At 30.6% G+C, this 67,601-nt stretch overlaps 5 protein-coding genes and 2 long non-coding RNA genes across 13 annotated transcripts; 4 read left to right on the forward strand and 3 right to left on the reverse strand.

Annotated features, from left to right (window-relative positions):
- Positions 1–6,771: 6,771 nt before the first annotated feature.
- On the reverse strand, positions 6,772–10,934 carry LIA (AP2 domain transcription factor LIA). Its single transcript, NM_001366759.1, has 9 exons — positions 10,675–10,934; positions 10,028–10,580; positions 9,793–9,875; positions 9,569–9,577; positions 9,333–9,421; positions 8,922–8,995; positions 8,716–8,766; positions 8,392–8,468; positions 6,772–7,542 (listed from the first exon to the last, which is right to left on the reverse strand). The coding sequence occupies exons 1-9, from the start codon at positions 10,859–10,861 to the stop codon at positions 6,995–6,997; spliced, it is 1,671 nt and encodes a 556-aa protein (NP_001353688.1). The 5' UTR covers positions 10,862–10,934; the 3' UTR covers positions 6,772–6,994.
- Positions 10,935–12,838: 1,904 nt separating this feature from the next.
- On the reverse strand, positions 12,839–22,454 carry DML4 (DNA demethylase 4). Of its 4 annotated transcripts, none has more exons than XR_011220199.1 (21): positions 22,238–22,454; positions 21,841–21,987; positions 20,224–20,955; positions 19,036–20,112; positions 18,451–18,954; positions 18,273–18,363; positions 17,719–18,196; positions 16,611–16,690; positions 16,428–16,512; positions 16,240–16,331; positions 16,092–16,160; positions 15,950–15,986; positions 15,785–15,867; positions 15,072–15,570; positions 14,913–14,949; positions 14,781–14,838; positions 14,543–14,661; positions 14,392–14,457; positions 14,192–14,306; positions 14,050–14,088; positions 12,839–13,101 (listed from the first exon to the last, which is right to left on the reverse strand). XR_011220199.1 is itself a non-coding variant. In XM_010320160.4 (21 exons), exons 2-21 carry the CDS (start codon positions 21,983–21,985, stop codon positions 12,998–13,000), a joined length of 4,500 nt encoding a protein of 1,499 aa, XP_010318462.1. In that variant the 5' UTR covers positions 21,986–21,987; positions 22,238–22,454; the 3' UTR covers positions 12,839–12,997. The 4 variants fall into 4 exon arrangements, 3 of the variants coding, with proteins under 3 accessions (XP_010318462.1, XP_010318463.1, XP_010318464.1); XM_010320160.4 differs by having other exon boundaries at positions 15,082–15,570; XM_010320161.4 differs by lacking the exon at positions 22,238–22,454 and adding an exon at positions 22,084–22,197 and having other exon boundaries at positions 15,082–15,570.
- An 870-nt stretch (positions 22,455–23,324) lies between these two features.
- Positions 23,325–26,724, reverse strand: LOC101249901 (uncharacterized). The gene is made up of 2 exons (XR_182582.5): positions 26,542–26,724; positions 23,325–24,134 (listed from the first exon to the last, which is right to left on the reverse strand). It is a non-coding gene; the product is annotated as an uncharacterized lncRNA (long non-coding RNA).
- Positions 26,725–34,750: 8,026 nt separating this feature from the next.
- LOC101250790 (E3 ubiquitin-protein ligase RSL1-like) lies at positions 34,751–35,387 on the forward strand. Its single transcript, XM_026030323.1, has 2 exons — positions 34,751–35,140; positions 35,208–35,387. The coding sequence occupies exons 1-2, from the start codon at positions 34,751–34,753 to the stop codon at positions 35,385–35,387; spliced, it is 570 nt and encodes a 189-aa protein (XP_025886108.1).
- A 7,101-nt stretch (positions 35,388–42,488) lies between these two features.
- On the forward strand, positions 42,489–45,529 carry LOC101249160 (subtilisin-like protease SBT1.5). The gene has a single exon (XM_004235489.5). The coding sequence runs from the start codon at positions 42,859–42,861 to the stop codon at positions 45,205–45,207; it is 2,349 nt and encodes a 782-aa protein (XP_004235537.1). The 5' UTR covers positions 42,489–42,858; the 3' UTR covers positions 45,208–45,529.
- An 11,564-nt stretch (positions 45,530–57,093) lies between these two features.
- JERF3 (GCC box binding protein C.4) lies at positions 57,094–59,563 on the forward strand. 4 transcript variants are annotated; one of them, XM_010320106.4, is made up of 3 exons: positions 57,094–57,476; positions 58,330–59,214; positions 59,346–59,563. In XM_010320106.4, the coding sequence occupies exons 1-3, from the start codon at positions 57,212–57,214 to the stop codon at positions 59,387–59,389; spliced, it is 1,194 nt and encodes a 397-aa protein (XP_010318408.1). In that variant the 5' UTR covers positions 57,094–57,211; the 3' UTR covers positions 59,390–59,563. The 4 variants fall into 4 exon arrangements, with proteins under 4 accessions (XP_010318408.1, XP_025885578.1, XP_010318409.1 ...); XM_026029793.2 differs by having other exon boundaries at positions 57,154–57,476; positions 58,360–59,261; XM_010320107.4 differs by having other exon boundaries at positions 57,154–57,476; positions 58,360–59,214.
- A 1,800-nt stretch (positions 59,564–61,363) lies between these two features.
- On the forward strand, positions 61,364–62,538 carry LOC138347330 (uncharacterized). Its single transcript, XR_011220200.1, has 3 exons — positions 61,364–61,965; positions 62,140–62,232; positions 62,319–62,538. It is a non-coding gene; the product is annotated as an uncharacterized lncRNA (long non-coding RNA).
- Positions 62,539–67,601: the final 5,063 nt, after the last annotated feature.

Below are 67,601 nucleotides of genomic sequence, written 5' to 3' on the forward strand. Positions count from 1 at the left end.
TTTTCCCAAATATTATTTGGAAAATTTATGGCCAAACGGGCCCTTGTTTTTGATGGACTTCTTCATTTAGAATTTTAAAAAATTGCATGAAAAATAATTTTTAGAATTCATTTGATCGAATTAACGAAATAGAAGGATAATGCTTAACAATACCAACACATAATGAAACATGGAGCTTCTTACATTCTTGCTCTTTAAAGTATAACTATATTTAACTCCTAACTAAAAGATTAGGGAAGACTTCGCAACACGTCCTACGTGGATGCCCGGCTGCTTCAACAATTCTTTGGAGTTTGAGTATTTGAAATATCGAGTGAATTTTTTTTCACTTTTTCATTAAAAAAAGAGAAAACATGGCACGCAGGGACCATAGCATTCAAATCTCCCTGTTTTATCTAGAACACAAATCACAATACTAAAAAAATTCCTTTATAGTTTTTGTGTTATAAAAACACTCCATCTGATAATTGGTAGTAAAGAGTAACCATGAGTAATATTTGATTAAATTGTGCCAAAAAATTTGTATATGAAGTATGAACCGTTAGAATTCTCTTGATTTAACATGGTAGTTAATTGATTAATGAAGTTGATATAGGAGCATTAGGCATCCCGTTCAATTTTCATTATAGACGAATATGTGAGTTAGTTGAAAAACGAATAAACTACTTTAGATCGTTAAAAAAACATCAAAATATTTATATGTTCTTTTAAGATCAAGGATGGCCCTATCTTAGAAAACCATGTTCTTGGATTGGTGCATCTCACTCACCAGATCTCTACTGAATTAAATAAACAAAGTATAATTTTAGTAAATCTGAATTGTGCAGTACCATAACGTCTGCCAGGGAATCCAATATTTCCAGCCCTACATACTACTTATAATTATTTCACTACAACATATTTTATATTACTATATTTCTTATCTTAATCAACTTATTATTCTATCTGTATTTTCTTTTTCACCATTCGACTATAATGATCTAAGATCAGTATCTAATTTTAAAAATAAAAAGGTAGCTGTCTAAAAGGTACACCAACATTGCAAAGAATAATTGCACACACTTAACATTCAATTATTTAGGGTCCATTATTTTGCAAGTCTGATTTGTTGTATATAGCTTTTTCTACAAATCAGACAGCCTAAAATCTACTAGGACTGTACACTTCTTTTGCAATAAAATAATCTCATTACAAAAAGAATTAAGCAAAAGATAAGTTAAATTATGAAATATTAATAACTTAACCTCAAATTTCCTCTATTAAGTTTGTCAACTCCATTATAATCAGATCTAGTCAGAAAAAAAAAATAACAGGATGATGGACCTTGTGTGTGCTGTTCGACAGCTATATATGAAGACAGTTTTGGCCTGATTATATAAAGAGAAAAAAAATTGTACCTACAGATGATGAAAAAGTTGCATTCATAATAATCAAAATAGCTTTATTGACTTAATTTTGTAACAAAAATTCTTGCAAATCCCTCCAAAGGGTCCTACTTTATTTATTTTATGAACTGTTTTTACTATTTTTGATAGATTGGTTGGTTAGAACCTCTAATTAAGCAAAAGATAATATTTAACACTCACATTGTAATTTGCAGGAGTATTTTGTCTGAATTTCAATTATATGTTACTTCATATGTTACATTTTTTAAGTTATTCCAAAATAGGTTGACATGACGTGCAATATATAAAAATAGTGAATTCGCATTAAATAACATGTCCAAATAGGACACTTGTGCAATTTCTACCATTTTTAATGTGGTTTGGTCCTTTCTTAAAAACTTGAAAGAGAAAAATAACTCTTTCAAAGTAGTTGTGAACGTATAATTATTAGTCTTAATCAAGATAACCAAACTTATGGAAATAGAAATAACTTACTCGAGACAAATGTTTTCTTTTGAAATATATTTTATGTTAGTAACAACTAACAAAAAGAAAACCAAATTGGAGGAACTGGGCCGAAGACTGAAGAATGGTTTGTAAGATTGAGCCCAAACGCTTAGTGAGGCCTGCCCTTTCTCGGGCTCATATGCCACTTTTAGATGACCTTCGGCCATTTTCGCCGTTTCAAAATAAGTAGAATAATAATAGATTTTTTAAATTAGGATGAGACAAATAAATTGACCATCGTTCAGATAATTATCTAATCATGTCATTAGGTTCATGATAGTTGTTTTAAATGAATTATTTGTAATACAAATATAACATTTATAATTATATCATATTGGAAGTTTTAAGTTATGCCAAATCGCAAGAGCAAATAAGGAATTCAAATTTACTCAAAGTTTAAATGTTTGACCCCTTTAAAGAAACATGAAAAATGTTGGAATTCAAGAGACAGAAGAGACTTTTGTAGAAATTGTACAGTATGCTGTGGGCCATGCGATGGAATTGTGGGCCTACTTATATGGGGCCCATTGGCATGTGGGTATCTTTCAAAACTACAATACACCAAAAATGCATTGGGAATTGTTGCCAAATTATCTCTACCGATTTAAACGTTTTAGGGTTCGTTATAATATCAAAGTTTGTAGTGTCTACTACGAAGTGCAACAGATATTACTCACTTCGTTTAAAAAATGATAATCTAATTTAATTTAGATTAGAATTTAAAAATAAAAACATTTTAATTTTATGATTTTAAATTAAAATTATGTCAAAATATATCATAAATGACTTATAATCATGTGATTTTAAATATGTCACGTGAAAAATTAAAATTAAAATATTGACAAAAAACAAATGGGTCATTCTTTTTTAAACAAACTAAAATAAAAATGAGAACATTTTTTTAATCAAATTCTTGTATATTTTACAAAGGTGTAAATTATAATTTATAAATAAAATATTAAATTGTTGAAAAAAATTTATAGTTTTTAATTAAAAATGATAAAAAGATAAGTTTATTTTAAAATAAAAAAATATTATAGAGTTTTTAAATTTCTGGCCAAATTTGTTGGATATTTAGCTTTATCCTAAAATATTCTATGCTATTTTTTTTAGTAACTTCCACGTATAGCAAACATAAAAAAAATTATATTTATATGTCATGACTACAGTTTGCATAATTGCACTCCATGATAAATTTTATATTTGCTATGACTCTTTTCATTTATATAAGAAACACTTTCACATATAGCAAACATGAAGAACAATTTTGTACTATATTATAGCTAAAGTTTGCATGATTGTGCTTCATAACAAATTTTTTATTTGCTATGAGACTTTTGATTTGTATAATTCGCTAGATACATCCAAGTTATACAAATTATTCAGTTTTGTATCAAATTATTTATACAATGTAATTTGTACAACAAGATCTGTATTTGTATTAATTATAAATGTATATGATAAAAATATATATATTTGTTATTTGTATATACACTTTACTCTCGCTTTATACAAACACAAACACATTTAGTATATTTGTATGACAAAAATGATTAATTATATACTAAATCAAATGTCAAAAAGGAAATATTTATCACGAATTACAAATAAAATAAATTAAAAATATAATATTTAATTTAAATTAATAATTTATACTTTATACAATTTTCTCATAGATATTCATGTTACAAAATTTTAAATACACGTAATTTTATAAAAATATACTAATTAATAAATAATAATAGCAATTAAATATTCTTTGATATAATTTTTCACATAACATAAACCATCTTTTCATGTAAGAGTGAGTCTTTTGTTGTAAAGTTTAAATTGATGTTACTGTTCTTTTAAAAGTTTCAAATCCTGTTTTTTTCTTAAAAGAATTTAAGATTCAATCTAATATAACATGTCCTAATGTAAAAGTGTTATTTTCTTAGCTTTATATTAATCGATCGCTTTTCTTTTTACGAAATAATTTTACAAACTCATCCTTTTAATACTTCAAAAAAATTAAGTGCATGGTTAATAAAGGAAAAAATTATTAATTTTTTTTTTATTTTGTAAAATGGATAATTAATATATGACAATAATAAAATAATCCATATGGGCTATGGCGAAGCCATCTTACTATTAGAGTTTATCCGAATTCCTTTTAACAGAATATTCATTAATACATACATGATTAAAATAACTTTTTGATATATATAATAAATGTCGAATTTTTTCAATTATTTCATGTGTCTATTTTTCAAATTCTTAATCTCCTTTGTTGAAAATTTTGATGTCACTAGTGAGAGAGGAAGTATAATTTTAATTTAATTTTTGGATTCTTGCTACATTGTCTGATGTTTGCTTTATTAAATGTGGATACCCAACCTTTTGTCAAATAGAGATGGAAAAGTTGAAGGGTCACAGAGAAACTGTGCAGAAAAATCCAAAGCTCAACACCCAAAATTGTGAAAAGCTCAAACAGAAGAAAAAAGAAAAAGAAAAAATAGTGTTGGCGTCACGTAAGTCTGAGTAGAAATATAAAGATGGATGCATGGGGATGCTGCAGTACCAGCTAGGAACAAAAATAGAAAAGTTTTCTTCTTTAAAAAAAAAAAATAACTGAATGATTAGATTGAGCTAAATTTAAATTGAGTATAGATGCTAATTATCTCTCGAAGATATCTATGTGGTGAAATAAAGGGGCTACTTTGTATATTTGAAATATATTATAACCAATTTAAATTTAGGGTTATCTAAATCATTTTCATAGGTTAATTTTAGGCCGTATTTGTGTTCCTATTATTGATATCTTATAAGCCGAGAGATTTGTTCAGTTAGATTCTCTTCGCTTGCTTTTTGGTACATTCAAAAAACTCAGTAATCGAATCTATCCATCTATATATTCTCTTCTTCGATTCATTTTTCTTCTTGCTTATTTTATTCTCTCCTTTACACTAACAGGTAGAAGGAAAATTAACTTCTAAGTATATAGAGACTTTTTAAATAGCTCAGATAATTTTTTTGATTTATTGATTTGACGTGAATCATTTGGAGCTTAAAATTTGACTTTGATTAATCGATGATTATACGCCCTTCAATTAAAACAATTTTTAGATGTGAGGAGTTTGATGAAAATAATTTCATATTCGTTTGAAACGAGATTACATGGCTTGGACAAAAAAATTTAAAAAATTAAATTAGATTGAAATTTGATATGTTGGTCGTATAGTGAAGGTCAAGGGTGCATATATAGATGAGGGGAATAAAATCAGTATAGGAAAAAGTAGAACAAACTGTCCATGCAGTTGTCACAGGAAAAAGAAAACTAGAGAGAGACTTGACATGAAGGCACGCATATTAAGGTAAAAAAGTCTTACTTCATTTCTTTTCTGAAATACTACTACTATCATTTTTTTTAAAAATAATGTAAAAATTTCCAATATTAGAACTTGCAAAATATCTTTGTATTACTCTCTTGTAATATAAATTAAATAATAAAAAAAGATATTTTTGATTATGAATTCAAACTTAACATCTTTTAACTATTTTGAATAATTGCAAAATATCTTTGTATTACTCTCTTGTAATATAAATTAAATTATAATAAAAAAATTACTCTCGAGTATATATTCATACTTAAGATCTTTTAACTATTTTGAATAATTTTTTAGATTCAAAAATGAAATGATAAAAAGTATCATAAATTATAATAATTAATAATTTAAAATATTTAAAAGATATAAAAGAAATCATCGTGACTCTCAAAAATCAAAAGGTACCCACATAAATTAAATGGAAGGAGTATTGTGATATAATACCTTCTGTCGTCTCAATTTATTTGTCTTTTTAGTCAATTTGAATAAGAATTATGCGCTCTTTGGATTAGTTTTTAAAAAAAAGTAACTTTTAAGTCAAAAATAAAAAAATCAAATTAAAATCACAAGTCAAAAAATAGAAAGTAAATATTTTTGATTTCTCATTTATTTCATTTAAACATATTATAAGTCATTTTTGACCTTGCAAAACACTTTCTAACTTATTTTTCACTTATTCTAAATTATTTTTAAATCTTTTTCATATACTTTTAAAAGTCAAAAACTAACTTAAAATGAATTTATCAATTTTTAAATTAATCCAAACGATCTTTTTAATTTTCTTTTTGACAATTTTCCGGATGATATCTTTGAGACGACATATTAAAGAGTATTTTTGCACGCCTGTTTGCAACATTCAATATCTACAATACCTTTAATTTAAAATTCCATAATGTTTCTTAAAAAATAAAATTTATAATTTTTATATGACGTCAAATTAGATAAATAAATTCAAAGCAGAGAGTACTGTACATGTTTGCATTCATTTATCTCTTTCTAAATGTGGATACAAAAGAAACATTTTCTTCATTTACCTTTCTAAATGTGGATATGGTTGAAATAATTTCTGGGTGACCCACTAATTAACTGGACATCTAATTTGACTTTTTTATATAAAAGTTTGGATGATTTTGTGTTATTTATTTCTCGAGGATTTGAATTTTGGCAGTATCGACGGGGCCCTTCTGTTTATAACACTGCTCTTTCACATCAAAATTGACTTACCTAACCATCGCATCACTAAATCATATTTTTCTAATTTGATCTAAATTAATTCACAATTTGAAATTGCAATTCTTACGCGACATAGCTGTTAAAGATTATAAAATATGTTCTTTAAAAAGAAAAAAAATATATTATTAGGTTCTTGCTCAAACGATTATGTCGAACTAAATAGAACTTGCTCAAACGATTTATATATATAAAATTAAAATCTTGATTGTAAATTAATAGGAGTATAAAATTCTAGAAATAAATATAAAATGTAGATCAAAGCTATTAAATTGGATGATCTAACATGTCAATCTTTCATTTCATTGCCATCAAATTAACATCCAAAAACATATTTAAGATTCATAATCTAAAGGCATCTTAGAAGCAAGATTTGAGTATTCCTTTGAGCCAAAGGAAGGGAGATTAGGACTAGTGAGCTAGCAAAACTAATCTCTATAAATGTATCATCATTCATCATAAGAGGAGTAGAGGTTTACCCAACAGTCATATTTGGTTATCTGTTTTTCATTGGTTCCATAATGCAAACATGGGAACGGGATGAACAAGGTCCATATTTCCAATTTGGCCTGAACTCGAAGAATTATCATCATTCTCCTTGCTACCATCTTCAAACTTGTGATCTTGAACCTGTACGGGTGAATAATATGCCTGGGGATATTCTAATCCGACCCCAAAATCACAACTCATTTCACCTGATCCAGAGCATTTGGGACTTGGGGCATTAGAAGAACTCCTGCTGCTTGATCCTGCAGCACCCATCAACGGTACCATGTTCATGAACGAATCTATAGGTTGCTGCAATTGCTCCCCATTTGTTATGGCTAAAATGGGCTGAGGTGAAGTTGTGCATGAACTATAGTCCTCATAGGAAGATGGGCAGACCACAGAATCTTTCGATGGGGAGCGCTTGGCAAGGTCTCCAGTTATTAAAGTTGAGCTTGAGCAAATCCGTTTGACATCGTACTTACTGATATCAAAATTCGTCACAGCGCTTGTCCCCCTGAACTTAATTGCAGCAATATCATAGGCTTCTGCTGCTTCCTCCTGCGTACCTAAAATAAGAAAGATGGCCAAATATCAAGGTTATCTACAACCGGTCAGTTTTAAGTTGAGATTTTTGAAGATACACGAGCTGTTCTCAAAAACTGAAGTAAAAATAATTTGAGTTTGTATTGCTACATCCTAATTATACTCAAATTTAAATATTATAACTTCTTGCTTAGCTGCTGGCTCCATTTGTCCCACCGGATATAGTGGTGCGCTTTTGATTAACATTGTGCGGGATGAGTGTATGGGTCACATGAATTACACACTCTCAACTGAGGGCGGAGCCAACTTGAGCCTGGGAGGATCATCTCAATCCCCTTCAATTGAAAAATTACACTATTTATATAGGATTTAGTTTTTATGTATATAAAAATATATATTAAACCTCATTCAACTTCTTCATGTGTTTACTTCTTCATATTTTGAGCTCCTTAGTGAAAATCCTGACTCCATCATTTGGTTTCAATAATCCATAATTATATTACAAACAGAAATACATCACAATCTGAGTTTTCAAAACTTCAAGTTGGGGTAGTTGTAACAAAATTATGATTAGAACTTGTATTACAAGTGTTCTGTAGCTATAAGAGCATGCACATTTTTGGCTCAGCGCAATAAAAAATAACTACTGCTGCTGTACTACTATTATTCTAGTACATAGAGAATTCAGAAGCATCACGAAAATCACATGTTTAAAGACGTAGCATTTCTTTTTCAAAATTTTTGTATCAGCGTGAAGAGAATAAAAACAAAACACCTATTAGGAAAATGAGGAAGATAGCTAGAACGAATAGAATTTTAGATGAATAATTGAATAAAGAAGCGTAAAACAATAAGTGAATCAAATAACTTACTGAAGGTGCCAAGGTACAAGTCTTTGTTGCCTGCAACTCTTCCAATTCTGGCTTGCCACCTCCCATGCTGATGATGCCTGCCCAATTTCCCAAGTTTCAATCAATGGGTTTGCTATAGTACTAGATTTCCATAGGTATGGTTTATTGGTTTTTGCATATGATTGCACATGCATAATAAAGTTTGCCTGTGCCCCTATTATTGAACATGGATAATTGCATTCAAAGAAAGCTGCAAATTTTGCAGCAATAAAATAGTAAATGTGGTAAAGAACTTTAATCGTAAAAAAAGGTTGGTTTCCCTTTTGGTTTAATGCTACTACGAACCTTGTTACTCCTCTGTACATTGATGCCCCTCTTGAAAACCCACTGCTTTTCCTGTTTTAACATAAAAATGGGATACCATGCTAGGTCAATTTTAGCAATAGCATTGCAAGTATGTTCCTTCTTTTTCAGTGTATCAGGCCATCAAACAGAAGAAAGAAAAAGAGGACTAGTGAAGAAAATAGAAGGGACATTACTCCCCTATGTACCTTCTCAAGTGTGCTACAAACTCTTGCCTATTCATATTTTTCATCTCCTCCAATTCCTTTTCATAAGTGTTTAGCTGACATTATACATGAAAGATAACAACATAAATACTTAGAGAAATAGAACAATATTGTTTAATTACGAGTTGTGTTCTGCCCATGAATAAGAGGGGACTTGTTACAACAACAACAATAACAAGCCAGTTTAATCTAATAACAAGTGTGAAGAGGGTGGGGTGTGTGAGCAAGACCTCACCCCAACCTCATACAGATAAATAGACTGTTAAAGCAAAGACCATTGACTCGTGCAACGCACATCAAAGCCGTTAAAAGAAAAAATATAGAGGACATATTATTTGAAGCTGCCCATAACTTTCAGTATAACAAGAATCAAATAATCATAAGTGTACTTACGGGGGAATTAATATGCGTGTTCGGACCCCAGTATTTTAAAGCAGCTAAATCATATGCTCTAGCTGCCTTTTCCTCCGTGTCATAACCACCTGTATTATTGAACAGTTCAAGAATTAAATTAATCACCAAACATTAGTCCAAAATATACATAATATATTCACATTGGTTTCCTTTCCACATGTCAACAATATATTTTAGGCCCGAAAATCAATATGTAGATAGAGAATGTCAATTACCTAGATAGACTGATTGATCCGAATGTTGGAGGAAGCAAAGATTAGAGAAGAAAACAAGACAAAAGTTAATTAGTATATTCTTGAAGAAAAACTTTTGGAGAGTAAAATGTTGAAATTAAATTCAAGTGTAATTTTTTTCGTTGAACACTAGTTAGTTGTAGAGAATCAACTACACTACTGACATTATTCTAAACACAGTGAGAGAATGAAGCAGTACTACACACCTTGTCTGCCTTTCCTAGTTTGCCCTTCCTTTCTGCAACTATTATCCCACAAATGTGCCTCGTATCTTCCAGTCCACCGATGTCTAATTTGGTCAAATTCCATCTCATTAAATAAAGATTATTCAAAATGATTTAGAATTAATATGGTTAACATATCTTTTTACAAGCTTTTAACATAACTATAATATAGAGTAGATTTTTTTTTTTCAAAAAAAATAAATAGTTGAATTAGTACCTGGTGACTCCGCGGTACTGCGAAGTTCTTTGCCCAAAAGTATCAATGGATTTGCGCGGAACTGATTCCTTTGAACCACCACCATTTTTAACTGCTACCGGCCGTTTTTTGGGAGCGGCTGCAAGCGAGAGCGCCTGGCAATTGCTAGGATTTACAATTTCTTCAGCTGACGACATTAATGGTGCAGCAACAGAAGCCTGGCGTAACCACGATTTGAATCCAGAAACAGAAGTAGCTCCGTCAAATGGCAGATGATAGACACTACTAGTAGAGTGTGCAAACTCATGATGAGAGCTCTGCAATTGACTATTTTGAATCATCATCTGTGGAGACTGGATCAATTTCATGTTTGCTCCAATTTCTAACTGGTGTTGTTCGTGATCAGATTGATTTATGCTTGGTGGAATATTAACGTTGATTTCAGAAATTTGTTGTTCTTCATTAGAAGGAGAATTTGAGTAACAGCATCCAAGGAAATCCTCAAGCTTCGGACCCTCTTCTTCTTCTGGATTATTAGCAGTACTCATTTCATGATTCTCATACCTCCAACAATCTATTTTTGAAAAACAAGAATAAAATTACAGTATCAACTTCTCTTTTAACACATGAGTTAGCAGTGGAAAAACGGAGCAAATCAGTAGAAATACCTTCAGTGGGTTCACAGCGTGGGAAAGGATCCATCATACATAGAGAACGATTAGTGCTTAAAGGCATGACCGACACAGGAGTATTTTCAGCAGCTTCGTTTCGTCTTTCGTAATTTTTTACTTCTTCTTCATCATCATCATCGATTCTGAAATCGGGAGTAAGAGAGAACCCCAACCAATTACTCATTGTAACTATGAAGCAATTTGAACTCAATTTCTCTCTCTAGAACTCCGTGAGCGTTTTTTGTGTGGAGTTGGAGCTCATACTTTGAAGATCCCAGTGAAAGGAGACTGGAGTGTACATTTTATATATATATATATATGTGTGTTATATTCCTCCAATACCCATAAAATGTCTTATTTTCGCTAGTGGAATATATAAGATGAGAACAACAATTTCATTTTTTCTTGTATTCACATGCCCATGAGTGTATACATACAAAACTTTGAGACATTCGATATACTAATTTAGGAGTGAATTTTAGAATGCTTGTGATACAGTAAATCTTTTGTAACAGTTACAATTAGGAATTTTTGAAGTATTAAGAATTAATTAGATTATATTTTTACTTTTTAAATTTTTTATAAAAGTCATTCAAATTTGATGAAATTCAAATATATCTTAAAATATTTTGATTCATCGCGTTTTAATTTTCGATACAATTCTTTTTGTGTTGATACGTCACGTCTCGATTTATAGGAATTTTTTGAGATTATAGTAAAATATGTGTGGTATATTTTTTAATTCTTATTGTTGTAGTCAATAATTTTATTAAAAAGGTGTTTTGGACTTGTGCATTTGATTTTTTAGTTTGAGTTTTCGATTTTTGATTTTGAAGAAGTGTAATCCAATTCGAACCAAAATAAATTTGATTTGACTTTTCTCTTTTTGGTTTGGATTTTTTCAATTTGGTTAATCGGTTATGTCAATATTTAGAAACATAGTAAAGTTATATTTGTAATTTTTTAAAAAAAGTTATGTATATACATAAAATATTGAATTTCTTAAATATACTTTTTAATGTAAATCACAAGTAATGTAAAAGGGACAAAAGTGATTAACTCCAACTTAATTCGTTTTTTTCTTCAGTTTTTCGGAATCCGAAACAAACTAAAAAATCAAACAAAGTAAATTATAAATTCAAAATCAAATCAAGAATTCAAAAAACTAATTTAAATTAGAATTAGATTAGATTTAATTTAATTTTTTAATTTAATCCAAATAGTGCACACCTCTAATTTATAGATAATTTTTGAAAAAACGAGTTGTATTTAGAGTTGAAGCGGAGATACTCGTATGAAAGTTGAAATTGTATTTTAACAAAATAAAAATATTCGAATTTCTAGGTGAAAACTTGAAAGTAACTCCTAAAATAACACTTATCCCGTCGTAGATGAATGAAAGATAAGAGTAATATTTAGACGTTATAAAAAATGTAACAGTGAAGGGGTTTTTCTATTTTGTTATAACAAAATTCATGTGTTTGGGATATTGATAGAGTAATCCGTATTATTTTATTTATAAAAGAGTCTGAGAAGTCGGCAGAGAGAGGTGTAGGCTGTAGTTCTTTATAGAGGTGCCTCGATTTTCGTTCCGACCCTCTCCTTTCATTTCGTTTCTCAGTTTTGTGGCAGCGGAGCGCAGCTCTGTGGACATGAGAGAGAGAAACGCCTCACAGATACACTACTACATTTTTCTCTTCAAGTATTATTTGTATTTAAATTTTACGACAACTTGTTTGTGGAGAGACTTATGACTAATAAATAACCTATATAGGAAAAATATTATCATTTTTATTTGTGAAAGATAGTAATAATCAATAATACAGAAAAAAAATATTTAAATTAGTATTTAAGAAAAATCATTACACCAATAATAAAAATTACATTTTAAAGCAAAATTGGTTGAAGAAAAAAAAACCAGGGCGTATGCTTTCACGCTATGTCTTCAATTTGTTTGTGCCCCAAAAAGTTTTTGATACGCCCTCGTCACAAAAAAACATTTCTGGAAACACTGGTTACAACCGTAATGACTAAATCTATGCAAGATTACTTTCAACTTCCAATACTAATTGGAAGTACTCATTTGATCACTCAAAACTTTAGGAACCTATTGGCCTACTTGAACAAACAATGAATATACAACTCTACCAACAGTTGTGACTTTGACAGGGTAAATCTCATTTATGAACTTAGACTATAAACCAAATGAACAATGATTCGAACAAGTACAACAAGAAAATCCTGTCTTGTAATCTAAATAGTTAAAGAATGAAAAAATTATGAGCAACTATGATGAATTTTTCATCGATAACACTAAGTATCATTCATCATCAAATTTCTCTATGTTTCCTTTTCTATGAAATCGAGCATGGAGAGGTCTAGGAGCCCTCTGTTTTCTGTCATATCCTCTTACCACCATGAAACCTGTAAGGAGAATTAAGGTGAAAATACAAAAGACTACTTCAGAAATATTTCTTGTCACATTGTCCATCTATACACATAAAGGCAACTGTGAGTTACGGTTGTGATATTTGACTTGACCTTTTTAGGAAACATAACACCATCAAATCCAACACTACAACACTAAAATGCCTTCTCTTTTGTCTAATTTTATCATAGTTAAGGATTTCCTTTGCTAGATTCCGTATGACACCTTTGATTCGAAGGTTTGTAGAATGTGCAAAGGTAGGGTGTAAGACTAACGTACATCCTAACCTCTGCAAACCTACTAGGTTTGTTGTAGATCATATATAATGTGCAATCTGTTTTAGCCAAAGCTTATTTTCATTTTTTTTACTATCTAGTATAGAGGTGTAAAAAATGAACCTGGTTACAGATAACCCATCCATAATTTTAAAAATTGACCTCAATATAATTTGAATTTTGCTCAATCTCAACTCATTCAAGCATTAACTCATTTAAAGAGAATCCTTAATTGAGCCCAATTGAATCTCCAATTTCAACATGTCTTAAGACCCTTTATTTGCATCGATGTAATGTATCCTTTTAGGATTTAACTATCCATGTGTAACTTCTTTTTTAAAATTTTCATGAGTTGAAATTCAAGTTGTGATTATAAAACTTGAAAAAGAATATATAAAAATTATTGAGATTTAGAGGGTCAAATTGGCGGGTCAAGACCTAACCCATTTTTAAGCCCATTTAGCTTAAGTAAACTTGGACGGGTTAGGAACCAACCCAATTTCTATTTTAGCCCAATCTGCTCATTTGATACTCCTAATCTAGCATATTAAGTTCAAAATATGAAGGTATAGACATTCCTAAGAAAAAAGATATGTGAAGGTATAAAATATCTTAAAATGGAAATATTTTTTCTTTCAATTTTATATACAAAAGAGACTATCCACATACCTTTCCAGAAACATTTCTGAATATCCATGGTTGACAAGCCTGGTTTTGATATTATGAGTAATATTAGTATATATGAAGTCAAATCTGATAAAACATTATATCATATAAAAGTAAAATATAACAAGCAACAATATAATTTTACCTTTTACAATGGACGAAACTGAAGTTCCGCAATATAGAGTTGTCACTCTCAAATTCCATATGGAGGCTCTTGCAACGGGAATTGGATTTAGGCTCGACTCATGATCAGCGAAAACCTGGTATACAAAAAATTTGATTTGTGAGTGGGCTGTAACACAACAAACTTGTTACCCATACTAGACAATAACACGATCTGATTACCTCGTTGATCTGGAAGTAAGTCCCATTCAGTGGAAAACTTCCCCTATTTGCCGTCCGACATGGAATCTGTAAATTCATGGATATATGTATTCATCTAAATAAAGAAACTCTTAGGAAACAATATGAAATGAGACACTTATGATTCACTTACCAAAATCGTCCCATAGATTATTTCATCTTTTGGAAAGTAATTTGTATTGTCCGAACATTTCTCTAATTCATTGGAGCTAGAATCTTTTCCATTTTTTTCCTGTTTATGCACAACTTGCTCTAGAAGTTACAAAATAATTGTTAGTTCAAACTGTGTATGGCCAGAAACATTATTAAAAGAGAATTTTTATAGAAACATTTATACTAAGCATATCCACAAATGACAAATACTTTTTTACCTGTTTGGCTGATGGCAAGAAGGTAAGGGCAATCGTCATCAGGCTCCCGTTTCTCAAACTGTAAAGAAATAACATTAATAAATATAGTTGCAGTGAAGAAAATTTGATAGGATGGGATGTATAAGAGATTACCCCACTCAAAAGAGGATGATCATCTGGAAGCTCATACCTGCAATAGACCAATTTGTGTGGGTTTATTATACATGTGGGACATACTATTTACTTATGCTATAAGCATATAATTCGGTAACTTTAGATATTTGATACACAGAAAGACGGATTAAGTATTACTGTTACTAACACTAAGTGCTCAGTCCTAAGTCGAGTCTCCGTCTTCAATTTACGAGCAGGACACGCAGCAGATTTTGGATTCAAAAGAACCAAGGCTTTGGACACTTCTTCATCACTTTGCAATTTACTGATCTCATCAATAAAGCTCAACACAATTTCTTTGAAGTCTTTATTGGACTTGTCAATGAAGCTCAAAATATTTTCTCCAAAAGCTTTAGTGTTGAGTTTGATGGTAGGAATCTCCTGTTCATGCTCTGCCTCATAAGAGAAGTCTTCAATGTCTTGTTCCAGTAATTCTAGAGGTCTGTGCTCTGGAGATTCTGGCATTTCTACGATAGGCTCATAATGTTGAGTCTGAAAGCTGGAATGCGAGAAGCTTTCGCTAGAATGGGGCAAATTTGGTAACGACACACACATGTTTAGGACGTCATCAACTGTATCAGGTTGCTTAGAGTCAGCCTCTCCTTTCTGTTGTGGTCCTGGGAGGCGAAGCCTAGTACTGTATATTGCAAAATTTATAAATATTGTAATGCACAAGGATGAATTTGTCTTTTTCTTGGAATATTGAGTATTCAATGTCGAAAAAATCAAGTATCTTGTGGAATGTCAGATATTTCATATAATAAACAGATTATTGTGAGGCCTAGATATAAATTTAATTGGAAAAAATATATATATTATTTTATTTTTATAAGCAGTAATCTGATGCAAACCTTGCAAATGCACTAGCAAAATGCCTGCATTCGGTTCTCAATGGGCAGGCATCACAGTTTGGCTTTTTCTTTGTACAGAAGACCTGTGTGATATTGACGAAAATTCTTATGCTTACAATAAAACTAATCAAATTATCGTATCATTGACTATTGAGTGCAACTGACCTTTCCGAATGTGATCATGTGATAATGCAATTCATATCTGCCAAGCATACCAACTTAATGAGCAGAAGAATTTCCAGGACAATTTTTCAGTTACAACAAATCCATTGAACAAGAAAACTCCAGAGAAAATGAAAATGCTTACAGTGTTGACACATCAAGTTCGCATAAACGTGGCCAAAGGTACTTTTGTATGGAACTCTCCAGGGGGAACCTAATTGAAAATAAAATCAACAATTAATATATAATAGATCGAACATACCAACACTAAATAGAATTTATTCGATACATACTTTTCCAAAAGATGCATTTGGAGCCCATCAGGTAATGGTTGCAAAGGGACCCATCCTAGACGTACTACTATCCGAGCAACATTTATGTCAACCTTCAACCAAAAGTATAGTTAAATAAGAAAAATCCAGTATGCCGAGATTCCGAAGGCCCAACAAAAGTGGATAACCACTATATGCTGTATACTTACCGGGAAGGAATGATGTCGAAGTGACAAAAGTCGAATGCAATCCGTGCTCTTCGGCCCAAGCCCATAAATACTCAATAAATATTCTCTGAACAGAAGCAAGATAATAAAAGAATGCTCTATGATATATTAGCTTTTAAAATATCACGATGACCATAACTTTGACTAAATAATTTATATTCTTACTTCACATCCTCCTTCGGGACATCTCTTAACCACTCAAGGTCAACGCTTCCATGATGTTCAAACGATCGATTAAGAAAATTCTGCAAAGTCCGCCAACTAATTGGTTAAGAGACCTTACTCCCAATATAGTACACACTCATAACATATTAAGAAATATATTATATATCCATAAATATTTGAATTTGAACCTAGTATTATTATATTACCTAGTTCAGGTTATTATAGGAACCTATACATTCCAAATATTGGATCCACGACTCAATACAATCAATGGCCTCTACCAAAACATAATAATAAATCACAAATATCTTTAATAAAATTCATGTGTTTTATTTGAAATTTACTCTTTTAATATCTTTGGATGCAAAGCTATGAAGTTATCCTTTCGAGGATTCATTCATTCAATATTTCTTTTCATAGACAAAAGAAAATAATTGATTTAGAAAAGTTGAGTTTAAATAGTATATAACACCGTCATAAATAGAAAACAAAATAAAAACAAGTGTGGGAACAAGAAAAAATAAAACAATGTGGTAGGTTTATGTAATTAATGAGAATTTCGACAACCTAAACTAAAACTAAAAAAATGGAAAAGCTTTCCTTATGATCATTTTTTTTGTATATTATATATAATTACATACCATTTTCAAGTATTTAAAAAAAATATAATTCTCTTTTATAATGACACAGGAATGCACTAACTTTTTTTCAATATTATCAAATTTTATTTCAAAATATGAAGTTACAATTAATTTTATTTGTTCAGAAAGAGTCCTCTTTATTATTACAAAGTTACAACTGATATGAAGAAATTTTATTATTTCTTTATATATTATGACATTAGGAATGTAGTAAATTTTCTTTTCAAATTTTAATTGTTCGTTGTTATTTTTGTATCTATTTTTAAAAATAATTAAAATAGGGAAAACAAAAAGCAGAAACTATTAGGGATATAATATTTTTATCAATTATTGTAGACATATTAATGTAACATATTTCTTTTTGCTTATGTTTCTTTTCTAGGTAAAGAAAAGGAATCAATTAATCAACTCTACAGTACATCATTCGTAAAATCATAAATGAAATGAGGGAAGTCAAACAAGTGTACCTTAATTTTTGCAGCAAGAACATTACCCTGTCCTCGACATTTAATTTGTTCAAAAATCATTTTAACATCAGCATGTCTAACAGCTTCCCAATTAACCGAATCCCTGTTACTTTCAGTGGAACCAGTATATGTTCCAGTAGAATAGGCTTTCCTCAATCTATCCCAATCAAATTCTCTCTTTGGCAATTTATTTTTCTCTCTCGACATCTCGTCGGGCAAATCCCCTGTTTCATTTACTAAATCGCAACTCTTAGCAAAGCTTATCACTTCTGGGTTACCACAATTGGCTGAAGACTGACTTCCACATGTATTTTGATTTCCAATATTTTCTTCTTGCATACTTTCTGACGTATTTGACACAAAAATTTCATCTGAATCTGGCAATACATGTGTAATCGCTAGAGCTTGTTCTTGTTGTGTAGTCATTTCTCGACTATTTTGAAGTGGGAACGCTGAAGCAAGAAGCATGAAGGCATTGCTGCATAGGATACAACAAGATTGTTTACACTCTACCGAATGAGAAAAAAATGAGGATATAACACAATAAAGTTTACCTTGAAAGATAATCTGACACGTTTTGTGTTAGGAAAACGCCAACCACAGAGTCTACCACTGACCCTTTCCATGGGGAAAAAGTCCTTTTCCCTGTAAATAGATTTTTAGCATGGTAAAAGTTTAGCATAAAAATAGAAGTACTGAATTACTTGTAAAAGAGAAATTCTTGAGTTGTACCTAAGACGAGACACATGCGGGCAATGAATGAGTCTGCTCTTCCTTTAAATAATTCTCTTTGTTCCTTCCACCATATATTCTTCTTTTCATCCGGGTCCTCGTCAATTCCACCATTTTCTATGAGTTGTTCCCACACTCGCTCTGATTCACTATCAAGATCAACCTTGGGCAATTCTTTGGCTTTGCGCTTTTGAACAATCATTGAACCATCAAGATTCCTCAAGACAAGCTGGTCATCATTAACCTTGGGCAATTTTTTGGCTTTGCGCTTTTGAACAATCATTGAACCATCAGGATTCCGCAAGAAAAGCTGGTCATCATTAACCCTGGGCAATTCTTTGGCTTTGGGATTTTGAACAATCATTGAACCATCAGGATTCCACAAGACAAGCTGGTCATTATTGTTGCTGGTTGTTGTTTTCTTTTTATAAGTTCTCGTATCACAAATCTTTATTTTTTTAAAAATCCGAATAATTGCTGCAACGGTGATTATCTTTGTTGAACCTGCAAAATTTCATTCAAGGTTATATAGTACAAATATTATGACAAGTACAAAAAGGAAAAATGCATGTCTAAGTGGATTACGCTTTGTTTTAGGCAGCAGATTCTCATGTTGTGTGTATTCCTGAATTTCACTGCAAGTTGATTTATTTGTTCTAGGCAATAAATCTTCATGTTGGGGGCACTCTTCAATATCATTGCAACCTGATTTATCTGTTTGGGGCCACAAACCTTCATGTTGCGAGCATTCCTGAATTTCATTGCAAGCACTTATTTGAGACCACTTATCTACAAAAGATTCAAACCCATTGATTGCACTTAAACCTGACTTAAGGCAGAGAGGATCTAGAATAGCAGTTGATCTTTTGCAATTCTTAGATCTCTTTCTTTTGGACGTGACTAGTGGAGACAAAGTCAAGGCGTTCATGGGCAGAATTGGTCCTAGTTCTGTATTTTCTTCCCTGCGAGCAGACAAAGGTAATGGTTCTAGTTTTGTATATTCTTCCCTGTGAGCAGACTTGGTCCTCTTAGGATGGATTAATCTCCTCCTACGAGACTTAACCATAGGGGACAAGCTGAACACACACTCAAAAGATTCTATATCAGCCATTGCAGCTGCAATTTGATTCTTGTTAGGTAGGACCATTACAACAAAATGTGATCTAAATTTTCCTTTCTGCCCCGATTTCATATTTGAAAAACATGTATTTTTAGCACCATTAACAATTTCAAAATCCCTCCTGGTAACCCTCTTGCAAATTGTAAAAGAGCTCTTTGAAGTCACTTTGCTCTTTGTATTAGTATCCAGTGGATTCCAGCCTTTGTCTGCATAATCAGCAGTGCCAATGTTATTTGATGTCCTGTAACTTTCCAGAAAATCAAGCCGAGAACCACCTTTTTCTTGGGATTTATGGTCATTCTGGGAGGTCGTTTCATTTCCTGCCAAAGGCACCGCGCCAGTGTTTCCTATTGTCCTCCTTTTATAAACTTTCACAGAATGATCCCGACAAGCCGAGATTGTTCCATGGTTGTTCGGGTAGACGTGAGCTTCATTTCCTGCCAAGGGCATCAAATCTATTTGAGTTTTCCTCCTTTCATAAACTTTCAGAAAATGATGCTGACAGGCTCTCTGATCATCCTGGTAGATACTAGGATCATTTCCTGCCACAGATATGGTGCCTATGTGAATTTTTCTGAATAGAAAGATAAATTCGAAAAATTCTTTGAGAATAAAAAGATTTTCAGCAAAAATATAAATAAAAATTTGGTTACCTTGGTTGGGTTGGGACTCTGCCTCTAAATTATCTTCTAAGCCAATGGAGCTATTTGTATCAACTGCCTGCTCATTAAAACCGTCCAATGGATTTGTCAAGAATTTGTTGTAACTTTGAGTTACATGATATCTAATCACTTCTGCTGCTTCTATGGATAAAAAATCGTTCTCATTTTCCAAGTTGAAAGGGAGAGATCGTTTACATGACTTCGAAACATGTCCAAAATCTGTAAGATTATCGTGCTCAAAATCTGGTGGACTTATTGCTGAGAGAGCATGCTCAAGAGTTTCTGGTTGAGGAGTTGAAACCTGTAGGACCAGCGATCCGGGAATAGTTTCTGGAATCTTACTATTAGGTGTTTGCATATAAGCATCTCCTGATAAATCAACTGAAACTTTGTCGTGGTCCTTTTCTATCTTCTTCTTTATCTTGGCACTGACCTTAGAGTTACCTGATTTTGGAATTGAAGGCTTTATCTTAGGCTTTGGAGTCTTTTTGGGCTTACTTTCATCAAAAATTTTGGGTGTGTGTTTTCTCATTCTTGGTTTCTTCAGTGGTCTTTCATTCATGTCTACGCTACCACATTGTTTCTTTCGTGGGTTAGCCTTTGTCATAGGAGTTGAAGGAGCCACTGTCGCAGATTCAGAACCACCATCCAAATGTCGACTTAGAAATTCGCTCCTCCCTCCGATAACATCAGAAACCTCCTCATCCTTCTTTTGGCTGTTATCTGCAAAAATGTTTGTAAGACGGTTAAGTGGACTTGAACTTAATGCAGATCTGGACATTAGAAAATTGATAGTGGTTTAGTTGGTGTCTAATTACGTCAATTATTTTTTTAGTACATCAGATATGGTTAGTTCGTGATTCCAATATTAGAAATACAGGTGGGAAAGTAAATGATCAAGAAGGAACGCACGAGTAACATCATGTAATTAGTGCTCAAGTAAGTAAAATCAAGCAACCAAGTGCAGCATTACAGTTAGTTCTACCATTGCAATGCTACTATTCCAGTGGTTATTGTAGTAAATGGTACCATGAGGTTCGGCAGTATTATCTTTACAGAGTTTCCATTGTTATTTGCAGTATCACTCCTTTTAGATAGTTCACCATTATGCTTTTACTTATTCTGTTATACTGAGCCTCGTAAATGTGTGACTTGATTGAAATGCTATTCCTTATTCTTACTGGTTTCCTCCCTTTCTCACTTCATAGCTTTATTTTGGATTAGGTTCATTTGTAGTAATTGCTACAGTTATTATATACTCATATTCAACTATAATCACTAAGCTCAACTAAATTCTTTCGAATCCGAGAAATTACTCCTAGATGCTGCATGTACTTAACAAACATTATACGGCACTAGTCAACAAATTACTTCATTGTTAACTACATGAAGTTACTAAAAACGCCAATAAAACATGAAAAACCCATCATACTGAATCCATGATAAAATAAAACTATGTTATGCATTGACCATACAAAAGAATATTTACGTAGGTTACAATTTATAGGTCAGTTTCAACTAAGATAACCATCCATTGATAACCTGATAAACACAATAACTACAACAGTTATAACATGTCAAATAGTAAAAATAATTACACTAACTTACATGAACTATTTGTGGACCAAAAATTGTTCAAGCCAGCATTGATAGAGTTAAATTCTGTTGCTGCTGATATGCACTTGAAGGGTGTTATTGGTGTAAAAAAACCTGTTTTCTCCAACTCTTCCTGGTCTGCATTGCCCAGTTCCATCCCTATTTCAGTAACACAGAAACCCATCAGAATTAAACCCCAAAAATACAGCAAAAACAAATTAGTCATTTCAATTAGAGATCAAGCCAAAATTAAACCAATTTTTCGTCTCTACAACAATTCAATTTGCTTTTTTGGCCAAAAAGATTGAAATTTATTGCTACTTGAAGATAAATCAATTCATGAAATTCTCCGAGGAACAGGAATTATGGAAAGAGAAAAGGAAAAATTGCAGAATTAGCAAAAACATACCTGATTTTTCCACAGCAAAGAATGGAGGTTGATGTGAGAATGGCGCAGTAAAATATGTAGGGTTAAAACAATTTAACTTCTATCCAACGACTAAACTTTTAACCGTATAGCCTGAATTTAAGTACTCCTAACCAACGGCAAAGCTTTGTTTATTTTGGTTTTCTATCTGCTATCTGGTATATATATATATATACACATATTTATTTAGGTTTTATGTTATGTTTTACTTCTAACTGAGAGTCTGAATGAATAGGTTACCGTTGATATTATTGACATGTTTTATTAGTTTTACTGGGTATGTTGTTATTATTATTATTATTCAAGTAAAAGTTTAATTATCATTATTAATATGTTTTATTTTATCTGAGAGTCTATTAAATTTTATTTGATATAAAACACTTTCTAATAGAGACGACAATGATAATCGTTAACATTATCATGTAAAATCTAATTGTCATAAAATCTATTAAATTTTATTGGGTATAAAACACTTTCCAACAATGACAATCATTATTATTATCATGTAAAATCTAATCGTCATTATTGGTATGTTTTAATTCAATTGGAAGTCTATTATAATTCGCTGAATATAAAATACTTTCTAACAAAAACGATGATAATAAATAGTAACTATGTTAAATTGTTGTCATCTATAAAACACTTTCTAATAAAGACGGCGATTATTTTTTTAAAAGCTTAACGTATTTTTATAAATAAATATATTTAAATCGATAATAGCAAGCATATATTATTATTAAGTGATATATATATATACAATAAAATTAACCGTTGATGTGATTGGTAGCTTTCCCCAATTTTTCATCTATATTTTATATCCAATTCCACATTACAAAACTATTTTCCCCAAAAAAAAAAATTTAACCGTTGATGTGATAGGTAGCTTTCCCCAATTTTTCATCTATATTTTATATCCAATTCTACATTACAAAACTATTTTCCCCAAAAAAAAATTATTTTCCCCGTAAGGAAATATAGCATTCCAGAATTTAGTTTTAAAAGGTACTTAACATGATTATGATAATACATTATTTTTGGGCTAATTTCAAGTACGTAATAAAGTAATTAGTTTATAACAAAAATAAAATTGTCTTTATTTACATAAAAACTAATCAAAAGTTACAGAAAATATACACTTACAAGTTACAATAATACACTCAAAAGGTGAATATAGCTTATTTATATATGAAATATACATTGACTACACATAAATATACACTAATTATACGTATAGATTCGATTTTGATAAACTCAAAATCGCCTCTAAACAGTCCTAAAATTTAGATATGAAATCGACTTGATGAATTCCATATATAAATTTACTCGAAATGAATTCAAATTTTGTTTTTTAAAAAAAAAAAGAACAAGAAGAAGAAGATATATATATACAGGTCGTGATGTGACAGTTTCCTAGCCCCTTCTTATAGGGAAGCCGCTCCCCGGTCGTTACTTCAAAGATGGATTGTCAACCAATTATATCTTTTCCTTTGCCAAATACAAGTGTACAAGTATCAATGCAAGAGGTGTTGCCTAGAGCACGAACAACGGTGTAATAACCATCAGCAAATCAGAACTACACTAAGTCAAAGATAAAACATCATGCAGTTATGCAGTATATTTAGCAAACTTGTTAGCGATATGTCTCTAACAGTAATACTTTTCTGTACAGTGAACTGAAGCTGAGCATTAGGTAGTGGAGTAAGAGAACCACCAAGGAGAATTTTGGTGCTGATCAATTGTTGATATGTTGTCCGGAGTTGTAGATAAAGTGCTGCTTTGCTTTTTTGTCTGACGAGAGTTGTTTGTATATCACCTATTATTAATAATGCATTGGCGTGCCTTTTCTTGTGAGAGATGGCTTTTTTATCCATCGACAAACCTATAAGAGAAAACATGTGTAATTAGGCCAACAAATTTCCAGACCACACAAGTAAAGAAATTTGTGAAAGCAATATTACGATAGAACAGTAGATTAAAAATTTTCATTCAGCCTTGTTAATCATGATGCACATTTTAATAGGAAAATGATTTTTAGCCGTTGAAATAGCTTAATTTGACCTGACACATATATCGACCTTTAGTTTTATGTAGAATGATGTAGAATGGGAAGTCATACTCATGGTCTTTGTTAGTTGTGGAGAGGTTGGGCACACCTCAATTTTCATGAGGTTTTCTGGGTTTGGAGAAGATATAATTACTTTTGAATGACTTAAAACTGGTCAATCTTGAGAGGCACGTCTTTAGGTATAATAGGGAGATAGATTTATCACTTTTTCCTATTGTGTCTTGTTTACTTAGTAACATTTTGAATTAATAATGCTGGAGATAACAAATGATAACATTGAAGATTTCAGAGCAGAGATCAAGTTTGTGTTGCAGCAGTTGCTTGAGTCTTTGGTTCTTCTGGCAATACCCTTATTAGCAATTGACAAAAGCAATGATCCCTTCACTACATCTCTAATCTTATATAGTAATACGTTAAAAAGAAGTTATCACTTAAGAGGAAAACCTTACTAGAGTTAGTAGGAAGAAAATGTCTGCTACCAACAATAAAGTTGCTTGCCATATTCAATTTCTTGTAGCTTTGGTTTTCAAGTAATAAGGCTTTGTTTTGCCTGTAAGGTTACCTAGAAAACATTTCTGGTGTTGACAAGATCTACCACTTTGCTAGAATTTCTTTGTTTATTTTTCTTATATAACTTTTTGTATCCTTTGAAAATGACTGAAATTTTGACAATTAAGGTGAAAGGCTAAATCTTTTTAACTTTTGTGTGTTGTACCTACAAGATCTATAAGAAAGATTTTTAGAACTTGAATTTGATAAATCCTTAACTCCTCTGTTTTGGAAATGGAGAATTTTCTGGCAGTAAATGTTTATATTATATTCATCACTCACATGCTAGTCTATTAAACCACTTCCCATTTATGTTAATCAGAGAGCAACACGAGTAAACGACATACGCGAAATGTAAGAGTTGAAGTTTAGGAGTTCATTTAGAACCCACGATCAACACTATAGATCAGTAACAATTGAAGCAAAAAGTTTTCGGATGACTCAATCTCCATAAATGATGTTTTGTTTTACGCATTGAGATCATGACATAAAACTCATCTATTAGAAGCAAAGGTAAATCAGAAAGCTGCTCTATGAAGTACTCAACAATATCTTTCCTCAACATACATCAAACACAAAGTCAGTAATTTGCAATCTACGTAAACATATGTATGTAAACTATACGCACATATCAAAAACCTGCGTAGAACAAAGAAATAAACAGCAATTTAGCACTGTTTGCATTTGTAGGTAAGTAGGCAATTAACTCATTAGTGTATGGTGGTCTAGTTGCCTCCTTAGGGACAATAGATGAGTCCTCGAAATAGTTTGATTTTATTCTGGCAATAATTATCAGTTATACTTCTTTCTTTGGTATAAATTCATTCACACAGAACAAGAAAAAGATGAGCTTTGAAATAAAAGCGAAAAAGATTCAAAGAAAAACTCCATTTGCTTTGGATAATGAAAGTGAAGAAATAAGTTCCATAGTAACATTCCACATTCTCATAGGACATGCTTAGGTTGGATTACTTAAACTGCTTTATTTATTGCTAGAATACCAAATGCTGCTCTAACTGTTAACAGAACTCTCATAGGACATGATCTAGCAAGTGTCCTTCTGTGGCGAAGTTATCATATTTGAGGAAAATGTACTGACAAAGTTCATTCCAAGGAAAAAAAGAACACTAACTGAAGGAAATATCATTTTGAACAAGTTTATGCTTTCATTTTGAGAGGAATATAGAAATATATAATCAATTTTTTTACCAAAAAAGAGAGAAATCATTGTATAACGAAAAAAACGATATTTATAGAGAGAAGTTGTTGAACAACAAAACAAGCCAAAATTATGTTCCAGCCAGAATCAGAAACTGGATTCACACATGCAATCACATGACATGCAGTAGCAAAACAGATGTTAATCAATAGGAACACATACATACGCGTTAAACCTCAAAAAGGAGGAACTATGAATTCCTAAATCGGGGAAGGAGAGAACATCAACGAAGTCAAATCAAAACCTAAAATTGAAAAGAAAAGCAGTTATGGAATAAAGAAGATTGAGGTGAAAGTAAAGGTTTTCCAAGACTATTTCTAATAATGAAGCGAATGTATGTGCATAATCAACGCAAATATTTGAGACTAAGAAGAAACGGAAATAAAAAGAAAAACAGAAATCACCACAGATGAAATCGGTAATATTGAACAGAAAGAGGAAAAGAGCACTCACAGAGTATATCAGGTCAGAGTGATTTTGGAAATCCAAATACGAAGAAGAAATTCAGATACAACTGTTTGTTGTTAAAGCATAGATGTTAAAACTGTGAGACCTCCAAATTCAAACAAGGATAGTACAAAGAAATGAGTATTTCAGAGCACCGCTTGAAGACAAGAGCACGGAAATGACAAATCTAACCTCCAATAATCAAGAGTTGTCTGCTATATATTATAAATAATATAAAAATTATAAACATACTAACTATTGTTATTATTATTTTAAATAACAATTAAAAAATCATTACAATTTCCTTTTATTTCTTTATTACGCTAATATTTTGAAAAATTCACCTGACTCAATATTAAAATTTATTATTTTTTAAGTACTCGTGATTAAAATACAATTAAGAAATCATCATAAATCTCCTTTATTTCTTTGTTAGCTAATATTTTCAAAAATTCACCAGTAATTCAATATTGAAGTTTATTATTTGTCAAGTACTCATGATGGGTCTATCTAATTTCCAAAAATTATAAACTTCAATATCCCTTTAAGAATTAATTTCCAAAAATTATAAACTTCTATATTCCTTTAAGAACTGGTTTTCTAAAATACAATCGTCTGTTCCCCCTGCCTCATTAATATAATGTTAGTTTTATAGTAATAAGTAATAATTATTAATTTATTATAGTATCGTTTGTTCCCAATGCCTCACTAATATAATGTTAGTTTTATAGTAATAAATAGAGAAAAGATATAAACACACCATCGAAGTTGTCCCATATTTGCATAAAGACACCTAAACTTTCAAAGTATCCTATCACCCCACTAAACAACTATATATCGTTGTAAATGAGTCAATTTTACCCATTCCCTCGTCTAGGTTGTTTACACGCACGTTAGGCGCGTCATAGATCAATTTTCACTTTCATTGACCAGCTTAAAAGTGCCACATGTCATTTTCTTTCTTTATTATTAATTATTTAATCAATTTATGTCATCTTCCCGAATTTAAACCCAAAATAGATGTGATAGCCCTAATATTTTGATTTTCATAGAAAGAACTATGTTGCTTCGGATTTCAAAGGTGTGACGCCTGAGTTGTTTGACACTCTTTATGCTATTTTAATTTTTGTTATTCCGAGTGCAAATGATGAATGGAGTCATAATGAGATGGAGATAGTGGAAGTAGTTGCTGGCTGTGGCGCTATTCCTATACGATGGTTCTTGAAGAGTCACAATTAATGAGGGAGAAACTAGAAGCGAGGAAAGGTTTGCTGCAACAGGCTAAGGAGAATGTTGTGAAGGCAAGCCAGGCGAGAAATTCGTTTCGAAAGGTAATGAACAATGGAATGAGACGACCAATGCATTAGATTTTGAGTTTGCTTTCCATACTTCAAGATGAGAACACAAGCTCTAACCAGAAGATTATTATCGACACAATGGTGAGAACGAGCACCATTCTGTTCGATTTAATAGATGAGGCAATAGATATACCTGACAAAGACGAAGGGAGATTCCCAGATTCCCAGTAGAAATGATGCCGTTTCAGTTGCATTCACTTATCAGAGAGGCTTCTTGTCTTATTAAGTGCCTATGTGTTTAGAAGAGCTTTGGCTTTTCCATGGATGTTCCCATTTCTTTACCTAATCTGGTGATGGGTGATGAGAAGAGAACATAGACGAATTTTCTTCAAAAGATAAGGATCGGGTCGGGTATATTCTATCCTAGGGAGTGAACAACACGCGCACGACGTAGACGAGGAAATGAGTAAAAATGATCCATTTACAATGATATATAATTGTTTAGTGGGGTTATAGGACACTTTTAAAGTTTAGGTGTCTTTATGAAAATATGGGACAATCTCTAAATATATATATATATATATATATATATATATGAAGAAGTTAGAATAAATGTAATATGAGGTGTAAATTATTTCCAACAGAAACTTTAATTTAGAAATGACAAACAAAAAAGAGTAGAAAAAAAGTTAATATGTACCAAATAAGTGACGATAAATTAATCGTGCTTAATTATTCGATGATATATAATTTTGCAGTTACAACCACAATTTCCACGTTTACCCACTGTTTACAAGGGACAAGGTCAAAACATTTCTTTTAACTTATTTTATTATTAATTATATACACTAAAATATAATGTATCGCTTTTTAATTTTCATCCTTTTTTAATATTGAAAAAGCGTTAGGTACATAAGTAACCAAGAAACATCATGGAATTAGTTTTACTCAAGAAATAAATTTAAAGTAGAAATTGTAAATTGTTTAAGGTTAATTATTTAATATTTATTTATTTTATGTTAGTGAAATACAAGAATTTTGAGTTATTAAATAAATCTTGAGTCTTTCACTTTGACATATATTATTATTTTTAATTACTTTTATCTCTTTGATTACTTACGTGGGCTCCAACATGGGCCTTTTCCATTATAGCACGTTTATCTATCTTATATTATATTATTAAAATAAAAATATTTATAAATTGACTTGTTTGTCCCCTACTTCTTTGTCAATATATACCCTCCACTTCATCTACCTTCCTATCAAATACCGTTCAGTGCTTACTAGCTCATTTCCCCAATTTCTGCCTTATTATCCTAAAAAAAATAAAAAAAAAATGGGTCAAAAATCAGTTGCTGTTGGGCTAAAGATTCTAATTAATCAGAAGAAGATTTGTCAAGGCAAAGCAGTTTTAATTATGTATAGTTCAAGATTCACCAAAGTGAAACCCATCTTCCACACAAATCCTACTCAATCTATCAGTATTCAACATAATAATTGTTGCTTCCTCAAATATTGTTTCCTTTGCAATAAGACCTTGAGACTCGACAAAGAAGTTTACATGTACAAGTACGTATCCGTTTCAATTTATTTCTCATACTTTTCTATTTTTGTTTATTTTTATAAAAAAATTCTTTTCTTATTATACGTTATATTCATCATGAATGATAGAATTTCTATTGAAACTAAAGGAAGAAGCAATTTGATTCACAGTTCAGTTACTCTGACTCGTACTGAAAAAATGGCTTTGGACTTAAAACCAGTCATTCTTAAAAGGGCACCTAAATTTGTTATTTCTTTACTTCGTACTTTTCAGATGATATTTTAAAATTATATTTTTTTAAAAAAAGAATCAGATAAACTAAACAAATTGAAACACAAAACCGATTAACAAACTTAATTTTATGGATTTTCTCTATTTTATTCGTATATCAAAAGTCGGGCCCCATCCCAATTATGTTTACCTAATGTTGGGCCTGACAAATTTTGGACGTGTGGGGGTGTTAAGTGTCATGGGATTAAACAATTGTGCTTCAGTCAAAATTCTGACTTCATAAATTAATTTTTATGGTTGAATTTAGTGAGGTTTATTTTTTTTTTAATCATAAAACGTTAATTAATAATTTCTATATTAATTAATGCAGGGGTGATCTTGGATTTTGCAGTGTAGAGTGTAGAAACAGGCAGATTTATTTGGATGAAATAAAAGAACTTGAGACTTGTACTAAAAGTATGTTACGATCTTTTCGCCGATGTGGAGACGATAACCGCCGGCGGTGTAGTGAGACTTCGGCTCTACTGGAGGAATACAATCAACGGCGAAATCCCATAGCATATTCTAAGAAAAATACTCGACCTATATTCACATTGTCATAATTCGAATTTGTTTTGCTTTATTCTCAAATTCTTTTATTGATTCCAATAAAATTATTGAAGAATATAGTACAAGTATTATTGATCTGACAATTCCATATATGTTTTGGATAAGAAATTTTTTATTAGAAATAAAAGAATATTATTATATGATACTAGCTATTTAGTGATTTTATTTTCGAAAATGAGTTGACAAGTATATATTCGAGATAAGTTATAATTTGAAGTGACAACATGAGCTGTCCAAGATGTTGATGTGGGCGCATAAGTCCATTAAAATCTCCTACGTGACAACAATTGATGACTAGGATGATTTTAACCCAAACTTCTATATATCTTTATCCAATTTCTATTTCTAACTCTATGTTATTGTGTTTCACTTTCTTGGTGTTAATTTATTTGGTGTTGTTGATTGGTCACGAAAGCTTTAAAATAACTATAGATCTTCAAACATTATAATTATTACTTGTATTATTTCGTGATATATATTGAAAGAGCTATATAAGGTAAAATATTTTTAATCAAATAATTAGTTGTTGTGCGTCATTTTTTATACAAATTAAGATATAAATAATATTAAACGATAAACAAGCGTAAAAGAAATCAAAATCAACTTCTTTGAGATAAATCAAGCATTCAAGCAAATTTCCGTTAATATGATGGATCCGAGTAGGAGGTATGTTTCGTCTCTAATAAGTGACATAAATATATAAAACGACCTTTAACAAAATATCTAACTTGGTAGTTGGAAATATTTTATAAATAGAGGCTTTAAGTTATAAGTACTTTGAAATTTTAATAGTAGATCATGCATATAGAAATCAATAAAGAAGTAACACATGAGTCAAACATTGAAGCAGCATGCGGATCAAATATAATGTATTCATTTATGTTAATCTACCCTATTTGGCCTATTTTATAATTGATTTAATACGTAGCTTAAATTAATTCAAATTAAATATATTACTATATGTTACTCTCTCCGGCCATTTATATTTGTCATGTTACACTTTTCGAAAGTTAATTTGACTTATTTTCAAAGTTAAATTAGTTTACATTGATTCGATTATTTTTAAAGAAAAAAATTAGTTATTCAACAAAAAGTATTATACATTGCAATCTTTTTTTACATATCAATATAATGAAAAAATATATCTTAAAATATTAATCAAAATTTGTTAAGTTTGACTCTAAAAATAGAAAGTATGACAATTAATAGTAGACAGAGGGGGGAGTACATAAAGAGATAAGTATATTTTTAAAGATAATTATTTAGTACTCCTTCCTAATTACTTTTCAACTCTTAAATTGATACGCTTATTAAGAAATTAATAATTATTGATATAGTGAATTTATCGTCTTATCCCTATTAATTGTTAAATGGATAAATTAAAAACTTAAGATTTTTCAAGATGTTCTATGTAAAAAAAATTGTTCTTTCTTAATTTGTCAAAATAAACAAGTAACTAGGAACAACTAAAAAAAAAATAAATTAGACGAGTAACTAACAACAGAGTGTTACTAAATAATTTTTTGTATAAATTTGGCAAATGACATACTATAAATGATAAATTACGTTCCATCCCTATGATATCAATATTTACCAAAAATCCCTTATTTTTAATAATTCCGGATACTTTATAAAAAAGAAATGATACTTAAATATAAATGAATATAAATGACTGAATTTTTTTTATGTAACCGTTATAGCTAAAATTAAGGGTAACTGATTTCCCTTTTGTAACTAATTGACCGTGTTAATTGCTTCAGAGATTACTACATTAAATAATCATTTAATTTTTATATTTTCCTTCCCTTTATTTATGTTAATTTTGATACTTATAAAATACTAATATTTAAAATATTAAATTTAAATATATTTCTTGATACATTAAATTTCGTGTCCAACACATAAAGATACTCAAATTCACAATTTAAATTAGATACTTAAATTTTTATATACTTATCAATAATTCATATAAATATGATACTTAAATAACAGATGTATGACAGTATGATACACATATACTATTATTGGATACCTTAATATATACGAAATATAAGTAAAAATAAAACAAAGAATCCTTCTATCATGAGCACCAAAAAATGATACTTAATAAAATTGATTGAACATACTAACAAATTCATTCAAAAATCATGATAAGATTAAAAAGATACTTAATACAATTCATCTTATACTAAAATATAAATAAACATGTTAACGTGATACTTATAAAATACTAATTGAAACTATATATATAAACGAAATATTAAATTTAAAATATATTTCTTTGATACATTAAATTTCATGTCCAACGCATGAAAATATACTCAAATTCACAATTTAAATTAGATACTTAAATTTTTATACACATATACTATTATTTGATAGCTTAATATATACGAAATATAAGTAAAAAGAAAATAAAGAATCATTCTATCACGTGATACTTACAAAATACTATTTGAATCTATATATAAACGAAAAAATTAAATTTAAATATGTTTCTTTGATACATTAAATTTCATGTCCAACAAAATAAAAAGATACTCAAATTCACAATTTAAATTTGATACTTAAATTTTAGTTACAATATGTCATCTCACCGGAGCTCCGGCGACAAGTACTTATCAAAGGGCATCGTTAACAAACGAGCTGTTGTGGTATTTGTGAGAATTCAAATCTACCTTCCGTTTGTACTCTTTGCGTCAATTACAGGTCATTCACAAAATTTAGCTTAATGTTAAGTTCCTCGTAATGGGTGGGGGTTGCAAGATTCTAATTGTGGAGATGATATGTTTTTGACAGATTTAATTAGTACAACACTGTGTTGAAATCACTAAAGGGGAGGAGAGAAGCATTATGTGGGCAATTAAGTGAAATACTATTGGCCAAGGCTTTCCATAAGAAAAGTTCTTTCTTGTTATGCCTTCATTTTACATCACATGTGCTTTTATTACTTTCTACAATAAGATGCAATTATCTGTACTTGTTTCTGAAAGAGTTTCCAATTGACAATGAAATACTTGATCAATATTGTTTGTTATATCCAGGAGAATGAAATCGTAGTTGAAGATATAATACATAACATTAATGTTGGTAAATATGGGAAGGTGATTTTTTTGGGGGAAAGGTAAATATGCATTGGGAAGGTAAATTTTGATTTACCTTGGTAAGGTAAATATTGTCTTTTTAATATTTTAATGTATAAAATTTAATTAGTATCATTTGGGATAAAAAAAGGGATTTTTGTAATTAAATACATCAATAGGGAATTAATGAAATTAAATAAATTAAAGTAGTGTATTTTAGTAATTTTTCCTAATTTTTTTTGGGAAGAATTGAACATATTACCTTATGATATATTGATTGGCCCATTTTGAAGCTGCCCATTTCAAACAAAGTAAATGTAAAGGCGGATTAATGATTTTTTTCATTTACTAATTTGACCTATTTTCATAAATTCAAATTCAGTTAAAAAGTTTCCATTTGACACACTAACAAAGACCCAAATAATATTTCTTAGTTTTAATGTGGCCGGTGTTCAAAAAACATTTGCTATATATATATACAGGATGCAATAATTAGGCATAACGACCTGTTTATTATTATTCTATCACATGATCAGTGGCTAGTGCTTTTGCTCTGTAAGATGATAAAAAATAAATAAAATATGAATTAATTTAATATATTCTTTATCACGTTTGAGCAGTTACAAAATTTTATTATATCTTAACTAATTATGAGTTTACACTTAGAAGTACACAATTTTCACGTTCAGACAATATAACAAGAAGGGGACCCAGAAATATTTCTTTCTGCAGCTTGGAATTTATTATATTATGACCCACTGGAAAAGTTGGGGAATTCTCCTAACTTTTCTATTTTTATCGAACGTGGAAACTAGATTTAAGTATTACAGAATATATGGAAATTTATTCCATTAAAAACGCGTTTATTTTTTTGCCTCTTTAAGTTTTTATTGTTTTCATTTTTTTTAGACAAACATCATGGCATTGTTAATTACTGAAAATGCATCTGGCTTTCTACAGTCAAGACTGAAGAGTATAAGCTTCATACACACATTTATCACTTTACATAAATATTTTCAATTGAATTCTTATTTAATGGTTAATCAAAATGATTTAATTCGAGATAAATATGAGTGCAAATAAGTAGCTCACTATGATCCGCTAGCCATAGCCATTGGCGAAAACTAGGTCCATATAGCTGTTGAGTTTGCCGCCACCATCTTATATGAAAAAACTCCATAAAAAATAACGTAGCTAGTCTAGTTCTAGTCAGTACTAATGGAAGTCGTTTCGATATACAAATGTGAATCCTCATCGAAGTCAGATTCATGGATAGGATCTAACAGTCATTGAATCATATTAAGTTGCATTTGTAAAATTGAAGCCCTTTTAGATTATCAAAAAACCAGCATTGGGAATTGTATACCTGTTCAGATTCCCAATGTAATCATCTCCTTATACTATGCTGGAGAAGAAACACTTTTTTTTTAAAAAAAATAAAACAAAATCAGATGGAAGAATTAGACTGTGTGGACGAATTCTATTTCTCAGTATTATTTGATTACGAAGAACCATTGTTCCCAATTTCAGATAAAATGTATGCTGAGGAATTGCAATTGCAAGAGGCCTTATATTCCGCAGCCACGGTTTCAGAATACAATGAGTTTAAAAGAGTGAAGAGAGAATGTTCCGGTACATTTTGCAGTATCTGTACAAACAACAAACTCGCAAACGAAATGTTCGCCGCTGGAGATTGTTCACATTCCTTCTGTGTTAATTGTGTCACTAAATATGTTACTAGAAAAATCGTACAAGAAAATGTTAGCGTTATCAAGTGTCCCGATATTGCTTGTAAGGCCATAGTTAAACCCAAGTTCTGGAGAGAAATTGTTCCTAAGCAAGTGTTGGATCAATTGGAAAAAAAATACTGTGTCTTTGGGTTCAATAAAATTGCACTGTCCTTATAAGGACTGTTCAGCTCTGTTGGTTGATGATGGGAGTGAGGATGTGATTGACTCTGAGTGTCCTAATTGTGGTCGATTGTTCTGTGCTCGGTGTAATGTCTCGTGGCACGAGGGATTGGAGTGCAAGGATTTTCAGCGTTTGGGCAGATTGGAAGGGAGATGTGATGCTGATGGGAATTGCTAAGAACAAGAAATGGAGGAAATGTCCAAAGTGCAAGTGTTATGTTGAAAAGGGTGAAGGCTGCTTCCAACTAACTTGCAGGTATTTTTCTCATAACTTAAATCTTTCTCTCATTCAAGATTAATTTGTTTTGAGTTGTTGCGATTATAAAATAAAATTAGGATTGAAACTCTTGTGTTTATTAACCGTTAATATCTATAGATATGTAATGAATTTCTTAGGCCCTACAATTCAGACCAACAAAAAGTCCAAACAGCTTGAATCTTCTTCTCAAATTCTTATATATTACATAGATACCAAACTGACTGGTATTTATTGAGTTGTGCAAATATTTTTGAGAAATAAGGCAAGAAACACTATACACATTGAACTAACAATATACATGGTATCCAATTGAGAAATTTTTGAATTTGTGGCAGGTGTGGACATGATTTTTGCTACCGCTGTGGAATGGTCCACGAATCTCAACATATCTGTCCTTCAACTTAACTAAAACTCCATTAAGGTCGCTCAAGCTTTCTTTCATGCACGAATCTTGTGCTTTCGATGATTGATTTCAAGGATTCGCATATATTGCAAGTTTAGATTAATATTATTCCTTTTAAAGTTTATGTACTTCTCAGAAGTTTGTATTTTTCTCTTAAATTAAAATAATTATTCGAGTGACCATTTTTAAGTTTCTTTTGCTTTTGAATCTGTAGCATACCTCCTTTTCTATTTACTTCATCATTTTCCTTATTTTCTCGATATATTTTTCATCTGTTTTTCTAACAAGGCATATGGTAGTTGTGATTTTGTTTTACCTTTCTCTATTATGGACATTCTTTCTCAACTCAACGTAGTTACTTTAAAATAAAGTAAGAACATAACAGTCTTTATACTTGGAGAAAAAGGAATGCGGGGTAGACTATAAAATTCATATCAAGTAGATAATAAGAAATTGAAATAATTATGATATTGTACTTAAGAATAAATGGTGGTGTAGGTTCTGGTTGTCCTCTTATCTTTCTCTTCTAATATAAATTTAAGGATATTTGTGTTGGATCTGAACCTTATTCATCAAAAATACTTTGATGGATAAAAATAAGTGAATTTGATTTTTTATCGCCTTTGTATTTGATTTGCATTCATTAGATTTGTTTTGAATGATCTTCATAGAATTGGGACATTTAATCCACGGGAACTCTTTGCCTTGTTAAATTATGAAATTCATATTATAGTTGTAGGTTGGAAGAATTTGGAAAAGACAACTCTTTTCAACCATATTAAAGTCGACATGATGATATTGATTGGTTCAAGCATGCCAGTTGTGTCAAGATGGAAAAGATGAGAAACTTTTCTCGACCGATCAAACAGAAATTGTATTTAATAGCTAGAATATGCCACCTCTGCTATTGTCGAACATGTATGAGCAGGACAATTTTTTTGATCATATTTCGATTGACATGATATATGATTGGACAAAACGTGTCACTTGTGATGGGAAGAAAAAAGTGCAATGAGGACAATATTTTAATTAGTTAGGCTGAAGTTGCAATGATGATATTTGATTGGTTTAAACATGTTAGTTCTGTTAAGTGGGAAGAACTTTGATTAGGATGATTTATTTTGATTAATTTAAATTCTAGTTTTATGTGTTTTTTAATGGTTCAAATACGTCAGTTTTACACTAGGCGTGTTTTCATACATGTTTGATTTGATTAGACAAGTTGTATCACTTTCAGCACGTGACATGGTTTTATTGACTGCTTCATTTGGCTAAATCGTCTCTTGGTATGTCATACCAAATCGCGCATATTATATTAATGGAAAAGGGTTTGATATACCCCTCAACTTTGTCATTTAGAGCTAATATACCCTTGTTATGAAAGTGACTCATATATACCCCTACTTGTAAATGACTCACATATAGCCTTTTCGAATTCTTATAGCCGTAGCCAAAGATCGAGAACAAAGATTATTCATCAAAAACGTCCAAGAATTTCTGAAGACTCCATAAAAAGACATAAAATTAAGAAATTTGTCGGAGCCAACGATGTCGAAATAGAATCAATAAATTTGCGAATTTTGGATACCAATCAAGTTGAAATGGGATCAACAGATTTGCAAATCGTGAATTCTGATCAAGTTGAAACGGAATCAACTGATTTGCAAATATTGAATTCGGGTGAAGTTGAAGTTGATTCTACCTCACTAAATTTTGATGACATCGATGTCACTGAAAATAACAATGATTACGAGAGCAGAAATGATGATGTCGAAATGCAAAAAGTTATCTTCTACTCAGCTTAATTTCATTCTGGTAAAAACTTGAAATCAAGCTCTAATCACGATGTTGGTAAAAAAAAACCTATAGAAATTGAGTATTTGTGTATTCCAGATTCACTTAACCTAAAGAATAGTATTACTGAAATAGGGGAATCTTCATGTACTTCCTGTGAAACTTTAGAAAATGCATTTCCGCTGCCAAACACAATGATCTGGGGCACCAATTGCACTTATTATTACTGTGAGGAATGCATACAGAATATATAGGTAAAAAAATCAATGAGGATATCCAAGAGGTTTCTAGAAAGTGTCATGCTTTTGTTTGCGAGGAAATTTTGGATATCGGTTCAATAATGCCGATTGATTTTCTTATCCAGGTAAGAGATGCCAATTGACCAACGAAAGTTCCAACTTCTCCACTAATTATTGATTGCCCTTTTATGGATTGTATGTGTAAACTAATTGATGATCATCAGAAATATCCAATTAGGGCATGTTTGGAGTGTTGAAAACTTTTAGACGTTAATTGTAAATGCTCACATTTTGGAATGACATATGAGAATTATCAGTTTAGTATATTGGCAGCAACACTGTGGAGGATATCATGATGAACAGGAAGAGGAGGAGAAGGAAGAGGAAGAGGATGAGCAGGGGGAAGAAGAAGAAGCTCCATGATTAAAAACATCGATGACTATGAAAAAAGGTCAAATTTTGTTTCCTTAGAGATAAAATAGTTATTTAAATACTTATTTACTTTATATGCATAGTTTATTATTGATCGAAAAACAGTATGCAGGGTCTTTATTTTTTATTTCAATTAGTTGTTATATTGGTGAAATAAGAATATACATGGTATTAATTTTAAATTAGTTGTTAAATCTGTCTAGGATGGGCTTCTAGTGATTGAGACCGATTGTCCAATGTAAAAGTAGTTTAAAATGCGCAAAATCTTGTATTTTGCAGACTAAATTGTGCTATTTTAAAATAGAGTTCAAGTTCGTATAATCAACTATCAGGTTCATATTTCTTTTATTTTGAATCGCTTATTCAAAATAATTATTACTACATCATTTATGAGAATAAAGTATTCAAGAATAATAAATAATTTAATTTGCTATATAAAAAATTAGGAAAGAGATTTAGAAGTTACCTCTAACATAGGATAAGAAGTATCATATCAATAGAACACAAGATGAATATTAAGTATATAAGTAAGTAGATCTTATATTTTAATGTTTTAAAGTTGTATATGTCTAGAACCAAATAGAACAATAGCATAAATGAATTAGTCTGTTACATATGATATTAAAGTCACTTTTATGTTAGCTATGTCGATGCGAACTATATTAAACTAGTTTACACAAATCCTAATAAGGTGAAGAAAACATCTTTGCTAGGTCTAGGCAAATCTCATGTGATGGGGCAATTCTAAGGCAAATTTTATACGGTGCGACAAACCTCAAGAAGTACATTAAATTCATAAGAGAGGGTGTTTGGGCAAAAATATGTGATAAGCAAATTGGTTTAGGCTCAAAACAAACAATATTATTAGCGAGTTAGGTCATTATTTGGTAGAAAAATGCAATATACACATATTTTATATGAGGTGGTTTACAGGTTAGCAGATATGACAGTCTATTGACATATTTTTTTGCCTTGTGAGTCTAGGCTTATATAAAAAATATTCATAGTCTGGTGAAAAAAATACGACACAAATAATAATTTTAAGGGATAAAAGAATTATTTTAAGGGAATTTAATGGAATCAATTTGGGGCATGAATCAGTTGTGTGCTCTTCTGGTTTTCATTTCATTTTCTCCTCTGTTAGTGAAAATTCAATTTGAAAGGATAAAGTACATTACGACATGTGAAGTTGGCAGGTGCTTATTTTACTTCATATCTTGTCATTTGATTTTATTTCGTATTAATAACTGAATAATCGAACCAAAATTAATAACCAATCGATGAACATTGCTGTTTATAAGTATATATGAGCTCATTTGTACACTTCAATTGTTCTATTCTAAGTCTTAATTTGTATTTGTGCTATCAGTACTTCCAGATGTTCATGAATCTCCTTGAATATATTCCAATTCATGAGTGATATATTTTTTATTCTTATATTGTTGTTGTCAACACCTTTCTAATCACTTCTAGTGTATATCTACTTGCAAGACAGTGTAGTGTTTGTGAAACTCTCATTTGAAGTTTCTAGTGATTTAAGGGTTCGTTTGGTGGGCTTAATAAAAGCAGCTTTAAAAAAGTATCTTTGAAATTGCTGAAACTTATTTTTAAAATAAACAGTTATGCGTTTAGATAAAAGTGCTTTTGAAGTTTCACATGTTTCTTTCTCATCACAAATTATTTATGAGAGGAATATAAATTTATTATAGATTAAAGATATATAATTTGAATAGATTAAAGAACGATTTAAGATTTTATTTTAGTTTCATCCATAGGTAATAATAATTGTCTATCATTCACATATTTCTTTATTATCACAAATTTTTTATAAGAGGAATATAAATTTTTATTTAAGTTATATGTGCAACTTATTTTACATTTTAATAATATATAATTTGAATAGATCACTTGAAAGATTTAAGATTTATTTTCTTTTCATTTTCATTCATTAGTAATAGTAATTGTCTATCATCCACATGTGAAAAGGGAAAAATAGAAAAAAGAGATGTTAGGGTTATGTGGGTAATTTGAAGATTGTATAAAAATATTAAGGGCAAAAAGGTAAAAATGAGGTCAACTTAAAACAGCTTATAAACTGGAAAAAAAAACACTCATATTCCAACTTTTAACTTTTGGCTTTAAATAAATTTTTTTAACTTAAAATAAAATATTTTGAGTATTGTCAAACAACTAAATAAGTCAATAACCAGCTTTTAAGTCAATTTGACCAGCTTTTAAACCGAGCCAAACGGGCTCTATGTGCCATTTGAAGTCAAAGAATAACTTAACCCTTCAATTGGTATACCATTTAATCATCTGTAGAATTTAATTTTCATCAATACCAACTACAATTATTTGGGAGTCAAGTGGTCCCAATGTTTTCCTGCATATAAACTCCTTTTATCAATTTTATTCAAAAGACACATTTTTTCTCAACCAATTGTCACACACTTATTTTCCCACAATTACAACATTTCACTTTCTCCCACATTAAATTTTTAAATCACCAAATTCTTTGGCAATTAAATTCCCAAGAGATCAAAGCCATTTTTCTCTGTTGATCAGTATTTCCACGTAAGCTAGAAGGTGTAGGGGTTATTTATGGGGCAATTTTGTTGCATTACTAAATCGGTTGAATTTCACTTTGGTGAGGATTATGCAAACACAATATAGTTGTCAACTTTTTGTTTCTGGTCATGATCACAGTACACTTAATTCAATTTGTCTCACTCAATGTGTTAGGCTCCTATATTATTTTATACACATTTTAATTATCAGACCTACACATATTGAGACGTTAATAATCTGTATTACTAGGTGCATGACAATTTATCTCATTATGTATATGATTTTGAAATCTTTTATCTTTCAAGCTAATTTTTTAGGTTAAATTATATATATGACATCTTTTTCTTATCAATTTCATTCACCACATATTTACTGTGTTTGAGCAAAAGATGCATAAAAATGAAAGAAAGCTTCTCCACAAAATTAAAAAAATTAAACCTCTGCTTATTGAGCGCTTTAATTTTGAATGAAGAGTTGATCGATACTCATTTCAAAAGGCTAAAAGATAAGAACGTCCAAAATGATAAAGTTAAATCCTGTTAAAACAAAATAAAGTTGATGTTTGAAACCATTTTATAAGTCAATAATCCACATAGTGACGATGATGATGTTTGATCTTAAATAATAGCATTCAAAACTCTATGAGGGCCCTCCTTAAGACTCTTTATTTCTTTTCATTTTAAAGAACCAATTTCATTGATGCCATGTTCCACAATTTAAGATATATGTTTCAAATTACTTTTTTTTTGTTACTTTTATATTTTATTTGGATCTCCTTATATATAAAGCAAACGAGAGTCTTAATTTAATTGATAAAGTTATCTTCGTGTTATTAAAAAATTTCTTATAATTTAATATTTTTACGAATTCTATATACAATATAAACTTAATGCATTAGACTGTTCTTTTTACTCTCCGATGAAATAAAAAAGAAAACAATATTTTCTACTTGATTCTAACATTTCAATTCTAACAATATTCTTCTCACGAAGCCCCTTAATTATTACTACTTTAAGAAGGTATATAATTACTTTTTTTTTAAAAAAAGATAAAAGGTAATTTTGTTAAGTAGTCCCTATGATTAATGGTATTAAACTGTTTTTTTCAATTTGATGTGTCAAACTATATAGGGAAAAAGACAGTGGAACAAGATCTCTGTTGGTATCTATCTATTTCTTTTTCTTAATTATTTAAATGGAAATGAGACCTGGCCGACCATGTCTCATTGTTACGGTATACACTCACGTGCTTTCTCTCACTTTGTGTTAAAATAAAAAATAAAATAAATTACTTATCAAAAGAAATAAGAATCAATTTTTTTAGTTGATGTTCAAGACTATAAAGATTAAAAAATATTTTTATATATTTAATTATTATATTTAAAAATTTTATTTATAAATATTTTAAATTTTTTATCAAATTAAAATAGATCACTCAATTGAAAACGTTAATGTACTATTTAAAAAGAAAAGAAGAAAGAAAGTGGTATAACTCACAGCTTGTGTCATAAAAAAAGAAACGCGTCGATAAATTTCAAATGTTAATGCTATTCTTTGTAATGTAATGTTTGTTTGAAATAAAGAAAATGCAAAGGCATTATGGTTTCCACATAATTCAACACCAAAATGCTAAGGCTGTTAAATTCCAAGCCCCCACTGTCGCAAATCTCAAGAATTCATTTTGTAAAAAAGAATTCCAAATAAGTTAAAATTTGGAATAATTTTATTTTTTATTTTTTTGAAAAAAGAAAGAACCCTTCATCTGTTTAGCTAATTAATCAAAATATATTTTAAAATGTTTTTACAAATTCTAATAATTTGAATTATATATAAGATATGAGTTGGTCCAACCCCAATATATCCATCCACTCACTTTTGTGCAGCTCAGTTTCGTGTGTACTAAAGCTACCACACTTGCCTCTCTTTCACTCTGAAATTATTTCTGCTCCTCTTTCATGGCGATTTTTTCATTTCTCTTGTTTTGTCTTTCGTTTTTAGTATTCAATGGCTCAGTTTCATCAACTGCAAATGACCTTATTAGAACTTTCATAGTTCACGTCCAACATGATGCTAAACCTTCTATATTTCCGACCCATGAGAACTGGTACGAGTCGACTCTAACATCTCTTACTGCGGATACCCAATCGTTAGAAATTGGTGCGAATCGCATTATTCACACTTATAGTAATGTATTTCATGGGTTTTCTGTTAAATTGTCGACTTTGGATGCTCAGAAGCTTGAGGATTTTGATGGGGTTTTGGGTGTTATTCCTGAACAAGTTAGGCATATTCAAACAACGAGATCCCCTGAATTTCTTGGACTGACTAGTGCTGACAGTGCTGGGTTGCTCAAGGAATCAGATTATGGGTCCGACCTTGTTATTGGAGTAATTGATACTGGGATCTGGCCTGAGAGGAAGAGCTTCCATGATCGTGATCTTGGTCCAGTTCCCGCAAAGTGGAAAGGGGAGTGTGTGGCTGCCAGAGGCTTTTCGGCGACCTCATGCAATCGGAAATTGATTGGAGCGAGATATTTTTCCAGTGGATATGAGGCTACAAATGGGAAAATGAATGAAACCATAGAGTTTCGATCCCCCAGAGATTCGGATGGTCATGGAACTCATACAGCTTCAATTGCGGTAGGGAGGTACGTATTTCCTGCGTCTACTCTTGGTTACGCTCGTGGTGTTGCTGCTGGGATGGCTCCAAAGGCTCGTCTAGCTGCTTACAAAGTTTGCTGGTCTTCAGGCTGCTACGACGCTGACATCCTGGCTGCATTTGACGCCGCCGTTGCTGATGGTGTCCATGTCATCTCCCTGAGCGTTGGCGGAGTTGTTGTTCCCTATAACCTCGACGCAATCGCCATTGCCTCCTTTGCTGCAACCGATGCCGGAATCTTCGTCTCTGCTTCTGCCGGAAACGGCGGACCAGGAGGCCTTACAGTAACCAATGTCGCTCCTTGGGTTACCAATGTTGGTGCCGGAACAATTGACCGAGATTTCCCTGCAGATGTCAAACTTGGAAATGGTAGGATAGTTCCTGGAGTGAGCATATATGGTGGGCCGGCGTTAACTCCGAACCGACTTTACCCCTTAATTTACGCCGGAAGTGAAGGTAGTGATGGGTATTCGTCTTCACTGTGTTTAGAAGGTTCATTAAACCCAAATTATGTACAGGGAAAAATCGTATTGTGTGACAGAGGCGTCAATTCGAGAGCTGCAAAAGGCTTAGTGGTGAAGAAAGCTGGTGGAATGGGGATGATAATAGCCAATGGAGTATTCGATGGTGAAGGTTTAGTAGCTGATTGCCACGTGATACCTGCGACAGCAGTTGGGGCTTCTGCTGGTGATGAGATAAGGAAGTACATATCGGTAGCATCAAAGTCCAAGTCACCGCCAACGGCAACCATTTTATTCAGAGGTACTCTTCTAAATGTGCGGCCAGCACCAGTAGTGGCATCATTTTCAGCCCGAGGCCCCAACCCAGAGTCACCTGAAATTCTGAAGCCCGATGTGATTGCACCTGGAGTGAACATCCTTGCAGCTTGGCCTGATGGTGTTGGACCCAGCGGGCTTCCATGGGATACGCGTAGAACGGAGTTCAACATTTTATCAGGAACCTCCATGGCTTGCCCACATGTTTCTGGACTAGGAGCATTGTTGAAAGCAGCCCATCCGGGATGGAGCCCAGCAGCTATAAGATCAGCATTGATGACAACTGCCTATACAGTGGATAATAGGGGACAAATTATGATGGATGAATCAACTGGAAATTCGTCGTCTGTGATGGATTTTGGGGCAGGACATGTGCACCCTCAGAAGGCAATGGACCCTGGTTTGATTTACGACCTAACTTCCTATGACTACGTCGATTTCCTCTGCAATTCCAATTACACAACCAAGAATATTCAAGTGGTTACAAGGAAGTATTCAGATTGTAGCAAGGCAAAAAGAGCAGGGCATGTGGGGAATTTGAATTACCCTTCACTTTCAGCAGTGTTCCAACAACATGGAAAGCACAAGTTGTCCACACATTTCATTAGGACTGTGACAAACGTCGGAGATCCCAATTCAGTGTACCACGTGATCGTGAAACCACCTAGGGATATGGTGGTGACAGTGGAGCCAGAGAAGCTGACATTTAGAAGAGTTGGACAGAAGCTTAATTTTCTGGTGAGAGTACAAGCAGAGGCACTAAAGCTATCACCAGGGAACTCCATAGTGAAAAGTGGCTCCATAGTTTGGTCAGATGGGAAGCATGAAGTGACAAGTCCAATAGTTGTAACAATGCAGGAGCCTCTTTGATTCTTGGGAATTAAGTGCTAACAATCTGGATAACAATATATGGATCTCTGTTGATAAGCAACTACAATATTTACTATGTATGTTGACGAGGAAGAGTTGGGAGTTGGTTGTTTGCTTTCAGCCATGAAGTTTTGGCTGAGTTTGTCAAGAGTTTTGATGAAGCACATATCATATCTTATGTTTGGTTTCTTTATAGCAATGTAATGCTTTGTACATATGTTGGATGTTGTATTATGTTGAGGGTGAGAGTTGAATTTTATAGCATATAACCTAAGAAGTTGCAAATATATAAAATTGGAGCTATGTTCTTCTTGCTTCATAATATAGGTTTCGGGTTTGAACCTTCCTATCGAGAGAGAGGGGACACAAAAGATCGAGAGAACTAGACGGAGTACATTAGTATTAGTACCATCATGTGCACGCCATTATTTACGTTACCGAGACATTTTGTGGATGACCATAGCAATGAGTTCTAGTTTGTTAGAAGATAGTACTCAAAAAAGAATAGGCAGGAAACAAAGTGATTCATTTTGACTGCTTTTTTTGGGTGCATGGAATAGATTGAGAGTATAAAGAGATTTTGGTCAATGCAAATTTGGGTTAGGTGTGATGATGTGAGTGCTTTTGCACTGTTGCAAAGTAAAAAATAAAGAGTTACATATAAGAAGAAAACAAAGACATTGGCATGGGCAAAATAGGACAATGGTTAGGACAAAAAACTAATAATCATGTGCTACCTTCGCAAAACTCTGCCAATTATGTTCAAAAGCGACAAAACAATTTCATTAGAGTGGTCATTTTGATGTTCTTCCATTTCTAAGGGACCACTCAAAACTATTAAAAGGTAGGATTGATGATGGAATTAACCATTCAATATAATAAATAATTTCATAGAATATTATTGTTTTTAATCTTGTTTGTTCCATTTCACCAAACAAATGGGTTATTAATCCATCTATAATAGCACCTTTTAAATCAATTAGATGCTTCTTTTGGGACAATCATTCATAATAATTTGTTTAGGTGAGTTGGTGTTGATATTGTCATAGGTACGCCATTCATTATATATGCCGACAAGTCAGAAAGGAGAAACTTTAAAATGAAACCAGCTCATACAGATACAACAACATTTTTGAAGAGTCGTGTAAATTGTTAAAGTAAGAATTTGTATGCAACAGGCCTAACTTCAGCAAATAAATCTGAAAGGCCACAGCTGTGAACTACCAGTCCAATTGGAGTAGGCCGATTATTCTCTATATTTAGGCCCACATAAATAACTAACATGGGAAGCACGACTATATCCCTTGTGGCCCAAGCCCACAGAAAATTTGGCCTTTTAAATTTCAATATGTAATGTTACTCATTAATCTCTCCCCATGATAAATTGATAATTACAGAACTTTTTGTTAGTGTCACAAATATTTAGTAAATAACTGCTTTTACTTTCTTACAACATAATCTTATGACAAAATGTTAAATTGAAGTGTGAAATCTATAAGTTGCTACAAAGTTACATCATACCCTAATAGAAATCAATTAAATATGAGACATGAATTTAATTTTATCAGAAAGAAAATAAGAACCAAATCTAAATAAAGATTTAAAGTCCTTAAACTTATGACATGTCAAAAACTAAAATCAGAATTATCATGTTCATGAGTTCATATGGACAAACAAATTATTGTAAGTGCTCCATGAAGAGTATAAAAGAACAGTAATGAGATTCCCAAATATTTTAATAGGTAAATATCGCCACTATATATCTTTATGAAATCGAAATATTATTATATGATTCTACTAGGGCAACAACTTGATGTTTCTTCCTCCTTTTTTATCTTGGAAGGGGTCAAAGGAGTAAAAGAACATAATGTGAGAGATACACTACGAAATAAGTGGCAATCACTTTCACTTTATTTCTTCAAAAACTTTTAAAACAAACATTGCATCTACGCTATAAGATTTGTGTTAAGAATCAAAAATAAATATTGTATCTTCATTGTGTAAGATTCACGTTATGTTGGGTTGAAAGTGAAAAAATGTTTTTAAATATATTCCACTGGACAAGTGGTGCGTTAGAGAAATTGATCATCTGCCCAACAAGAAAAGTTAAGCTAATTACCCAACTTGCACCATTAACAACTAATTAATTCTTAAATTTCACTCATCCAAATAATAAATATATATATATATATATATATTATATATATATATATGCATGATATGCTTCTAATCATAGGGTTGACAATAAGACACGACAGACGAAGGTTAAAATCTTGGGAAATTATATATAATAGCAAACTAATAACTTAAAATAAATGGAGTAGCTAGGGTTTGATTTAATTGTGCTCCATCGCAAACGTTTGCCAAAAATTGTTAGGCGCCTCTCTCCAAAATATCTCGCTCGCCACTCTCCTCCAATCTCTCGCTCGCTTTCTCACTTTTTATACAAACACAAATGTACAAATTGTGTTTCTATTTGTATAAAGCATGAGAAAATTGTATATACACATGTAAGTACATATATTTTTGTCATATATACTTATAATTATATAATAAAAGTACTCCCCTGCCCAGTTCCTTTTGCCTTTCTCTCTTTCTCGTTTTATACAATTTTCAAATTGTATCTAATTTCTCTTTTTCTCGTTTTATACAATTCGATTCAATTGTATATTCCTTGTCAAGTCTCTTTTGTCTTTCTCATTTTATACAAATTCAAATTGTATAAAATCATTCTATACACTTAGATAATACCATTCGTTTTATACATTTCGTTTTTATACAATTCTCTGCCCAAATGTCTTTCTCTTTCTTGTTTTATACAATTTGCTTCAACTGTACATGTATAGCGAATTATACGGTTTCTATGTTTGTTATGGAGCGCAATTATGCAAACTTTGCTACAGCATACAAATATAAATTTTTTATTTGCTATATATGAAAGTTGCACTAAAATCTTAGCGGATTAAAATAGCCCAATCCAACACACGTCTTGCCCAATTTACATTTATCAAATCAAATTCAAATTTTCAAAATTAAATCTCCATAATCAGGCTATTAAAGTTCTCTCTCATAGAAATATTGTGTGTATATATAAAGAAATCGCTTTGGCCACTTGTCTTTTAACCTTATTGCTATTAATTTGACCTTGTTAATTTTATTTCAGATATATGTCCAATATAGTCCTACTACTTCATTTATTATTGGTCCTTTGAACATTTCATCAGTGCATGTTTATTTTAGTTTAGAGGTAAATTTTTTTGTTGGGTCAAGAGGACAATATAAATTGGGGCTATTATTTCACTCCAACAAATTAATAAATATTGTTAGGGAAAAATGTACGTCACTGCTTTCGTGTCTGCCCTATCCACTCTGCTTTCTCCTTCCACATGCATATTCATTAAAATACGGACAATCACTTTGATAATACGTTATGTTTTCTAAATTTTAATACTCGTAGATTGTGGGCAATAACAATAATAATAACAATAAATATATTCAGTGAAATCTAATATATTTATTTTTCTACCTCGTAAGACTAGGAATGATGTTTTCGAAGAAAAAACTACGAAGTTGTACCCAATATTAAGATGAAAACTCGTAAAAAATAACATTTATGATACTCTTTTTATATTCTGAAATTTAATTAAATTTATTTTCAGTTGAATTTTTTTTATATATTCTTTAAATAAATAAATTTGTCAGTTGTTATAGCTTATAGCATGTTTTGAGTAGTTCATAAATATAAACATTTTATTTCAAAGAAAATAAAATTTAGATCAAATCTTCAATTAAATTTAAATTATTTAATTTTCAAAAAATGAAAATTTTGTATAAATTATAACAAATGAAGTAATTAGAATCTTGGATAATAACGCTTTGTGTGCCCAACGTGACTTGTTTTTAGCGTCCCTCTCAGGCACGATAAAAAAGAATATTTGGGAATTAAGGCGGAGGGGAGGTTTGTATTCAATAAAAAAAGGTTTGTAAATTTTATATTTATATTTAAAAAATTATTTAGTAACTTATTAACTCCTAATAAAATTAATTTGACAATTTAATAATAAAAAAGGAAAAAGAAATTTAAAAAATCTAAACTTTTAATACTGACTCGTAGATCGGTGATACAACAATAAAAAGGAAAAAATTCCATTGCCTTACGTGTGTAATGATTTTCAAGAATTGGTGTGCATAGTACAGAAACAACTTGCTATATTGTTTTTTTTTTAATAAGTAACAATCATGTCTGCCAATATTATGCCCAGATGCATTGAACAATTTAATAAATAATTTCTCCCATATATTATTAATAATTACATTAACAGGACTTTATTCTATCACCGGCGAACATGAAATTGTCCTCTTATGTTGATCGACATATTTTCGTTCAATAATCTTCCCTTCCTTTGCATCATTCTACTCATTAATTTAATAGAGCCTATTTCTAGAGTCAACAAGTCATACAAACTTAAAATATCAAATTTCAGCTTCTGTGCTGTATTTTGCTTTTTCTTTTTATATTCTAGTCTAGATAATATAAATACATATAAAGCTACTTTTCTGACCTCATATTGGAAGTAAAAGGTAGGTTAGCTTATGCAAAAAATAACAATATTTAGCAACAAACTGTACCAAATACGAACAGACTGTACGTTTTTTGTAATGTACCAATAACTCTCACTCTGGTTACTTCCTGTTCTGTAACGTCCCATCTTATATAGTCATGCCGACATATTTTGTCGTATGAATCTTCTTTAATAGATTTCGATATTTTTTTCAAAGTGATTTAAAATATTAAATCTTATAGAGTTGAAAAAATAACAGTAATACGAGAATAAGAAAAACACAGTAAAGGCCACATGAATAGTTGAAGCAACTAAAGTTAATTGTGAATATTTTTATTATTTTACAGATCAGTAAATTCATTTTAATATTCTAATACCTTTAAATCGACTGAACAAGCATTCAACACAAGAAGACGATTACTTAAAACTTACTTGTATGTTGATATGGGTATGATTCATTATTAGAGTTGTTGGCCTTGATTTTCTAAAATAGATAAGTCAATTATGTTATTTTAAGAAATGGATGGCCCTCCATTATTTTGTTTTTGATTTGTTATAATTTTCGATTCACTATCACATGTTTTTACTAATTTATTACTTTCTTTATCACATATTAGTTATTCATTTTTTTATATGCTTATTTAAAAAATTATAAAAATTAAAAGGATAAGACGATCTATTTATCCCTTAAAAACTTATTTCTTTTTTTTAAAAAAAAAAAGAGAAAATTTGATTAATTCTAGATTGATTTTGTGAATTGATAAATAAATAATTTGAGACAATTATTTTAAAAAAAAATATGAATATCTAATACGAAAGAGAGAGAATAATCCATTAAGCTTCTTTATCATTTTAGAAATACATTGAACCATCATCTAGTGTTATATTTCCTGAACAAACAAAGACGAAAAGCCTGCAGAGTACGTGGGAATTAAGCAGGGTGGCATCTTGTGCATAAACTAGTGTACAAACAGACAATGCACGACGCACTCATCAATCAAGAGGCCAAAAATTGTAGATGATAAAAATAGGGTAGCTAAATGCATTTTCCTCCGATTCATTTTACTTATCGTGCTTATAAAGTATATATATTTCAAAATAAATATAATTAACTTTTGTTTTGATTTTTGTCTTCGTTTACGAATTATACATTATTTAATGTTTTTTTCAATACAAATTAAAATATGTTTAAAAAAAATTTAACTGGGATTGATTTATGAACCGTCTCAAACGGCTGGAAATGAGGCATGAAATGTAGTCCTTTAACGCCTCACATTGACATAGCTCGTGTTTCGGGTCATCAAGAAAGGCGTGCCTTTTCCTTTATATCTCTTCTTTTTGTTGGCATACTATTTACCTTCCATTTTTTTTTTGTCACAATCTCAATTAATTTCCAATTAATATTTAAGTGTATGATATGTTAAAAGGTGTAAAATCAATTTTTAATTTATAAAACCTTTATGACATATACTTTGTAATGTATATGAGTATCTTTTTCTATTTTAATTTATTGTTTTATTTTTTCAAAATACATTTTAAAAATAACACTTTTTAAGTTTCTATCTAACTCTATAATTTTAAATTTCACATTACTTATTTAAGATTATAAAACTAAAAAATATGGCAAAGCATTAAGTGCAGATTTTGCAATGAATTCTCCCTTTCTTTCTCTTTCACATCATCGGCCAATTGAAGATGTCAATTCTATTATTTTTTATCCGCATAATAATAATAATAATAACAACAATAACATAATATTTAAATATAATTTTTAGTGCATAAAATATTAATTTGTGAACACTAACTAAATATTTTCTTTTATTAAATATAAATATATAAAATAATTATCACGAGTCATTTGATTATCGATTATGAAAAATATTTAGTTGAAACTGAGAAAAAAGGAAATGATTATTTTTTGTTTTTCAAAAATTATTTGTCACTTGTTCAGTAACATGAGAAGTGTTTCCACAAATAGGCCTTCAAGCGTTAAGAAACTATTAAATGTAACTTCCTCACTTAATTCCTTCGCCAACATTCTTAAACAAACATGATCCTTATTGTGATTATCGTTACTCACATAAAAATATTCATAGTGAAATGACATAAATTTAATTTTTATATATCTGTCTCACATAAATATGTTATTATCATACAATGATCAATCTACCTCCACGATAATCAATAATTTCCATATATATCTTTTCAGATTATTATTTTGACATTAATTAAGCAAAGTCATCCCAAAAGGCGCATATTTTGTATACGTTTCTCATTTTCAACTATTAATTAAGACTATTTCCCATGCCTAAATTAAAACTTAGTACTAATACAGCAATAATTCAATTATAATTTCGATCAATAGTAGAATAGTATAAGGTGAAGTATACATAAGGTCTTTTCCGCGTTTACAGAAGATGCTGCGTGCATTCCCCCTTCACCCCTATCTTTTCTGACTTGTTTTCATATGTATGTATGTCAGCCAACACACCACCAATATTTTCTCGAGAAAAAACATAAAATTACCATTAAAATTATCTTAAATTTTTAAAAAGATACTTTAATTTTGTGATTATTTGATTATTTCATTAGATAATTTCATAATAGTATGTATATTTAATTTTTCGTCTAATACCACTTACACAAAAATATTTATAGGTCTTTTGATTTCTTTGCTTTTCTTTAAATTTTCTTTTTCCTTTTTTTTTTCCTGTTTCTCTTTTTTCTTCACCCTCATTCTCTGTTCTTAACTTTTGTCATTCCTTTCGTTGTGTAGAACGGCCGCTAAACTCGTTGTGACGGGACAAAATTTTTGATAATATTATTCATTATTTGTCAAACTACCACCAATTAATTTATTTATGAAAATAAATATTGGTAAATAATCAAAATCTAAATACTCAAAATATCACCAAGTCAAAATATGACATTTAAATAACTTCCTTCTTCAACTTTTTACTCCCAAATCGAGTTTTTCATAATTTCGCTATTCCTAAATCTAAAACTTGATTCGTAGGAGGAATAAAATCACTAAACTAATTTGATTTTTAAAAAAATGAACACAATAACATTTTTTTAAAAAGATGGAGGAAGACATAGATGTCCAAGAAATATGGGTAAGCTAATCATGGTAGGGAAGATGAGAAAAAATATTTGAAAAGTAAAAACTATTCGTAATAAAGCTTTAAAAAATCAATACATAGATTTTTATATTTTTTTCAAAATAAGTCAAATTGGGAGTGCCACATGACAATTTTACGTTGGTCTGAAGCTGTATGAACAGTCCTTCACGCGCTCAAATTTCGTGACAACACGAGTGATGTTAAAATTAGTCAAAAGGGTATGTTTATTATGGATTTAGATAGTTTTGTGGGGTAATAGAATACACACAAAATTAATATATCTTTTTAAAAATTTGATACACCTTCTTAATTCTGTAGACTACTCATTTTTGTTTATTATATTTTATATTAATTTAAAAATATTTCACTTATAATTAGTTTTGATGTTAAATATAATAAATTTAAAAAATAATATTATACATATTATTTCTTAATCGATTTATCAAGTTAATATATAATACATAAAGAATGAACAAAAGGAAGTAATACTCTCCACTTTTACTTTCTTCAGAAAAAAAAATTAAAAAAATTCGGCATCCGGCCGTACCACACCTAAAAGTATTATAGGGTTAGTTTATTAAATAAGTAAATATCCATAAAATGGTTGGTAAAGAAAATAATGTTCTCCTTTGAATGAATAATGTTCAATAAAAACATGTTTGAACTAAGTACTCCTTATTCGTTAGATCGGAAGAAGGGGGAGATTCTAGAATGCAAAAAGAAAAAAATAAACAAGGGCCGTACGAGGAAAAAGGATAGGGCAAATTACTATGTCATTTTCTTATGTTAAAAGAGGTTATATATATTCAGATTTGTTTTGAAAGTTCAAGGCTACTAATTTCACTTTAAATAAGTACTATATAAGGTTAAAGGATCACTAGCAAAATTTAAGTGGGTAAGAGTATCCTTCGAAATATGTTGAAGGGTAATTTTTTGTATTTTATTATTTGGGTAAAAAGTCTTTTAATTTAAATTAAGTCAAGTAAATTAAAATTATTTTTATTTTTATTATAATAAATAATATACTTTGGGACGTGGCACATATAATCTGCGTCATGAACGTGCATGACACATGCACATATTCGTAAATACCAAACTTCTTGACAAATTGACAATGCGATATATTTCAACACGTGCTTTTTTCATGGCATTAACAAGTGGGAATAATCAAGGTACATTTACAATTTACCCAAAGTAAAACAAACATATATCTATAATTATTTCAAAATGTGGGGCCGGGAACAATACAGTATCATTACAATTAAATAATTGGGGGGAATAAGTGACGAGTTTTGCAAGATTACAAATTGAAAGTCAAAGAAAAACAAAAACAATAAGTTGTTTTTATTTTGAATGTCGAATATATATTATTTATATGTCCAATACATACGGTTACATACTTGCAACGTATAATGTACATAAAACATAATTGTATATTTTTTTTAGCAAATTGTATATTAAAAGTTGTATATTGCAAGTTATCATGTACATAGAACATAATTGTATAATGTTTTATTACCAAATTAAAAGAAAAAATTGGTGTTATTTTTCGAAAATAATATAAAACAGATTATTCCGCTAATTAAGGTAAATTTGTCCTTATTTTTTGTATATGCAAGTAAAAGTTGGCCGTCCATCCTTGAAATGGCAAATCTACTTCAAAGTCCAATAACCGGTACGTAAAAGCTATGAATAAGTTTAGGTAATTGAAGAATAGTAGATGTTTGTTCATTCAGTCAAATTTGGTTTATTCTATGTATCTACTCCACAAGTTGGTAATATTGCTTAAAAAAAGAAGAAGTTGTACTCTCTTCATTCGGTATTGTTTGTTATGGTTTCTATTTTTAAAGTTAAATTATAAAAATTTTGACTAACAATTTAATATGCATTTTTTCATCATATTAATATGTAAAAAATTGTAATTTATAGAATTTTTCGTATAGTTTTAGAATATTTATTTTTTATTTAAAATATCAAATTAATATAATTTAATTTACCTTTAAAAATTAATTAAATTAATTTTCGATAAGTGAAATATGACAAACATTTTCGTACGGAAGAGTAACTTTTAACCTACCACGATAGAAAAGTCTTAATCAAGTCTTGTGCCCAACATGATTCCTCTTTTCGTGTTTTATTTCTTTTTCTTTTTAATATATAATACATTCAATATCTAAATATTGAAATCTGATTAAATTTCAGTTGACAGCGAAAAAAGTGTTACATTAAAAGTAAAGTACTTCCTAGTAAAGACTACTATCCACAAAAATGAAATATTTGATTAAGAATAAAAAGTATTTACCACTCCATCACAACTATTGATCTTCCTCTTTTCATGGTTAGTGTACCCATTGTTGAATGTTTTGGCTATTCTAGAACATTCTAATATTATTGTTGTAATGACACTCTACCCTCTAGAAAATTAACACACCAACTTTCATGTTCTATATAAATGAGATTGTAATATTCGTCCATCGTAATAATGTTTCGATAAATATATATTTTAACATATCAAACTAAGTGCTTTTATATGTAATTGATATATGTTATTTGTATATTGATAGATGATTGCAATTATTATTAGTAGATAAACACATATATTGGTAAAAAACTTACTTGAATTGGTTGTTTCCACGAAAGAATAGGATGAGAGGTGACAAATACCTTTCTTGTCAAATTACTAAAATTATATATTCAGAAAAGATGTTTTAAAGTGTTTTACAGATTTTTTTTTGTGAAAGAATAGCCATTCATGTTTGTTTGAGTCATCTAATAAGTGTTTTTGCAAATATTTTGAAAGAATATATCTGAGTGAAATTATGTAAGAAAATAGCTACTAATTTTGATTTGTTATATATGAATTTTTAATTGGATAATGTTGTCCTAAAAAAGCAACGTTATTTGTTTACGGGAGAAATTATTTTTTCCAGCCTGTGCTTGGTAAACGAAAAATGAACGAATTACTGCTACTATTCAAAAATAGTTAGCTCTTCTGTTTAATACATTATTTTTAAACATTTTATTCAATTTTTTAATTTTTTTTTGAAAATTTGATGAAATTTATAATTAATCAAACAAATATTTTGAGGAGATTTTTCAAAATATATCATAATTTATAAATAAACGTTTATTTATTTATCAAAATAAACACGTTCAATATTAAGTCCAACCGTTGAAACAAATAGCATTTTATCCTCGTAAATTGAGCAAATATACCAACTTTCAATTTTGTCTTTACAACATGATATTCTTGGCATTTGCGTAAATATGTACAATACTCACATAGCAACGTTATAAGTCACGACGTCCGACCTCTGTTTTGTTTTGATTCCAAGAAGTTACTATTTATAGAAATGGTATACATTGTAGAAGTTAAAATTATTTCACATTAAGAGAATACTTTTTATCGTGTTCGATAAAATAATACATTTACGGTAAACGGTAAATTTGAAAGACATATAGCAAATTGTGACACTGTTTTTTGTCTTTAATTATTAGAAAAATTAAATTGACAAAGTGTTAAAATAAGTTAAAGCTTATGGTAAAATAACATGACAATTTTATTTTTGATTTTGATCGTGAATTTGAATTTTGAATATAAGAATAAAATTATGTTAAGAGAATTTTTTCTTAATCAAATCTTACATATAATTAAGTAAATTAAAATTAATCAAATAAAAATAAAAACTGAAATTAGAAACAAAATTTGTGAAATGACCTTAAAAGTTAAAATATTACTCCTTAGTATTGGAAAAAATAATCTTGAATAAAGAGAAGTTAGAAATGCTTTTTTTTTCGAGTGAAATGATTTTATTATTCACAATTTGAAATAATAAAACAATGAAAGATAACGGATAATTACAAGAAAATTTTAATCATTTTATGATTTTTATAAAAAAAATGCAATATTTTAATTAATTATCCGCTTTAAAAATAGAAATAAAAGTTTTTACTATTATTAAATACATTGTGAGTAGTCGTCAACTGTAAATTCTTAAAACGTAACTAATAAAATAATATTTCAAAGAAAGTGTAATCATCATCATTATATTTATTTGAAATAAAACGGAAATAGTAGTTTCCAGTAGCAGACGATAAATAAAACAACATAAACGCACTTGAAATATTTATAATGACATTGTTAACCCTGTGGACAGAAAGTGGGCAATTTAGGTAAGTAACGCCATTAGTAGGGGCATCAACGTAAAAACAAGTGCCGGCTCTCCGCAACGTTTTCGGCCCTTTATAAAACAGAAGAGTTGGCATACGCAGCCAAATAGCTTACGTTACAATTATACATTTTCCGTCAAAACATAAATCATGTGTGGTGGTTCTATAATCTCCGATTACATAGACCCTAGCCGGACTTCTCGCCGGCTCACCGCCGAGTTTCTATGGGGTCGTTTCGATCTCGGTAAGAAGCAAAAAAATCCCAACAATTATCACTCTAAAGCTAAGCATTTGCGATCTGAAGTTGTTGACGACTTTGAAGCCGATTTTCAGGACTTCAAAGAGTTATCCGATGATGAGGATGTTCAAGTCGATGTCAAGCCATTTGCCTTCTCTGCTTCCAAACACTCTACTGGTAATTTTCTCTTCCATTTCTAGTTATTTCTGGCTTTTGTGTCTATTATTTTGAATTTATTCAAGTCGACAAAATGGGTTAATTTTGGAAATAAGAGATCCAAGATGCTATTTTAATTAGCTAAAAAGAAAAGAAAATTAAACTATTTCACCCAGCTGATTGAACTAAAAATAGCCGGTAGATGTGTATACTGCCTAAAAAGTAAACAGAAAGTTTGTTTGATAAAATAATGACAAGTGCAGAAAAGGTATTCATGTTTTGAGAAGCCTTAAATTTACCTTTATTATTTAATCCTCGTGAACATTCATATATCAATTTTAACATAGTTGCGGTGAGTTTTGGTTGGAAACTTATGAAATGCTTTCAAGACGATAGAACAAAGTTATGAAAAATCAATCACAAATGTTGTTGTGTTGTTTGGATCAATATTTCCCGTCTAGATCCAATTTAATGATTTTCTGTAATAAGCTTAGATCTAGGCTTCTCAGATCTGTAGTTTTTAATTTGGGTAGGTAGGCTTTAACATATGAGTTGAAACCTGGTATTTATAGGTCAAACCCTGTATATGTGAGAAATTCAATTACCAACACTTGAGACCATTTTCCTAGAATTCATAATCTATAAAGTTCAAATCGTCTTTTATCATCATACCAAGAGAGATCTTGGGAAGGATTGATTTTGTGTAAGTGGTTGCCTCTAGCACTAGTGTAATCAGCGAACATGTCTGCGTGGTTGATTTGTAATTATGCTTCTTAAGTTTTATTGTTATTTATATAGCATGCTAGTTGGTGGATTTATCACTGAAAATTTATGGATGAATGAAATACTTAATGATTAATTTTATCATCTGAAGGTTCCAAATCTTTGAAAACTGTTGATTCAGACAAGGATGCTGCTGCTGATAAATCCTCTAAGAGAAAGAGGAAGAATCAATATAGAGGGATCAGACAGAGACCTTGGGGTAAGTGGGCAGCTGAAATACGTGACCCAAGGAAAGGGGTTCGGGTCTGGCTGGGAACCTTCAATACTGCAGAAGAAGCTGCCAAAGCTTATGATATTGAGGCGAGGAGGATCAGAGGCAAGAAGGCTAAGGTAAACTTTCCTGATGAAGCTCCCGCCCCTGCATCAAGACACACTGTTAAGGTGAATCCTCAGAAGGTCCTTCCTGAGGAGAGCCTGTATTCACTTCAGTCCGACTCAGCAATCATGAACAGCGTGGAGGATGACCATTATGATTCTTTTGGATTTTTTGAAGAGAAACCCATGACAAAACAGTATGGATATGAGAATGGGAGCAGTGCTTCTGCAGATACGGGATTTGGTTCGTTCGTCCCTTCAGCTGGCGGTGATATCTACTTCAACTCTGATGTAGGAAGCAACTCTTTTGAATGCTCTGATTTTGGTTGGGGAGAGCCATGCTCCAGGACTCCAGAGATATCATCTGTTCTGTCAGCTGCTATTGAATGTAATGAAGCTCAATTTGTTGAAGATGCCAATTCTCAGAAAAAGTTGAAATCATGCACCAACAACCCCGTAGCTGATGATGGAAACACCGTTACTATGGTACCTGAAGAGCTTCCAGCTTTTGAACCTCAGATGAATTTCTTTCATCTCCCATATATGGAGGGAAATTGGGATGCATCAGGTGGTAACTTCCTCAACACAAGTGCAACTCAAAATGGTGGTGAAAATGCTATGGACCTGTGGTCCTTTGATGATGTTCCTTCTTTAATGGGAGGTATCTTTTAAGTCAACATGCCTTGAGTTTTGTAAATAAGGCTTCATGTGAGTGATTTTTTGCTGTTGTATAATGTACTTAGTGCAAATATTTGATATGTTAATTTGATCTCCGTTAACTTGTTCTTTTAGGTGTGTCTGGTGGTGGAAGAAGAATGATCCACAGAGAACCATGATTAAGCCATGGATAATGCACTAAGTAGAGCAGTGCATAGGTAATTAGGTTTAATTAACTACTAGTAGAGATGTTAAATTCGAGTTTTACTTAAAAACAATTGGGCTGTATGGATTATGAGAATTGATGAGACCTCGATGCTTGCTATAACGTTACCTTTTTAGTGTTGCTTTCACATGGAACTATTCACTCATTTGCAGACAGACACTAATAAATAATAGTACTGCAACTTGTCAGACCTCAACTTATACGATGAGTACATTGGTGAATAAGCGTTGCCATTTTCTATGGCCTCGTTTTCCGGATTCATCAATGTCTATTGGAACTCAATTATCGAGATATTCCTTAATGTTGTCATTTGAGATTTTGTTTCAATTAACTCTTATAAAGTGTATTTACGTGTAGATTTTGTTCTTGTTAAGATTAATTGATTTTTGTAAAATGAATATATTGTTAAAAAAAAAATGGATCTGTAACTCGTTTAGATGATTCCGATTAGTAAGTTGAATGTACATGCTGGAATCTATGAGTAATTTCTTTAAGCCATTGGTGTCAGTTATAGAAAGTTTTTCGACAAGTGAATATGAGTTCTATATTATTAAAGAAAGAAAGAAATCATGTTGGAAGTGTCGCATGAGATTCGTGTAAATCTAAATTAATCCAAAAAGAAAAGGTTAGTCGGCATGGTAAGAAAACAAGGTATAGGTTAGGTGAAAGACATGACTGGTGTGGGAGGGGGAGATGTATTGGGTGGGTAAGTGACAAGGTTGTTGAGGTGAAAGCATTGCAAACGTGGGGAGGCTTCAAATAAACCAATCTTGGAAATGCACGAATCTAATTAATTTGAATATTTATATCACATAAAAGAAGATTCCTTATTTTTCACGATTCAGACTCAATTTCTTTGTCGAAAATATAATATACTGTCCTTGGTGGCTTAATGATAAACGTGAAATAAAAAGGTTGTGGTGGTATGTCAGGCAGATAGTTTTGGAGATACATATGTGGCTGTCCGGATATGAAATTAAACGGCCGCAGGTCCGTTTGTTATTATTATATGGATATTTTATCTTTTATTTGGTTACGATTCCTCTGATCAAAACTAGAATTAGCATTGAAATAAGTTATTTATTTCATAATAGTGATTGAAATTAATTATCATGAGACAAAATGATGGGAAAAAAATCGTCTAGATCCTTGAACCATTTTTCCTATTAAATAAGATGGAAGGCATAAGATATTTTTATAAACAAATAATTTTGTAGAATTTGTATATGTAATCCAGGTTATTTTTAATATAACATAATAAGTCAAACAATAAATACGTTTTTTGGTTCCTACTATTTTACATACTTTATGAAAAGTGTAATTGGTGTTATTGATATTCTATGATAGACAATATGAGTTGATCTATTTAAATGATTGGGTATCCGTTTAAGATGAATTAAATCAAGCGATAACATAAATTTTATCTATTGTGTCATACATGCTCGCCTCCAATAACATCGTGTGGGCAAACACCTAATTTTAACAACTCATTTGCAATTTTACCCTATTTTGTACTGGTTTTAAACTTATGTCCTTTGTAACAAATAAAATTTAGTCGGACATAAATGTACAATGTCATATCATAATATTGTTCCGACTATCAAATCTCACTGGAAAGACAAATGTGTAATTTTATGATTTCTAACATGAGCATGAGCCCACGTAAACCCAATTCAAGTGTACTATTCAAGCTGGCCCAACTCATTATTACCTTAGCTAAGAACAAAGGTGGCGGAGAAAGTTTAACTTTGAGGAGAAAGTCCAAATAAATAAATCAGAGCAAAAAAGAAGAAAGCATTTACTATTTAATTTTTAGTTGAAGAAAGGAATAGGATCAGAAAGACAGTAGTAGAAAGAAAAACATCACATTCTCCTTACAATTGAAGGCTTCACTAATATTATAAACACAAATTCAAAACAAAAACACATTCAAGAGCTATTAAACTAATTAAACCTGTACCAAAATTCCAAATATGATTTGCTTCATTTCATGTGATGGATTATATTTCATATTATTATCAAGCATTTTCATTCAAAAAATGCCTCTTCTTTTTTTTCACTTTCATATTCTTGATAGCCCTTTTTGTTGTGATTATTCCTTCCATCCTTTACTTAATCTTGAAGCCCCAAAACCCTAATTTCACTCTGCAAACGTTAAAGGTACAATCTTATCACTTGAATGTCTCGAATTCAGGCTCTGATCCCCTATTTTCATCTGTCATTGGTGTGACACTGCTTGCGCAAAATCCCAATAAGGTTGGCATAAGATATAAACCGACGCGTTTTCACGTGTTCAATGGAGGAGTGGTGATCGGAATGGTTCAAGTTCCTGCCTTTTATCAACCTCCTCACAGCAATAACTTAACGTTGGAGACTCGAGCAATATTTTATTGCGTGAACGTTACAAAAATTTTGTCTAACATTTCATTGCAACAAAATAGTTCCACAAAAAGTGTTACATTAGCAAGCATATTGGGTGATGTTAAAGCTCAAGTCCAACTTTTCAATGTCAACTTGCCTAAGGTGAAGGTTTGTACTTTTTCATTTGTGAAGTCAGTTCTTTTTTTCATAGACGAAAACTCATAATAATTTTTTTTAAAAAAAAGATTTTGGAAGTTAGATATATAAGTTGAATTGTTTTAGTATTAGGGTTAATTTATAGTAGTTATATATAATTGTATTTCTTGTTGCACTTTTGTGAAGCTGGCCGTGGAATGCGCCATAAATATTGACCAAAATTATATTAAACTCAGTAACCAAATGGTCTACAGCTTGGAAGCAAGAAAATCGAATAAGGTATGGACGATGATTATATAAATTATACATTAAACTGATATTACGCATTGTTTATAATTAATGTGAACACCATTTTTTTTCTTCAGATATCTCTTCCAATGAACATCAGGGGAAGATTCTCCAACAAGTGCTCTGCATCTATATACATCTAACGAACTGATACTTTGTACTCTAATACCTTCAATTTATTTTGTGTAAATGTAATTAAATACAGTTTTGGATATTCTTATTTGTTACGTACAATTATGTACGTAGTTGGATTTTTTAAACGTTCGTATTTTAATAACATATATGTTTGAATTATAAGTCTGAAATGTAGTGATTGATAATAAGTTGCCTGTCGGAGCCGTTTCGAAACCAAACCAAAAAGTGTAAAAATTAAAGCTTATTTACAAGGAAAGAGTACTATGTTGACAATCAACGCGGCTGTTTCATCTATGTTGTTAAAATTTATACATTCTTTAGTCCACTTTAGTTTCTTAAAACTACTTTTTAGTCGTCATTACTTTTTTAAAATAAATTATTGAAGTCAAGATCAATTAAGTCAAAAGGGAAGGTCGAATGATAAATGAAAGTGGTGTTTAAACAAATATTAACCTGAATGAATTATTTCATAAATAATGAAGGATAGGACCCCTACTCATATGCAAACGTTATAACCATGCATTTTTTTTTGACAAATCTGTTTCTTATTACTAGTTTTAATTTTCTAATTGTGAAAATGTTTTTAAACTTTGTTGTCTTACAAAAATGTTCTAAGTATGTTTGGAATACAAGATGAACAACAAAATATAATTAATCAAAACAGCTAGACTTATTTGTTAATTACTCACTGCATGCTATGGTCATACGCAAAGTTTCCAATAGCAGTGCCCATTATGCAGCCAATTAGTAATGACGAGGAACAACATTACATTAATGGAGCAAAGTTTGCATCCTCAGGAACTGGCTCTCTTCTACAGACATTCCAGGGCGCAGTAAGTTCTTTTCACTCCAAGCATGCCTAATAAAATATATTGCATTATTTATTTTAATTTGTGATATGATGATAATTAGATAGATATGTACTTACTACTGTAAAGAGACAGCTATCAAAACAAGACAACGAAGAACTCATCACAAGATATTACTTTTAATTTGTAACCATATAAGTAAAACAACTTTTTACAAAATAATTAGCGTGCCGCTGATTAACTTCTCATGTCATTGAATTATCACTAAGCATCTGTACTACTACTTTTAACTAGCGGACAACTGTCAGAGTTGAAACCTTGTTCGATGATTTCTCTAAATATAACCATTTGCATAGTGTTTTTTTTTTTTAACTTGGGCCAGGATAATGTGGTCCCGCTATAACCTTTATCATTTGAGTGAACACTTTAATTTATGTGCATTCCACTGTGAAATAGTCTACTTATCACACTGAAATGTAAATCGCACTAGACAGCTACTTAGGAAGGATCAATCCCGAATTAGATATGTGTGTGGACGACCATGGTTCCCATCCTGAAAAACTTTTTCATAGATCTTTTCCGATGCCACTTTTTAAACCTTTGTGCATCAATTCCCGATGAGCTAAACAATTTCAAGAATAGCCTAAATAAAGTTGATAGAAAATAACTACGGTTATGAAATATAGATTAGGACATTATTATGGTATTTCACGTGTAGAATTCGATAGTAAAAGTTTTATTAAACTATGAAATTCTAAACTCCAAATATATGGATAATGTGATTATTTTTCAAAAATTGGGCCGAAAAATGGTAAGTGGTGCTATTTCTATCAAATATAAAATAAAAAACATGTAACATACAACATGGCCCAAAAACGAAAACTCTCGCTATCTAAGACCACAAACATTATGGCCCCTACCCACCTAGAATGCTACAAGTGGAATTTTGATTTTTTTTTTTTGTGTGTGTGAACTTGTTTTGTTTCGTTTTATCTTCAGGTGATTGATTTGAAGACGCAATTGAATGAGGTGAAAATTTTGTTGAGAAACAAGTTTGGCTTTAGTAAATCGGACAAAATATTGAGCAGTACTCGCTGTTTACTTGATAAAGTATTGGGACCAATGACTACTTAAGTCCCTTTTTGACCAATTCAACACTCGTAGCTTCCTATTCTCCTCAGCAGTAGTACGTACAAATGGTCATTGGCAACTTGACCGTTGTGGTCCAATAAATAATAGAAATAGACTATGTTTTGATATTTCAGTTGAACAATTACCTCAAAAGTTGTGCAGGAGATATACAAGAAGGGAGGATTGTGGAACAGGAATATATAGCTGTGGAGGAAAGAGAGCAGTTAAGCAATTTGAGGTTTGCAAAAGCCCAAAAGGACATGTATTTTAGGATTCTTATCAAATGGCTGATGAAATGTGGAATGGGCTCTTCTACTCTCAACACTCCCTTTCAATGCCTTTAAAGAGCAAACTACAAATTCTGTTGGCAAAGTATGCATTATTATTATTATTATCAGTATCTTCTTGATATTAGGAAATGTCAATTCATAATTTTCAGTTGATTTTATGCTTTTGTAAAGATAATTGTTCCCTCTATTTCTTTTTATATGAAACTTTTTTAATTATATTTCAAAATTATTTAATTACAGAGTATCGGAGGTTTTCAATATCAAGTGATGGATTAAAGATATCCAATATTTGATTGCGGGTATTAGCTAAAATCAATATAGAATTACATGAGATTGTCTATTTCGGATAGAAGGTGTGATAATCTATCAGAATTATGTCCAATGCTTTGAACTAAATCATCCCTAATAATATAAAAACTCATAAAAAGTAATATGAGAAGTTCTGAATTTTAAAAAAATGTTCTTTTTAATATTTAAAACCACAAATTCTCAAGGCAATAGGTAACACTGGACGTTAATAATTGCAAGGTAAATATGGGAAGTTGATTGTTGGTGTTATCCAATAAGGAGGACAAAGTATATTAATTGTAATGGAATGGGTCCATCCAATATTTGACAAGAAAGAGGATGCTGACAACCTTATACTATTAACATGTTATAGTAAGACTATTGCTAAACGACGTTGCATTAATTCCTGATGCTAACATTATTCACAACTTACATTTGAATGTAATGAAGACAACGTGCTACTCCGCAAATTTTGCTATCAAAACTTCTATACATAAAATAAGAAATTGTATCTTCATTATTATTTTATTATTTATATATATATATATATATATATATATATATATATATATAAGAATTGATAGGACTACTAAATTATTGGTTTGCAAGTAATTCAATAAGTGGTTGAGATTTACTTCTTTATTTTCCATAACTAATACATTTGAAATGAACTATAGAAAACCTTGATTTCTATTCTCTAGAATGAAGGAGATCATTTCCCTATAAAGTTACAACAAAATAACACAAAATATTAAATTTTTATTAAATGATTTTTTTTTAAGAAAAAAGGATATCGGTGTCGCGGGAGAGTGCGTACATGGAGGAGGTGGTGGAGTGAGATAAGAAAAATAATTTAATTTTTATATGGATAATAATTTTTAATTTTTATATGGACAATAATTTTTAATTTTTAATTAATATTAATTTTTTATTATTGCATTTTTATCTAGATAAAATATTTTATCTATGTGGAATTCCATGTGTCACTATTTTTTCATATAAAAGAAAGAGTACATTATACACACCAATGAGGTGTGTTTCTCAAACTAAAAGTGATAGTTTAAATATAAAACTCACACTATTAATAATAAAGATATACAAATTTTTTAAAAAATATATTTTAAATGTGTTTTCAATAATTATCTCAAAATAAAATTTAATGGATGCGTTATAAATAAAGTTGAAAATTGGGCGGACCCAGTGAAACCCGCCGCTAGCAGTTTGTGTAGCAATAATTGTTTGTCCAAACGAACCATAAGTGTGGAGGCACGTGCTTACTCTTTGTCACCTCAAACCAATTTTTTCACATCATACACCATTGCCGCCTTATTATTTTTTTTTTCTTTTTTCACTCCGCTTCTAATGGAGTGGACAAAAACTGTTTTGTCCCAAATTAGAAAATCAGCTTCTTTATTCAAATCACATTTATTTTAAAATTTCAATTATATCATATAAATTAGGATCAATGAAGATTAATGTGAGATCAAATCTATAATGAAGATATAAATAGTGATAAATTATCCGACTGATCCCAACCCATTTAATTAGGACTGATTCTAACTGCTGGAGTAATATATAACGGGTAGAATAAATCAAATTGACTAGAGAAAAAAAAGGAAAAACACAAATTCACTGTGTAGCTGCAAAATAGTGAATAGAATCAATTATTGGACGGCATATGTATAAGTATATTCCCTTGACAGTTTGACATTATTTTGATAGTGGAGGGGCCATAATTTGTGTATACATTATTTTATACCTGAGATACAACTTTCAAGTTGTGTTTATATATACTCCAAAGACTTTTTCTGCACAATAATAAATAAAAAAAATTGTAATTGAAGTGATCATGGTCAAATTTTTTCTCCATATGGAATCAATCCCATTTTCTAATGTCTTACGATCATGTTGTCCACAATCATTTTTTGAGCATGCCTAAGTTACTTGTCTCCTTGATTTTGATTACCATAGTTAATTATATCAACCTTGGTAATTTTTTTAGCAAATTGCTTTAGTTATTTATTTCTAGTTGCTACATGAGATATTGGAACAATATTGGTAAAAGGTTAAATGTAGATACATTTTTGTTAATGTATTTACTTTATATTAGTATTTTTGAAATTTTAATATTTTCTTCAAATGTAACTATTTCACGCTGATGGTATTTTTAAATTTTTCATGTCTATGCTTTAAATGTGTTCTATAAATATTTTATTGACCGATAGATTGGTTTTGGGTCAATAGTTATTCTTTTGTCAAATAAGTGAAATTCAAAATGTTGATAACATCTTTAAAAATTTGTAAAAAAAAATGTATCTTAATTTTTGTTAAAGTTGATTAAAAGAAATTGTCACGCAAATTTAGAATAAAATACACATAAAATCACTTATAATATAATTTGTTCAATTCATAATGAGACTTTGAATTTAGGATATAAAAAATTGACGTCAGCAATATAACTTTTGCTAGACCCAAATGCAATGGTTAGATCTACGAAAAAATCATCTCTTTGCTTTCCTCCACTAAAATAGAATTCTTAAAATATTGATTAGAATAAAATGTTAATATAATTTCAAAATTTATAAGAAAACTGAGAAAATAGTTATCATATACTAAAATAAATATATAAAGCATGTACATCCTATAGAATTGCCATGTTAGGCCTAAAATCACATTTATTAAAGACTAATATTTGGTAGTTTTCAAA

Source organism: Solanum lycopersicum, chromosome 3 (assembly GCF_036512215.1).
Source record: "Solanum lycopersicum chromosome 3, SLM_r2.1".
Lineage (NCBI taxonomy): Eukaryota > Viridiplantae > Streptophyta > Magnoliopsida > Solanales > Solanaceae > Solanum > Solanum lycopersicum.

Bases quoted from the DNA above. Each gene is read 5' to 3' on its own strand.
- LIA (NM_001366759.1), bottom strand. From the start codon at position 10,861: ATGAGTAATTGGTTGGGGTTCTCTCTTACTCCCGATTTCAGAATCGAT. The intron at 10,581-10,674 runs GTATTTCTACTG...TTTCAAAAATAG, and splicing joins ACGCTGTGAACCCACTGAAG to ATTGTTGGAGGTATGAGAAT. The intron at 8,469-8,715 runs GTTCGTAGTAGC...GAAATTGGGCAG, and splicing joins ATGTACAGAGGAGTAACAAG to GCATCATCAGCATGGGAGGT.
- DML4 (XM_010320160.4), bottom strand. From the start codon at position 21,985: ATGGAACTGGGCAATGCAGACCAGGAAGAGTTGGAGAAAACAGGTTTT. The intron at 20,113-20,223 runs GTAACCAAATTT...TATCTGTGGCAG, and splicing joins AGAGTCCCAACCCAACCAAG to GAAATGATCCTAGTATCTAC. The intron at 16,513-16,610 runs GTAAGAATATAA...GCTTCTGTTCAG, and splicing joins GTCCCGAAGGAGGATGTGAA to AGAATATTTATTGAGTATTT.
- LOC101250790 (XM_026030323.1), top strand. From the start codon at position 34,751: ATGGAAGAATTAGACTGTGTGGACGAATTCTATTTCTCAGTATTATTT. The intron at 35,141-35,207 runs GTGTTGGATCAA...TGTCCTTATAAG, and splicing joins GAGAAATTGTTCCTAAGCAA to GACTGTTCAGCTCTGTTGGT.
- LOC101249160 (XM_004235489.5), top strand. From the start codon at position 42,859: ATGGCGATTTTTTCATTTCTCTTGTTTTGTCTTTCGTTTTTAGTATTC.
- JERF3 (XM_010320106.4), top strand. From the start codon at position 57,212: ATGTGTGGTGGTTCTATAATCTCCGATTACATAGACCCTAGCCGGACT. The intron at 57,477-58,329 runs GTAATTTTCTCT...TATCATCTGAAG, and splicing joins TGCTTCCAAACACTCTACTG to GTTCCAAATCTTTGAAAACT. The intron at 59,215-59,345 runs GTATCTTTTAAG...TTGTTCTTTTAG, and splicing joins TGTTCCTTCTTTAATGGGAG to GTGTGTCTGGTGGTGGAAGA.